Source organism: Rana temporaria, chromosome 9 (assembly GCF_905171775.1).
Source record: "Rana temporaria chromosome 9, aRanTem1.1, whole genome shotgun sequence".
NCBI lineage: Eukaryota > Metazoa > Chordata > Amphibia > Anura > Ranidae > Rana > Rana temporaria.
The window spans coordinates 98,904,887-98,976,975 of NC_053497.1; the positions used below are offsets into that span (position 1 = coordinate 98,904,887).

At 43.2% G+C, this 72,089-nt stretch overlaps 3 protein-coding genes across 4 annotated transcripts; all 3 read left to right on the forward strand.

Moving 5' to 3' along the window:
• Positions 1-13,073: 13,073 nt before the first annotated feature.
• Positions 13,074-23,358, forward strand: LOC120913766 (ankyrin repeat and SOCS box protein 12-like). Of its 2 annotated transcripts, none has more exons than XM_040323959.1 (3): positions 13,074-13,300; positions 20,227-21,056; positions 22,929-23,358. In XM_040323959.1, the coding sequence occupies exons 1-3, from the start codon at positions 13,089-13,091 to the stop codon at positions 23,060-23,062; spliced, it is 1,176 nt and encodes a 391-aa protein (XP_040179893.1). In that variant the 5' UTR covers positions 13,074-13,088; the 3' UTR covers positions 23,063-23,358. The 2 variants fall into 2 exon arrangements, with proteins under 2 accessions (XP_040179893.1, XP_040179894.1); XM_040323960.1 differs by having other exon boundaries at positions 20,257-21,056.
• Positions 23,359-37,261: 13,903 nt separating this feature from the next.
• LOC120913767 (ankyrin repeat and SOCS box protein 12-like) lies at positions 37,262-42,104 on the forward strand. Its single transcript, XM_040323961.1, has 2 exons — positions 37,262-38,393; positions 41,641-42,104. Exons 1-2 carry the CDS (start codon positions 37,637-37,639, stop codon positions 41,775-41,777), a joined length of 894 nt encoding a protein of 297 aa, XP_040179895.1. The 5' UTR covers positions 37,262-37,636; the 3' UTR covers positions 41,778-42,104.
• Positions 42,105-51,137: 9,033 nt separating this feature from the next.
• Positions 51,138-68,141, forward strand: AMER1 (APC membrane recruitment protein 1). Its single transcript, XM_040323962.1, has 3 exons — positions 51,138-51,291; positions 57,122-57,259; positions 63,433-68,141. The coding sequence occupies exon 3, from the start codon at positions 63,531-63,533 to the stop codon at positions 66,756-66,758; it is 3,228 nt and encodes a 1,075-aa protein (XP_040179896.1). The 5' UTR covers positions 51,138-51,291; positions 57,122-57,259; positions 63,433-63,530; the 3' UTR covers positions 66,759-68,141.
• Positions 68,142-72,089: the final 3,948 nt, after the last annotated feature.

The window sequence follows — 72,089 nt, forward strand, 5'->3', positions numbered from 1 at the left end:
GACCCAGGTTCTTAGGAATATGCCAAAACCCAACATGCACCCCTTAATTAACTTCAGACCAGGCTCAAATCAGTTGTACAATTTTTACTGAAAATTCTGAATAACATGTACAACAGGAATAATCATAATTTGTGGCACCAGCTGTTGTGAACTTTAAAAATTAAAGTATTTATACTGCCAGTTCAATAATGTGTATATACTTTAGTCTGCATGATGTGGGTACAGGTTCACTTTAACTTTAGAGGGAAAAAGCAAGTTTTGCATACAAATGGATCTACTGAGCATTTTGACACGTGATTTTAACTGAAGGTAATCTATCATTAGGTACTTTTCACCAGCTTGCATTGCCTTAGTTTTCAATACAGCTATTTAAAAAAATGAATACCATTGGCAGATATATAAGTAAATGTTTCTGTAATTGTAGGAAACTACACTATATGTCACATAAAGACGAGTTTGGGGTGGGGGAACTTGACTGGCCTGACCTCAACACCCAACAGAACACCTTTGGAATGAATTAGGCCCCTTTCAGACGGACGGCAGTTTTGCCGCAATTAAAAGCATGTACATTTTCAGTGAAATTCAAGGCTCTGGGCACTGCGATTAACTGCATTTGTACATTGCGATTATGTCTGGTTAAATGCGGCCGCGTTTAGCTGCGGTAGTCATTTCCATAGCAACCCTTTTTATTTATTTTTTATTATGATGTGCTTCCTGTTCTTTTTTTTTTCTCATGCTGCTATCCGCAGTTGACACAAAAGACTGCGATTACCTGCGGTTAAGTGCATATAGCTTCGCTAAATCGCACCTGGACGCATTCAATTCAATTTTTTCTATTCGCACCAAACCGCATGCAAAGAAATCGCAGCTGAAAGTTGTGTGTGAATGGGGCCATAGGAAAGCATTGTGTGCTTTTAGCTGTGGTAGAAAACTAGAAAATCCGCAGCTAAAAGCACCATTCTATCCATCCGTGTGAAAGGGACCTTAGAGTGAAGACTGCGAGTCAGGCCTTCTTGTCCACATCAGTGCCTGACCTCACAAATGCACTTATGGAAGAATGGTCAAGCATTCCCATATACAAACTCCTAAACCTTGTGAACAGCCTTCCCAGAAGAGTTTAAGCTGTTATAGCTGCAAAGGGTGGGCCAACTCAATTTTAAACCCTACGGACTAAGACTGGGATGCCATTAAAGTTCATGCATGTGTAAAGACAGGTGTCAATACTTTCGGCAAAATAGTGTAGATCATATATAGCTGAATTTGTTTACTGTAAAACTAAAGCATATCTAAGCCCCAAAACAAAAATGTATTATATTTCAGTTTACCAATCTTTAAATTAGGTGGCTACATTAGTTTTCGTTCTCTGACTTTCTTTTTTTTATCTGATGATCCTTAAATTTACTCACTTCCTGCCCATTCATTTCTACACTAATTTATTCATTGTATCTCTCGGGGGGGGGGGGGGGTCCATGGGTGTGGCGCCTGCAAACCGACCTTAAACAGCGGCTGCTGTTTCTCCAGTGTGAAAGCCCAAGGGCTTTCACACTTGAGCGGTGCGCTGGCAGGACGGAAAAATAAGTCCTGCTAGCCGCATCTTTGGAGTGGTGTGTATACTGCTCCTTCACCACTTCTGCCCATTGAAATCAATGAGACACCGCGCCTCTGCAGAGGCGCATTGCGGGCGGTTTTAACCCTTTCTTGGCTGCTAGCGGAGGGTAAAACCCCCCCGCTAGCAGCCGAATAACGACTCAAAATTAGCGGTAAAGCGCCGCTAAAAATTGTGGCGCTTTACCGCCACCGCACCTCCCGCCCCAGTGTGAAAGAGGCCTAATACATTTTTTGTTTTAAGGTTTCAAAATGCTTGAGTGTAATCTGTTTCTTTTATCATCAATCATTTTAGGCTAAAATAGACTTACCAGAGGTCAGGAAAACATCTCGCCCAAGACCACAACCTTCTCTATATGTCTACTCCCCTAAGGGTCTCCTTATCTCTATTATCCGTAGGGTTCTCCTATCTAACTTGAAAAAAAAAAAATTGCTAAAAAATTCTTACGTCCTTTCTCTATTAACTGAAACCTTATTGATTGTTACTGGCAAAAATTCAACTTTTGTAACTATTGTTTGTGAATCAAACACCAAGTTAACGTTTAGTTTTACTTGCACTTAAAATTACATTAATAAAAAATAAAATAAAAACAGTACTTTTTTATTTTCTTAATAAGGTTTACTGTAATTTTTTTTTAGAATACTACTTGAAAAGGATAGTTTCAGAGAAATGGTTTTATTAAATGAAGCACTGTTAATTTTAATGTCAAATTTCGATTTAGTTTTAACCAAGTTTTAGTCGTATTTTAGTCATTTGAATTGTTTTATTTATTTTTTCTCTTATATAAATTTCTTTATTGGTTTTTGCAAAATACATATACCATAACACATACATTTAGACTCTATTTTGAGCTCACGCAGGAGCTTTGACAAATACTTTATTATATCCACATTTACATTACCACAAGAGTCTCATTCTCCCCCCAATCAACTCATAACTTGGTGTAATTTGTATACCCCCTTGCTTTCTTATCTTAAATTGCTTCATGTTTTTGCTCTCTAGACTTCCCACATGTTCACTCCCATCTATCTTCCTTACCTTATTCATATTTCTTTATAGTTAGCCCATAGACTGTTCCGATGCAATTGTAGGATCGGTTATCCAACTAGACCATACTTTCTCATATTTTTTTTGATTTCCTCTGTTACAATATGTATCTTTATTTAAAGGTAAATTACTATTTACTAGATATTTCGAAAAGGCTAGCTACGGTGGAGCCGTTTTTTCCCAGTTTAATATAATTGCCTTTTTCGCGTAGAAAAGTAATAGACTTATTTGTGTTCTCTTTGCCGCGGCAAATCCTAAAAGGCAAATCGCTATGCTCTGTTCTAGAGCGACAGATGTAACTACCACAATCACGTCTATGACTCCTGCCCAGAACATGACGATAGCTGGGCAGGTCCAGAATACATAAATAAAATCTCCTGGAACCTGTCCGCATCTCCAGCAGTTCTGAGAATTTCATGGACTTATTTTATGTAGTCCATATAGTGTATAATAAGCTCTATGTGTTATCTTAAATTGTATACTTTTATCTTGTAAAGAGACCAATGTCTGAAAGGGGAATCTCCATATATCTTCCCAACCTTCTTGTTTTATTTTTAGTTATATTTTAGTTGACTAAAATCTCCAGTACCCACCTGAACTTTATCGGCAAGCTGTATTAGCTGAGAGATGCAGGCTCACTCTGTTTGCCTGGGAATTCTGGAGCAATGCCCTGCAAACCACATAAGAGGAACTTTTCCATCGGGTTCGTGTCTGTCTGGATGGGATGGGTGTCCCCTCCCAGCAAGGTAGCAGTGCTTAGCACTGTGTAAAAAAACAGCCTCGTAAGACCATTCAGTTCTCTGCCCTGTGCACCCCCTCACTTCCATCTACTGTACCATCCCCTCTTGCAGCCAATAAAGTTTTACATTTTATATATATATATATATATATATATATATATATATATATATATATATATTTTTTTTTTTTTAAAGTTGCACTTCTGTTTGTCAAAAAGCAATATTGTTGTTTGTTTATGACACTTTTTATTTATATAGACATTATATATCACAACGGCTAAAGCTCCATTCACACTTGTAGGTCTTCAAATTTGCGCTGACTTTAGAGTGCAACTTTGACCCAACTTTGGATGGTTGCAACATGGATACTAATTTGGCTTTGACCAGTGATAATGGACAACTGTTGCTAAACAAGTTGCCTTGTATAACATTCAGGTACAACTTTCATGCAACTTCTGAGGGTCAACATTGAAGTCTATGGCCCTCAAGATGCATGAAAGTCAGGCCAAAGTAGTGCATGAACTACTTTGAAGTTGCTGCAAATTTAAGTCATGCATATATGAATGATTATCATTTTTAAAACATGGGGAACAACTTGTCATGCGACTTTGATGTCCAAGGTTGCATGAGAAGTTGCACAAGTGTGAGCCTAAGTCTGTGTTTGTAGTGCATGTTCAAACCTCCATACCTTAACCACTTCCCTACCGCCCATAGTCATATGACGTCCACAGATGGGATCCCCCATCCTGGGTGGACGTCATATGACGTCCTGGGCTTTCAGGCCGTCTAGGGGGTGGCCGCGATGTCCAACGGGCACCCGAGATTGCCTGCAATCATGGCAGGACTGCGGATCTGTGTGTGAAAACACACAGATCCACAGTCCTGTCAGGTGAGGAGATCGATGTGTGTGTTCCCAGTACAGAGGAACACACACCGGTCTCCTCCCCTGCCTCCCTGCCCCCTACAGTTAGAATCACACACTAGGAAACATATTAACCCCTTCAGCCCCCGCTAGTGTTAATCCCTTCCATGCCAGTCACATTTATACAGTAATCAGTGCAGTTTTATAGCACTAATCGCTGTATAAATGTGAATGGTCCCAAAAATGTGTCAAAAGTGTTCGATATGTCCGTCGCAATGTCACGGTCACAATAAAAATTGCAGATCGCTGCCATTAATAGTAAAAAAATAAAATAAAAATGCAATAAAACTATCCCCTATTTTGTAGACGCTATAACTTTTGCGCAAACCAATCAATACACGCTTATTGCGATTTTTTTTTACCAAAAATATGTAGAAGAAGACATATCGGCCTAAACTGAGAAGAAAAATCGTTTTTTTATAGATTTGTTGTGGATATTTATTATAGCAAAAAATAAAAACTGAAGAGGTGATCAAATAGCACCAAAAGAAATCTCTATTTGTGGGGAAAAATAGAGCGTCAATTTTGTTTGGGAGCCACGTCGCACGACCGCGCAGTTGTCAGTTAAAGCGACGCAGTGCCGAATTGCAAAAAGTGCTCTGGTAAGGAAGGTAGTAAATTCTTCCGGGGCTAAAGTGGTTAAATAATAACATGTTATTAGATTTTTACTCCAGGAATATATGAGTTTGGAAATTCTAGAAAAAAGCTTAGTAATACATTACAATTTAACCACTTAGCGCCCGCCGCACGACTATTTACGTCCAAAGAATGGCACGTACAGGCAGATGGGCGTATATATACGTCCCTGCCTTCTATCGGGTCGGGGGTCCGATCGGGACCCCCTCCGCTGCGTGCGGCGGGCGGCTTACCTCCGGAAGCGATCCGACTCGAGGGGACGGCTGTTCGTTTCTGTCCGTCCCCTCGTGATGGCTTCCAGCCAATCCTGTGAGCCGTCGCCGTGTCACTTCCTCTGCCTGTAAAATGTAAACATAGGCAGAGGAAGTGATGCAGCTCTCATCTCGGCAGTATTTTCAAACCGCCGAGATGAGAGAAGAGTCGCACCTAACACTACACTGACACCACACACACAGGCACATTTAACCCCTTCCGATCACCCCCCCACCCCCCTGTCACTGAATGCAGTGATCATATATGTACTGATCACTGCATTTAGTGTCAGTGTGACAGTTAGTGTGACAGCCAGTTAGTGTTAGGTCCAGGGTAGCCCCGTACCCCCCCCTAATAAAGTTTTAACCCCTTGATCACCGCCCTAGTTAACCCTTTCACTCCCTATTGCCAGTGTCACTAAGCGATCATTTTTCTGATCGCTGTATTAGTGTCACTGTTGCCGCTAGGAAGCAAATTTTTTTTTTATTGTGATTTTTTTTACTAAAGACATCTGGCTGAATAAATTTTGGCCTAAATGTTTGACTAAAATTTAGTTTATTCAATTTTTCTTATAACAAAAAGTAAAAAATATTGTATTTTTTTCAAAAATGTCGCTCTATTTTTGTTTAAAGGTGCAAAAAATAAAAATTGCAGAGGCAATCAAATACCATCAAAAGAAAGCTCTATTTGTGGGAAGAAAAGGACGCGAATTTTGTTTGGGAGCCACGTCGCACGACCGCGCAATTGTCTGTTAAAGCGACGCAGTGCCGAATTGTAAAAACGCCTCTGGGCATTTAGCAGCATATTGGTCCGGGGCTTAAGTGGTTAATTCGATTTTAGTCAACTAAATTACACTGGAGATTTTAGTTGAATAAATGAAAATTGGAATTGATTTTCGTCACAGTTTTTGTCAATTGACTTAATTCTGATTTTATTTTTGTTTCGTTTTCGACACTGAAAACATGCAGCTGCCGAAAACTATTTTCGTCTACAAAATTAGCACTGGAATGAAGTGAAATTCTTTAATTGCCGTGTTTAAAAAAAGTCAGCAGTTAGCAGCTCTGCTTGTATTTGTTTTAAAACATGAGCTGTTCAGTAAGACAGGGAGAAGTGTCACAATGTGCAGGACAAGCAGAATGAGATAACAGCTGTTTCCCTTTTCAGAGGATCAATTGAAGCTTATATAAAACAGATGTAAAGCCAGAGTGCCATGCCTGACAGGCCAGTACCTAGACAATTCTTATCATCTGCCATGTTTCCAGGGGTGTAATGTTTCTAATGCTGCCATAGATTATTAAATTCTCCATCTTCTGAGGCTATAAAAAGATGCTCTTGTATTCTAATGAAGAAGTGTTTACACTGCACCCAAGGTCATTTAGGTCTCTTGCACATGAACCTAATAATTTACCAATGTTTAGGTCTCATTCACACAGGCGTATTTATGTGTAAACCCATGGGAAGGGCCATCTTTGCCCGCACAGGATGCACAGGTGGTCTCTGCATCTGCCTGCAGCCCGCCTCATTAATATCTATTTGGTTGTAGCAGTTGTATAGACACAGGGCCCAGTGTGGGTGCCGGTGCAGGTGAGCGTCCCCAACCACACTCTGGGGGTTATTTACGAAAAGGGAAATCCACTTTGCACTACAAGTGCACTTGAAATTGAACTGAAAGTACAATTGAAAGTGCAGTCGCCGAAGATCTGAGGGGGGCATGCAGGGAAAATAAAAAACACCAATTTCAGAGGTTCACCTCAGATCTACAGCGACTGCGCTTACAAATGTACTTTGAAGTGCACTTGCAATGCACTTGTAGTGCAAAGTGGCTTTGTCTTTCGTAAATAACCCCCTCTGTCTGCATTTGGCACACAGCTGTCCTATTGAGAACAGCATGTGTGTCCGTACAGTCGCTACACCCTAATAGACATGGATGGGACTGCCTGCACATGGATGCATGGTACACCTGTACTTCCTGTGCGGGGAAAGGCGGTCCTTCTAACAGGTGTACACATAAGTACATGTACACCCATGTGTGAATGAGGCCTTATACACAGGATCTCACTGGCAGAAAGATCCTGAGTAAAACATGCAAGCTATGGGCCGGATTCACAAAGCACTTACGCCGACGTATAACAAGTTACGCCGACGTAAGTGCAAATGTGCGCCGTCGTATCTGTGCGCAAGACCCACAAACAGAGATGCGCCTAAAACCAGGCTACACCCCGCCAACGTATCTTGCTTACGCGGGCGTAGAGTGGGCGCACATTTAGGCTGGGAGCATGATGCTGCTCCCATTGATTAGTCATTCAAACATGCAAATGAGGGAAATACGGCGATTCATGAACCTGCGTGCGCCCGACGCAGGCTACGAGAGGTGCGCGTTGTATGTCCAGCGTAAAGTTAAGCCCCATAAAGGAGGTGTAACCCAGCAGCAGACATGCAAAGGTCTGCACCAGGGAACACAAGCCGGCCAAGCCAAGCCGGCGTATTTTAAGTTGGACGTGTATCTGGCTGGGCGTAGGTTACGTTCATGGCATACGCAGTGATCCAGTGTATTTTAGGCAGTTGTTCCGACGTGGTTGTGAGCATGCGCAGGGGGATGCGTCCACGTCACGATGCATGCGCAGTTCGTTAAACGTACTTGTCTGGCGCTCGGACCATCATTTGCATGGGGTCATGCCTCATTTGCATGGGTTTGCATGGGTCAAGCCCACTTCCACCTACGCCGGCCTGCGCCTTCGAAACCTACGCCACGCCGACGCAGCGTTGGGAGCACTGGCTTCCTGAATTCCATGCTTGCCTCTCTGCGCTGCGTCGGCATGGCGTACTGTGCGCCCAACTCTCTGTTAATCTGGGCCTATGTTCTTACAGACCTGGATTCCTTCCTAAATGTACACAATATAATTGGGTGCTGACATTTATAGGTAAAGTTGATCCAGGTAAAATTTGATTGCCTCTCGGGGGATCAATTTTTTTTTACCCTGCTGTAGCAAATTGGATCATGCTTTGTTGGGGTTTTTCGCCTTCCTCTGGATCAACTGTGGGTATAGAATTGTGTATATGGGATTGTATGATATTGTTTTTATTTATTTTTATGGTTGATCTAGGTGGACTTGTGTCTTTTTTCAACCTAACTATGTATAGACCTGGTGTATTCATACGTAAACGTACAGACATATAAAATTCTTCTTTATCCTTTTCTAGCTGCCAGTGTTTTAATTTACACATAAATACTTGCATACAGTATTCCTTGAAATTTTCCACATTTTGTCATGTTACAACCAAAAACACAAATGTATTTTATTTGGATTCTATGTGATAGACCAACACAAAGTGGTACATAATTGTAAAGCGAAAGGAAACTGATATATGTGTAGCGCCTGGTTACTTAAAAAGTACCGGTGCTAGTTAAATTTAGAGGGGGATCAGAGTGTTAACTAACTCTGATCCAATTATTATGTTCAAAACTGGACTCTGTCTCGGCTTGGCTGTGCTGTGGGCTGTCTATTGTTACTGGGGTGTAGTTCCTACCGCAGGGCGATGGGTGGCAGCAGTGGAGTCGAGGTTTGGGTGCTCTTCCCCAGCAGCCTATCAGGAGGGTTGAGCCTTGCTGTGCATGCTGGGGGAGGGTATTTTGTGGGGCAGACGCCATTGTTCTGGGTTCTTCTTCGGAGTGCGGCACCCACCTTTAGGGTGACTGCGCATCACGGCGCCCCAGTGTAATGGCCTTCCAGGCCGGGGTGCGCGTGCCACGCGGTGTTCCTGGTTCCCGGGACCATGTTGGTCCGGAACATTTGATCTGTGGCCGGGAGCCCAGTAGTCAACTGGGTTCCCAATCCTGAAGATCCCAAGCGAGATAGCTGTTCGGTGGGGAGTCCATCTGAGGAGAGCCAATGAGAGGCTGGCGATCCAATAGGGTCTCGACAAACCACCGGGGATCAAGGTAGCTGGACACTGAGAGTCTGCTCACCTGTCAGTCGGTACCTGGAAACTATCTGAAGGAGTTCCAGATGCAATTCTATCAAGGAGGATCATCTCCGCAATCACAATCACAGAGGGGGCCTGTGGCAGAGGCTTTTCCCTGAGTCCATTTCAGGAGGGTCTGTGGCAGAGACTTTTCCTTCAAGTCCGAGCGATACCCTGGCTGCCAGGTCAGTGAGAGTGGGCCTGTCCAGGTACGCTATACCCACTCTGGCTGGAGTGGCGAAGAATACAAAGTATTGTTGGGAGCAGGACTGTGTCCCTATTGTTGTGCCTGAGTCTGCTACTTCTTCTTCTACTTCACCTCTACTCTTCACCACAAGTTTTGATGTTTTTACCCAACTGGGTAATAAAGAGCACAGAAAAAGACACCTGTCGTGGACATTCCGTTACTGCTATATGCACCATACACCCCTAGGATGGCGGAAGAGCCACGAGGTAACATGCCGCCCAAAACAAACCAGCAGCTCCTTCGGGGGTAGTGCTACATATGGTTTCAAATTCTTTTTACAAATAAATGTCTTAAAAGTGTGGCGTGCATTTGTAGAACCACGTTTTACTGCAATTACAGCTGCAAGTCTTTTTGGGTATATCTCTTCCAGCTTTGCACATCTAGAGAGGGACATTTTTGCCCATTCTTCCTTGCAAAATAGCTCAAGCTCTGTCAAATTGGATAGAGAGTGTCTGTGAACAGCCACTTTCAAGTCTTGCCACAGATTCTCAGTTGGATTTAGGTCTGGACTTTGACTGGGTCATTCTAACACATGAATATGCTTTGCTCTAAACCATTCCATTGTAGCTCTGGTTGTATGTTTAGGGTCATTGTCCTGCAGGAAGGTGAACCTCTGCCCCAGGCTTACGTCTTTTGCAGACTCTAACAGGTTTTCTTCTAAAATGTCGCTGTATTTGGCTCTTTCCAGATTAAATTGCACGCAGGTGGACTCTATTTACTAATTAGGTGACTTCTGGAGGCAATTGGCTCCACTAGATTTTAGTTAGGGTTAACAGAGTAAAGGGGGCTGAATACAAACACACACCACACTTTTTAGATATTTAATTTGTAAAATAAATTTTTGATTACCTCACCCCTTAGTTTATGTCGCCGTGGGAGATGGCAGAGCTGTGACTCGACAGGAGCCAGCGTTGGGTGCATCGTGATTTATGTTAGATCTATACCGGGGGGACACTTTTTTTTTTAATAACATACTTGTCAAAAACTGGCTCCTATCTTTATTTACACTACTACAGTATTTTTTTGTGGGTAAATAACTATATACTCCATACTCATTCACATGGGGGCCAGAATCTGGGGGGCTTCAAGGCTTTTGGGGAAGAGGCCCTTCTACATGGGAACAAGGTGTTTTGGGGGGAGCCCCAAACCACCCCCAACCTCTTAAAGGGCATGTTGCCTGGTATGGTTCAGGAGGGAGGGGACTCACTCATCCCTCCCCTTTCCTGGTCTGCTGGGCTGCATGCTCAAATAAGAGTCTGGTATGGATTTAGGGGGGGGGGGTTTCGCTTAAAACCCATGGTATGGATTGCAGGGGGATCCATACACTCTTTTTTTTCTTAAGTTTTCATTGCTGGCAATTCTTTTGTACTTACTTGCCAGAATAAGGGAGTTTCTGAAGTATAGGCTATTTGTTAAGTACAACTATTTTGTTAACATTCAGCTGTCAGACGCGGCTGGCCTGCTTCTTAACAACCGGCTAGTCACTGGTTGTTAAGGATGTCGGCGGCTGCCAGCTGAGAAAAACTAAATACTGGGAACTGGTGCTTAGCAGTGGTTAGCAGAATTTAAGAGCTTGTAGGAGCTGCCAGCTTATTTTCTGCTGGAAAATCGCTCCAAAAAAATGCAGAGTTTTCTCATTCCTTTCCCTTCCTTCTCATTTGTCTCTCATTTTGGTCTGATCTATATAGTTGTAAAATGCACTTTTTATCTTTCAAAAAGTGTTTCCCAGTGCTAAACCTTTCATCCAATTTCTAAATTGCTGCATTTGTAAATTTCAAAAGCCAATATAAAGGAATAGTAGTGATTAAACAAGGACTTGTGGGTTTAACCAATCACTTTTTTCATAAAATTCTCCTTTAAGGGGCGTGGCAGGGGGTGTGTTCTATGCCTACATACTTTTGCTAATAGGTGTCCCTCGTTCCCATCTCAGAAAGTTGGGAGGTATGCACACTGACTACTCCCCAGAAACATAATTTCCTGCTTGTGTCAATTTTCCCAGAAGTCTGCTTAAGATACAAGTTAGATTTCAGGCATCCCCTGCAACAAAAATAATTTGTTTTGTGAGATAAAAATCATGTCTAAAGAAATGCAGACCCCGCCGCTTTCCTCATTAGAGCTCTGCAGGTGCACAGCTGACTGATAATTATGAAACCACTCCCATTAGACCCACTCGGCACAGAGGAACAAACAGGGATTTCTTCAAAATAACAAAAGGTAGAAATCTGCAACAAAGGTTGTTCTAATCCTTGCAATGTACGTAGATCACACAGTGGGGAATGTTTTTTTCTCAACAAAAGTGAAGTTTCGCTAGTGTGCATGGAGCCTGAAGAGGGTGATGTTTGACTAGTAGATTAAATGGACTTTACTTGAATGAATAACAAAGCCTAACTCCAACATTTTTAAGCAGTTACAGGAACAACTTTTTCTATTCCTTTGGGGATAAAGGTTTTACACAAATGCAAAAAAGATGACCATTGTAAGCATTGCCACTTTTGCCGTACAGCTTGGTCTGTTAAAGAAAATTGAAAAGTAACAGCCTTACTGGCAGGATGAACAGTTAATACAACTATGTTTCAGAGGATTAAGAAATGTTAATGCTACTGACAGACTGCATTATATATGTCGTTTTGTGTTTTTCCCATGGTTGCTCTTTTTCAGAGAGTACTGTTAGCCGGATTCAGGTAGAGCGGCGCATCTTTGTGCCGGCGTAGCGCAGCTTATATGCGCTACGCCGACGTAAAATAGAGAGGCAAGTACAGTATTCACAAAGCACTTGCTCCCTAAGTTACGTCGGCGTAGCGTAAATGGGCCGGCGTAAGCCCGCCTAATTCAAATTATGAAGGTAGTGGGCGTGTTGTATTTAAATGAGCCGTGACCCCATGTAAATGAAGCGCCGAACGAACGGCGCATGCGCGCATGCTCAGAATCACGTAGAATTTACGACGTAAGATACGAGGGCTCAATGGCAACGACGTGAACGTAACCTACGCTCAGCCCCATTCACGTACGACTTACGTAAACGACGTAAAATCTGACGGCTGTTCCATCGTCCATACCTTTTCATTGGCTGCGCCTCCTATTTGGTGGTTTATCTTTACGCCGGACGTACGCCTTACGTAAACGGCGTATACTCATGCGCCGGGCGCAACTAAGTTCGTGAATCGGCGTATCTAGCTCATTTACATATTCGACGCGTAAATCAATGGAAGCTCCCCTAGCGGCCAGCGTAAATATGCACCCAAGATACGACGGCGTAGGAGACTTACGTCGGTCGTATGCTGCCAAAATTCAGGCGTATCTTAGTACTAGAATACGGCGCATATATACGACGGCGCATCCATGGACTTACGCGGCGTATCATTAGATACGCCGGCGTAAGTCTTTCTGAATCCGGCTATATATATCCAGCCGAAAAAAGGGCACATCGGAGGAGGAAAGAGGGAGAGTACACCTAAATCAGGGCTGGCTGGGAGCTATGTATACAATAAATTACAATACAGAATATAATGATTTTGGATTGATCTGTATGTAAATAGCAGTAGCTGGGTTTAGGTAATTACAGCTGTTTAGAACAATGTCACTACACCCTATCATACAATTCAGACTAAAACAGACAAGAGCACCTGCCAGGCACCTCTCTATATTTACCCTTCCAGTGAGGTCAACAGCCCAAGAATGGACATAGCAAGCACGACCTCTCCAGCATTATTTTTAGCAGGAGCTCCGTCCCTTATCCATTTGTTGGAAGAGTTTAATCACACCCAGTTACATTTCCACACTTGTTGGAGTCCTTGTGAATTGGCTGGATACCATTTGTATACAAGGCAAGAATGTAAAGATGGTACATCAGACCTGCACATAAATAAACTTACACAAAGCTTATACAGGTAAGAATAGCCCGGATTTTACTTATCTTTTACTTATTTATTTGTCTGCGGTGGGTAACCATTATTTTAGTTATGTTGTGTTGTTATGTACTATGGATCATTGCACTTTGCTATCTTAGTCTTTAGTAGTAATATTCAAATTTGTACTGAAAATATACTGGCTAATCAAGCCTCATTGCACACCTAATGTTCTGCACTTCGTTCCAAATGTACCTATATTAAAATCTGATAAGCAGAAAATAGTTTTAATGAAAAATAATTGCATCTTCATGTTTCCATATGTTATACAATGAGGGCTGTGAAGGGAGTTTCAAAAGAAACACTTTTCACTGCAACAAATATGGAAAATACCAAATCTTATGGTAGTTAGGAGTTATAATGATGTTATACCTAGCATTATATTAGGAACATATAGCCTGTATGATATGCACGCTTAGAAATAGGTCTTAAAGTGATATATGTAGAACTATAGCTGTGATTTAATAAGCAAGCAACAAGGGGGTCCTATAAGTCTGAGGAACTACAAGTCCCATCATGGCCTGCATTTGGCCAGGATATACTGTGATCTGCAGTGGCTTAAAAAAAATAACAGCTACCCATGCTTGCTGAAAACTTCAAACATACCATAATGATTAAAGTAAAAAGGTTCATAAGTTCTTGCAGTTTGATTTATATTTGGGCTTTACTACATGGGAATTTTTATGCTGCTGTTCACTAATCATGAATTTGTGATAAATAAATTATGAAAAAATGAAAATGAATAAAACTGAAAAATGTTGAGCTGCTACATCTAAATCTATTATTTAGATCATGCCCTGATTGTGCAATGATCTAAACCATGGGTCTTCAAGCTATGGCCCTCCAGTTGTTCAGGAACTACAATTCCCATTATGCCTAGTCAGGTCTGTGAATGTCAGAGTTTTACAATGCCTCATGGGATGTGTAGTTCCGCAACAGCTGGAGGACCGTAGTTTGAGGATCCCTGATCTAAACGGTCCACATTCAATTTCTCTTGCTGCAAAATCTGACTAGTCTTTACATAATATATACAGTAGGGAACTAAAGGTGCCAATAGACATGAGGGTCAGAAGATCTCACCCCAGACAGGCAAATCTATCGAAAGACTAGTTCATGGAAATGCGGCAGTAATCAGCTTGGGAAAATCAATGATGGACCAACTGGGGCAGGGGTAGGCATCCTTGGCCCTCCAGCTGGTTTGAAACTACAAGTCCCATGAGACATTGCAAGACCCTGAAAATTACAGGCATGACTCCTAGAGGCCGAGGCATGATGGGATTTGTAGTTTCACCACAGCTGGAGTGCTGAGGTTTCTTACCCCTGAACTAGGTAGTCATTTCACAGCTCAACCAGTTGTACACATACAGTATTATAAACATTCCAGACAGATTATTTGCCAATTAAAATATGGACTTTTTTAGGATTTACAATGAATAGCAAGTGTCTTCAGGTGCTTAGCACTATGTGTGATCCATATACAATGCCCCCACTCTTGAAACCCAGCACACAATTACAATCAGCTTCTTGGTCTTTTGGATCTGCCTCTGTGCCATCTCACCCCATCCTCATTACTACAGACCCATCAATGTCATGGGTGACTCCAATAGTGAGACCTGTGGGAGGGAGCAACCACCACAAACCTGTTTGATATTTGCACACTGGGTTTCAGGGGGTCATCTTGTTGGAGACAGTGTCCCCTCCTATCTCATGAGCCTCCTGGTTGTCCCACCCATAACAATGACAGGGCAGTCGTAAAGTGGAGGGGATGGGAGTGTACATAGACATGGCCAGAAGACCAAGAAGCTGGTTAGTATGGTGTCAGGGGTGAAGGGTCATGTGACGTCATTAGAACAGAAAGTGAGACTGAATCTGCCCAATGGTGACACAGTAAGCAAGATATATTTGAAAGAGGTTTCCACCCTTTTTTGCTCTTTTATATTTCCCTTTATTTTCTCACCTGACCACACAACAAGAACGGAAATCTTTTTAGCAGGACACAGATAGCATTAAAAACCTGACAGAGGTTCTAACTCTTCCATACTCTATCCAAAACGTGGAGTTCAGTCAGCAGTCATACACAGAAAAGATTGGGGAATCTTAAAGGGGTTGTAAAGGAAAAAATTTTTTTTTCAGAATAAGCATCCTTTACCTGCAGACATTCCTCTTTTCACTTCCTCATTGTTCGTTTTTGCTCAGAAGTTGCTCTATTTCTTCTCTGTTCTGTTCACTTCCTGCTTGTCTGATTTTACTGACCACCGTGACGGGAGGCTTTACTGCGGTGGTCAGTAATGTGCTCGCCCCCTCCTGGGAACTACATCTGTGCGGCAGGATGCTCTCTACATCTTAGAGGCTTCAAGGAGGTGTGAATTACTGGGCGTGCCGCAATTCATACTGGGAAATGTAGTTCTTACATGAACGAGCGCCGCAAACCAGGAAGTGAATGAGAGAACAGAAACTAGAACGCCGGAGGTGATATAGATGAAGGAATTTAATAGGTATTTACTCGTTTTTTAACAGAATCATTACACTATTATGTCTGTCTACCTTGCAGACATTAATTTTAGGCAAACATTTTTTTTCCTTTACAACTCCTTTAACTTACTTGGGCTTGACCTTGGGCAAATCAATCAGCACATTTGGCTATGTATGGGTGATACTGCTGCCGACTTCCCTCAAAATGCTAGTTGCTTGGCTGACTGTAGTCTCAGTACTTTGGACCTGACACAAGCATGCTAGATAGGTCGGAGGAGAGTCATAATTTCTGATCTGCACATCTGTCCCACATAAGCATAAAAGCCAGGAATCTTGAAAATGACAGTTCAGCATGCATTAGTAACAAATACCAGGAATTATATATATTATAATATATTTTATAATGACATGATGATGCAGGGTCCCTAGTGTATTGCATTCTCTGAATTCTCTCGTTGTCATTGTGTCGAGAGTAGTGTCGTTCTCCTCCATATTTTTGGGGAATATCCATTTCTCACAAACTTTTGTCAGGAAGTCCATCTCCTTTAGTAAACAAGAGTGTCCATCCCTGCACTTTGGCGTAGATAGGAACTCCCTACGGTTCCACAATAGTTTTCAAAAATTGATGACAGCAAACTCATGAAACATTTCACCTCTACAATTAAAGAAACTGAAGAAGCCTTTAGACATAGGTGTATCTACTGCATAGAACATAAATACTTCAATTATCTATCCCGACTTGCATCCAGCTTACCCATATAACATTGAGGACCCTTGTTTCCCCTCCACCCTACCGACTATTCCCTCCCTGTCTCTTTTTGTCCTTCCCCCTCTCCTTCAACCACATTTCTCCTTCTACCTGTATCCCTGTTTCCTGTCCTTCCCGTCTTTTTTACTATCTTTTAGCCCCATTCGTAATCCTTGCCTTTCTCCACCTCATTATTTCCTTTACCAAGTTGACACCCCACAGTGCCATGCTCCCTATCCTACAACATAATGTGTGGGAATGCCCCTTTCCACTTGTTTCTTCTTTAACAACAGAAAAACAATGTGTAAATTAATAAAATAAACCCTGATGCAGTCTCAAATAAGACAAATACTATGCTAAACCAGTGTTTCTAAAGCTTGTTTCAGTCAAGGCACCCTTTAAAATTCTCGAGGCACCCCATTCTAATATGTAAAAAACAAAACTAATTGTTTACATTATGCAGTGACATCAGCACATGTAGGACACCCAACATTGGACGCGGTTTATTTTACAAAGCAAATATACCTTTTCACACTGGTACTGACTAGTATTCCAGTGTGTATCGTTTCCCTTAGTTTCTCTCCCTCATTGTGCTAATGTGACCCCAGTGCTGATGGAGAGGGGCAAATAAGGACATCCCCAGGCACTCAATGTGCTCCTTATCAACTTATTTCATCATTGGTTGTTAAAATGCCTGCAGGGTGTCCAAAGTTGTAATGCTTTACATTTAAAACCTGTGGCTTTCACAAAAGATGGGGGAGAATAGGCATGTGCAAAAGGGAAAATGTTGTTTTGTTTCATTTTAATTCGTTATTTAATTAATTTCATTAAGTTAGGTTTGTTACATGTGTTAAATTCGTTTTCGGAATTCGTTCGTTTTCGACCGAATTTTTGAAAAATCCGGTCGAATTCGAAAGTATTTCGACCGGATTCGACAACAAATAGTCTCTTTTCGAATATAATTTCGAAATTCGATCGGAATTCGGAAAAAAAAAAAAAAAAATTGAATTCCAAATCGAGAACCCGCGGACGAAATTCGATCGGAATTAAAAAAAATATATATTTTTTTTTTCTAATTCCAAATCGAAAACCCGCGGACGAAATTCGATCGGAATTCAAAAAAAAAAAAAAAAATTGAATTCCGATCGAATTTCGTCCGCGGGTTTTCGATTCGGAATCGAAAACGTTCGTTCGGATTCGTTAAATTCATTAATATTGCAATTCGGGAATTCGTATGCATTCGAATGTCCGAATAATGAAAAATTTGTCCGATTTTCGATTCGGAATGAAACGAAATGCACATGCCTAGGGGAGAACATTGCGGGATCGTGCCCAAGGAGATTCGGGCCTCAGGTAAGTAAAACGGGAGGCTGGGGAGGCCTGAAACTATCAGATGTTTTTTCACCTTAATGCATAAGATGCATTAAGGTGAAAAAAACTGAAGGTTTACAACCCCTTTAAATACATTAATAAAAGGATATTTCAGTCAAAGCATCCTATATTTCATCTCTGTGCATATTTCTACCCTTATTAATAACAGTCAAAGATGCAGAGTGCTTTGGACAGACAGTTTCTTTGAGGGAGAGAGCAACATGCTCCTTTTAAACCACATACACCCAATCCCTAAGGCTGACCATACCCCGAACAAAATTTGGCTGTATCAGCAGAAACGAGTGGAATTTCGATCAGTGTGTGGTTGTCCCTGCTCAACAGAAGTCGATTGTTTCATTGTCTTCTGTCAAACAGACATGCTGGGTAATTTTTCGGAATCAGTAGCTGCAGTGAATTGTTGGGTCTTGCTGTCAGAGAACATTCTTCTTCCATCTACCTCATTTGTGTGGATTGGAGGAATCTGTTATTAGAAATTGTGTGTGGCCCAGTGTCCCGGCAGCAGGCATCCACCCAGGCTGCCCTCCCTCTCTAGGGCGAATGAAACTGAGTAAAACATATCCAGCTCATCTTACACACATTCTCTGCTTGGGACTTTTCCTGAAATGGTTTTTCTCACATTAGTTTTAAAGGGGGTGTAAAGGTTCATCTTTTATTTTCTAAATAGGTTCCTTTAAGCTTGTGCATTGTTGGTTCACTTACCTTTTCCTTTGAATTTCCCTTCTAAATGTTTTTTTTTCTTTGTTTGAATTTCTCACTTCCTGTTTCTCCTCGGTAAGCTTTCCACATCCGAGCAGGGGAAAGTCATTTAGAACAGCTTACTGAACACCTTACTGAGGAGAAACAGGAAGTGAGAAATTCAGACAAAGAAAAAAAACATACAGGGCCAGATTCTCAGTGGAGATACGACGGCGTATCTCCAGATACGCCGTCGTATCTCTGAGTTGTGCTGTCGTATCTATGCGCCTGATTCATAGAATCAGTTACGCATAGATTTCCCTTAGGTTCGACAGGCGTAAGTCTCTTATGCCGTCGGATCGTAACTGCATATTTACGATGGCCGATGTACGCTGATTTACACGTCGAAATATGTAAATCAGCTAGATACGCAAATTCACAAACGTACGCCTGGCCGACGCAGTGCAGTTAACCCTGCTATATGGTGGCGTAAGTGCGGCGTACCAATGTTAAGTATGGCCGTCGTTCCCGCGTCGAAATTTGAAAAACTTACGTCGTTTGCGTAAGTGGTCCGTGAATGGGGCTGGACGTCATTTACGTTCACGTCGAAACCAATGACGTCCTTGCGGCGTATTAGGAGCAATGCACACTGGGAAATTCCATGGACGGTGCATGCGCCGTTCGGGAAAAATGTCAATCACGTCGGGTCACAGAACATTAACATAAAACACGCCCCCCTGTCCCACATTTAAATTAGGCGGGCTTACGCCGGCCGATTTACGCTACGCCGCCGCAACTTACAGAGCAAGTGCTTTGAGAATACAGCACTTGCCTGTCTAAGTTGCGGAGGCGTAACGTAAATCGGATACGTTACGCCGCCGCAAAGATACGCGGATCTACGTGAATCTACCCCTTAGAAGGGAAATCGAAGGAAAAGGTAAGTGAACCAACAATGCACTAGCTTAAAGCAACATATTTAGAAAATAAAAAACAAACCTTTACAACCCCTTTAAAGCGGGGGTTCACCCTATTAATAAAAAAAAAAAAAAAAAAAATTCTTCTAGCATAACATGAGGCATAGTAGCGCGAGCTACAGTATGCCTGTCTTTATTTTTTTAGTCCGGTACTCACTGTGTAATCGTAGAGACAAGATTCCGACCCCCCTCGGGGAATGGGCGTTCCTATGGAGAGGCAGCATGATTGACGGCCGGCTCTGGCACGTCACGCTTCTCCGGAAATACCCGAAATAGGACTTGGCGCTTCACGGCGCCTGCGCATAGTCTGTGCGCAGGCGCCGTATAGCGCCGTGAAGAGCCGAGACCTGTTCCGGCTGTCTTCGGGGAGCGTGACGTGCCAGAGCCGGCCGTCAATCACCTTCCCTCTCCATAGGAACGCCCATTCCCCGCGGGGAGTCGAAATCTTGTGTCTACGATTACACTGTGAGTACGGGGATAAAAAAATAAAGACAGGCATACTGTAGCTCGCGCTACTATGCCAAATTTTATGCTAAAAACATGTTAATAAGGGTGAACCACCGCTTCAAGCAAAGCTACCGTTTTCCCTTGTGTGCAAGGCCACAAAAACAATGTGTGTAATATTCTTTTTGTGTTTTATCTCGTAGCTTATTCATTCTGACAATGGTTTTCTGCAGATGTCTAAAAATGAGTGTCATGGATATCACAAAGATTTTTGCCATGTTAAAACCTAAAGAAGATGAGGAGGCATTAGAAGAAAGTCGCGAGCTTCATTTGGCAGTGGCTATGGATAATTCGCAATATTTAGTTTTTCTTCTCTCTGATGAGAAGTATAAGAAATATCTGAACAGTCGTAGTGGATGGGGCGTTCCAGTAACACCCCTTCGCCTTGCTGCCTCCAAAGGTTCCTTGGATTGTCTAAAGATTCTCTTGGCCAATGGAGCAGAAGTGGACATACTGGATGTGAAGGCTCAAACTCCTCTCTTTGCTGCCGTCAGTGCTGGACATTTTGACTGTGTCAGAGAATTACTTAAAGCTGGGGCTTGCCCTTCTGGAAGTATCTACAATAATGGCTCTCCTGTTCTGACAGCTTCCAGGGAAGGCAACGCCAGCATTTTAAGGGAACTCCTGAAATATGGTGCAGATCCTAATGTCAAGTGCAAATTACCTGACTGGGCGGCAAGCAACACCATTTCCACAGGACCACTATACCTCTCAGCTGTGTATGGCCACTTGGAGTGCTTTAGAACTATGCTTTTCTATGGTGCGGACCCCAACTACAACTGTACTGATGAGAATATACTACAAAGGATAAAGCAACCTAAAACTGTACTGGATATATGCCTGAAACATGGGTGCAGGACATCATTTATAAAGTTACTTATTGATTATGGAGCAAATGTATACTTGCCTGACCTCAACATTGCTAAGTCATTCCCTAATCCTGAGGCAATGGAGCTTTTAGCTAGAGAAAGAGGTAATTGCTGACATTTAAGTACTTACACAACATTGTTTCCTAGAGGGGTGACACCATCCCGTTTTTTTTTTAGCTGACATGCCCAGCCTGCCCTGTGCAATCCCAGCCTGCCCTGTACCACACCAGCCTGCTCTGTGCCACCCCAGCCTGCTCTGTGCCACCCCAGCCTGCCCTGTACCACCCCAGCCTGCCCTGTACCACCACAAACAGCCCTATACCACCCCAGCCTGCCCTGTACCCCCCCCCAAACAGCCCTGTACCCCCCCAAACAGCCCTGTACCACCCCAGCCTGCCCTGTACCACCCCAGCCTGCCCTGTACCACCCCAAACAGCCCTATACCACCCAGCCTGCCCTGTACCCCCCAAACAGCCCTGTACCACCCCAGCCTGCCCTGTACCACCCCAGCCTGCCCTGTACCACCCAGCCTGCCCTGTGCCACCACAGCCTGCCCTGTACCACCCCAGCCTGCCCTGTACCACCCCAGCCTGCCCTGTACCACCCCAATCTGTCCTATTCCACCATAACTTGCCCTATACCACCCCAACCTGCCCGATGCCACCCTAACTTGCCCTGTACCACCCCAACCTTTCCCATGCCATCCCAACTTGCCCTATGCCACCCTAACTTGCACTATACCACCCCAACCTGCCCTGTACCACCCAGCCTGCCCTGTGCCACCACAGCCTGCCCTGTACCACCCCAGCCTGCCCTGTACCACCCCAGCCTGCCCTGTACCACCCCAGCCTGCCCTGTACCACCCCAGCCTGCCCTGTACCACCCCAACCTGCCCTGTACCACCCCAAACAGCCCTATACCACCCCAGCCTGCCCTGTACCCCCCCCCCAACAGCCCTGTACCACCCTAACTTGCCCTATACCACCCCAACCTGCCCTATGCAACCCTAACTTGCCCTATACCACCCCAAACTACCCTATATCACCCCAACATGCCCTATACCACCTTAACCTGTCCTATACCACCCCACTACACCAACCTGCCACTATACCACTCTATACTACCCTAACCTGCCACAATACTGCCCTATATTATCATTTACAGGGGCTGGTTTGGGGTACGCCCCGTGCCTGTGCGCTGCCTGCTTGGTGCTGGGCAGCCTAGACAGAGGGGGGGTGACACCATGTTTTACCGCACCGGGTGACACCAACCCTAGTGACGCCACTGTCCTATGTATCAAAAAGTAAAGTCTTATAGCCAAAATTTAACTTTTTAGTTTTGGATTAAAGTGGATGTCACAATGTAGAGAATACGATTTCCTATCATCTGTGCCCAGTCTTGCCACACAGAGTTAATCCAGCTCTGAGCAATCCTCTTTTATTGTTCAGTGAAAATTAACAGACTTCCAGATAAAACCCTGTCTAAATTAAAAGTCCGAAAGCCTCTCTCCTTGCTTTGAGTGACAGGTTATTTACATATCTAGCTTGGACATGTTTATCATAATATAAGGTGATCCAGAGGTCATTGTATATTACCAGGATGTGTTATGTGGGGGAGGGGTGGATTTCTCACTTTTTATACTGTGGATCACCTCATATTATGATAAACATAACATAAGATATGATAAACATGTCCAAGCTAGATATGTAAATAACCTGTCACTCAAAGGAAGGAGAGAGGCTTTCGGACTTTTAATTTAGACAGGGTTTTATCTGGAAGCCTGTTAATTTTCACTGAACAATAAAAGAGGATTGCTCAGACTGGCGACAACAAAGCCACTTTTAACAGTCAATTCTATTTTACCTTCATGCATTTTAGGGACATTATTTCTTCCAAATTGTACCTTTAAAAGTAAAACGAATGCTAATGATTTAAAGAAAATGTCACACCTTTGCCTGTTTGCAATCTCTTTACAGTGCACCCAAAGTCTATGATGTCACAGTGTCGCCTGACCATCCTGAAGTTGCTGAGACAAGCAGGAAAAACACATCTTATTGACCAACTGGGGATTCCTCAAACTATGATCAGATATCTCATGCACCAGACATGATGGAATCCCGTAATGGCGCAAACACCAAGGAAAATTAGACTTGAAGCGTTAGCACGTTATAATTTGGCACTAAGCAGAGGATTTAAACATGGAACGGCATAATTAGCATTCTAAACTGTGTGGTTTTGTCCATACAAAAGGTGGATGTAATAAGAGAACTACTTTACAATACATTAATATCTACCATCTCCTAAGGAGTAAAGCTGTCCATTGCCTTAAACAGCATCAATCTGTGAAATTGTGTTTTACAAATTCTAAAAGGTGTGCAATAAAATACTCCTTTATTGATCAAAAAAGAACAGCTTTAGGATCTTTGAGGAGTAAAGAATTGGGGTGAGGAGGTGTGAAATCGATTCTGCACTCCAGATTGGCATCACCCTGGTGTTCATTGAATAATCCTAGAGCAGTGGTTCTCAACCTGGGGGTCGGGACCCCCATGGGGGTCAAATGATGATTTGCCAGGGGTCACCAAATCCTGGGCTGTTCCTGAAACCCGCACCGCTCTCCCAACTTTTTCGTGGCTGCCCATCAGGGCTGTCCCTGGAGCCTGCAGCCACCCACTTCACAGCATGGGTGGGGGGGCACAGACTAGAGGTCAGCTGACTGGTGAGGACTGTGAAGTGGGAGGGGCTGGAGGAGACCCCATATCCTGATTTTGGCATAGGTGTCATTTCTGCGAGACACCACAGAGCTGGAGACACAGTGAGTAACAGCACTGCCACTCATCCCATTCCCCCCCCCAACCAAGGATTAAGAAAAGGAATAAAAATAGAAAATACACAGAAGGGAGATGAAAAGAGGGGGAGGAACAAAGAAAAAAGGGAGAGAAAGAATAAGAGAAAGAGCTAGAAAGATGGCTGGAGAGAGGGATGGGGAAAAAAGAAAAACTTAGAAAGAAATTAGGATAGAGAGATAAAAGAGAAAGAAAGCAGAAGAAAGAGAAAGAGTGGTACATCCTAAAATGTACTATAAGGGTTTTTAATACTGTACAAGAGGAAAGGACTAAATATCCGTGGGTTAGGGGCGCAAATTACTCATCTTGCCTTGGGTACTGACAACCCATGATAGGAAAATAATTTTACTGTTAGGGGGTCCCCACAACCTGGGAAATTTTATTAAGGGGTCCCGACCCTAGAAAGGTTGCGAACCACTGCCCTAGAGTGTGTTTAGCATTGAAACTTGGGTGTTTACACAAAGGCTAAATGTTTATTACAAAAATCTACTAGAGCAGTGGTTCTCAACCTGGGGGTCGGGACACCCTTGGGGGTCGAATGACAATTTGCCAGGGGTCCCCAAATCCTGGGCTGTTCCTGAATCCCGCATCACTCCCCCAGCTTTTTCGTGGTCACCCAGCAGGGCTGTCCCTGGAGCCTGTGGCTGCACAGCTGGGCTGTTTCTAAAGCCCCTGGCCGCCCACTCAGCCGCTTCACAGCCGACCATTCAGTTCACAGCCTAGGTGGGGGGGGGGGGGCAGAGACTAGAGGTCAGCTGACTGGTGAGGAATGTGAAGTGGGAGGGTTTGGAGGAGACCCTATCTCCTGATTTCGGCATAGGTGTCACTGCTACGAGACACCACAATGTCAGAGACACAGTGAGTAACACTACCTGTGATTAGAGTTGCCATTAAAAGTCCCCACTACAGTTCTCAGATGGGCAGCTGACCTTGATCAAGAGCACCTAAATTGACTGATCAGAACTCCCCCAGCACTGCCACTGATCCCAACTCCCCCAACAAAGATGAGGAATTAATATAGAGAATACATGGAAGGGAGAGGAAAAGAGGGGGATGAACAAAGAAAAAGGGAGAGAAAGAACAAGAAAGATGGCTAGAGAGATGGATGGGGAAAACAACTCGGATAGAGAGAGATAAAATAGAAAGAATGAAGAACAAAGAGAAAGCGTGGTACATCCTAAAATGTACCATAAGGGGTTTTAATATTGTACGAGTGGAAGGGACCCGGGGAGCGCTAAATATTCAGGGGTTAGGGGTGCAAATTACTTGTCTTTCCTTAGGTGCTGACAACCCCCGCTACAATTTTTTTTTTTTTTTACTGTTAGGGGTCCCCACAACTTGGGAAATTTTATCAAGGGGTCACTGCATTAGAAAGGTTGAGAACCACTGGCCTAGAGTCTGGCCAGATTTAGGCTCAGGCAGGGATGGACTGGCCATTGGGACTACAGGGAGTTTCCCGGTGGGCCGATGGCTCAGTGGGCCGGCTTCAGTGACAGCAGACCGCCGCCCCCCTCCTCCTCTCTCTCCCCACAGCGCTCACCTGGGGAGAACAGAGAAGCAAGGGGGACGACAGAGGAGCATGGGGGAGGGGACAAACAGCTGACTCAACAGCTATGGCCTGGGAGTTTCTCACTTCTGCCTAATCTTGTCCCATAAGGGGGAGCACCAAACTGATTATTTTCCCCGGGTGAAATAATGTCTAGCTTCCCCACTGGCTATAAAAGTACCAGTACCAGCCGTTCTTCTCTAATAAAGTAGAACGGCTAGTGGCTAGTGAAGGGGGAGAGGGGACTTGGGTGGCCGCGGGGGGGGGGGGGTGGGAGTTGTCCAGCCGTCATGGGAGAGACCTGTCAAAGTAGGCCTGTCTGGATGAAGTCCAGGGCCAGATTTTTGTCCCAGTCCAGCCCTGGGCTCAGGCTGTACGTGGTGCTTGACTGTTCCAGTTGAGATTAAGCCCATTCTGTTCATGGAGATAAGTCCACACTCTGTGATTCAACTGTTATACACCCAAAAAGTATGGCCACTCTGACACTCCATGTGAGTGTTGGGTGTCAGAGTGGCCAACCATCAAGCACATGTGCTGCTACTTGGTATGAAACCAAGTGAGCCTTATGCATCCTGGAAAATCCAGGTATCGCTGAAAATGAATGGAGCAGCGAGGGAGTAAAGGATAAGTACAGAATGTGAGGCTTTTTAAGGTAGCAAATAAACGTACTGCTTTTCCCTGCATTGGCAACGTACTTAAAGGGGTTGTAAAGGTACACGTTTTCTAACCTTAATGCATTAAGATCAAAAAACATCCGAGGATTAGCGCCCCCCCCCCCCTGTTTACTTACCTGACCACTCAAAACTCCTGTGCCGTGAACTGGCTGGCTTCTTGGTTGGTGTTCTTGGCTCATTCATTGGTTGATTGAAAGCAGCGCAGCCATTGGCTTGCGCTGCTGTCAATCACATCCAATGACGCGGCGCGCCATGGGGCGGGGCCAAGTGATACAGTGCAGCCGGCTGTATCATGGGAGCATGCCTGCAATAACTAACCACCATGCGAGAGAGCTTGCATTAAGGTGGATAGTTCTTGCGGGGAGGAGACAAGACAAAGGTACATTTATTAAAACAAAGTTACTGAATCGTGGCAAGCTGTCATCCAATTACCCTTGTAGTGCGGCTCTGATGGAAGGAAGAACCCCCACATACGACGATGGATTGAGTTCCAGTGAAAAGTCCCTGGGCTGGGATCGATCAGGCCAGTATGGCTCACAGGAAGTGATGTCACAGGAATGTCCCATCTCAGCACTTTCATAAATATAAACATTTATATGAAATACATACATAATTACAGTGTGCTGTGAAAAAGTATTTGCCCTCTTCCTGATTTATTTTGCATATTTGTCACACTTAAAGCAGACCTTCAGACTTTTTTTCATCTATTAAATCTTTTGCCCTTGTTGTTTTAACTTTGGATAGTAAAAAAATGTTTTTTCTGCCAGTAAATACCTTATACAGCCCACTTCCTGTTTCTTGTCTGCTAAAAAGCCTAGGCTTATAAAATCATGCACAGTTCTCTCTCACTCTTGTGAGAGTTTGCCGGAAAGGGAGGTGGGATGAGTCATAAGAGGTCCAATGAGAGCTGCAGAGCTGGAGGTGTGTCTGTCTAAATCCAGGAAATGAACAGGCAGCAGCTTCAGCTGCCCACAGTTTCAATGCAGCATATTTGGCAAGTACAGAATCACAGTATATATAAAATAATATGCAAAGTGGTTGGAGGGAAGCTTCAGAATAGCAAAGATGTTTTTATTACAAATTATGTGAGCAGATTGCAGTTCCTCTTTAACCACTTGCCTGCCAGGCACTTACACCCCCTTCCTGCCCAAGCCACTTTTCAGCTTTCAGCGCTGTCGCACTTTGAATGACAATTACGCGGTCATGTAATACTGTACCCAAACAATTTTTTTATAATTTTCTTCACACAAATAGAGCTTTCTTTTGGTGGTATTTAATCACTGCTGGGTTTTTTATTTTTTTCCAACAAAAAAATACCAAAAATGTTGAAAAAAATGTTTTTTACTTAGTTTCTGTCAGTAAATGTTGTAACCAAGTAATTTTTCACCTTTACTGATGTGCGCTGATGAGGCGGCACTGATAGGCTGAGCTGGTGGGCATTGATGAGGTGGCGCTTATGGGCACTGATGAGGCGGCACATATGGACACTGATTAGGAGGCACTAATATGCCGCAATTATGGGCACTGATAGGTGGCATTGATGAGCTCTGATAGGCGGCACTGGTGGGCATTGTTAGGCGGCACTGGTGGGCACTAATAGGCACTTATAGGCGGCATGGATAGGAGGTACTGATGGGCATTGATGGATGGCACTCATGGGCGACACTGATGGGCATTGATTGAAAGCAGTGCTGAGCATTGAGGGGCAGCACTGATAGGCATCACTAATAGCCAGCACTGACTGGCATTGCTAATGGACACTGATTGGTGGTACTTGTGGGCAGTGGTGGGCACTGATTGGTGACACTTAATTTTTATACTGTAATCAGGGCACTGATGATCAGGGCCCTGATTACATTCCTACATGTCCCCCTGTGAGGAGATGCCACTGATCAGGGAGAGGAGAGCCAATTACCGGCATCTCCGTGTTTACATGTGACCAGCTGTGATTGGACACAGCCGATCACATGGTAAAAGAGCCGCGTACGTGGCTCTTTACAGAGATTGGGGTTGCGCCGTGTCCTAGCAACACGGAGTGGCCACGATCGCCGCAGACCCATGATCGGCGACACTGCTGGCCACCACGGGTGCGCAAGAGCGGCCATCCTGGAACGCTGTCATATGAAGTTGTCCCAGAATGAGAGCCGCACCCCTCCCCGCCGTCATTTGACGGTGGGTGAGCGGCAAGAAGTTGAAGTGGTTTTAAAGGCAGAAGGTTTTTTATGGGGCTGCTTTTATCATATGTGATGGAGAACTTGTCAGAAGTTATCAGGCTGATAACAGAAGAAGGAGCAGGAGACAGCTACATGATACAGTGCTTTGAAGAGAGATGATAAAATACTGCAGATATATGGGCCCAGCTCAAATTTCATGAATTAATTTTACATCTACTTTAACCACTTCAGCTCTGGAAGGATTTACCCCCTTAATAACCAGGCCATTTTTAGTTATATGGCACTGTGTCGCTTTAACTGACGTGTGACGCTGTACCCAAACAAAATTGATGTTCTTTTTTTTCCCACAAATAGAGCTTTCTTTTGGTGGTATTTGATTACGTCATTTTTTGCACCATAAACAAATTTCAATTTTGAAAAAAATTTTTTTTTTTTTTACTTTTTGGTATAATAAATATATATAAAAAAAAATTATTCATCAGTTTAGGCCAGTATGTATTCTTCTACATATTTTTGGTAAAAAAAAATCACAATAAGCCTAAAGTTAGACCCCATTCACACCTTCGCGTTTTGTCGCATGTAGCGCGACGCGAACAAACGCCAGAGGGACGAAAAGCAATGAAAGTCAATGGGGATGGTTCACATCTGCACGCTGATGCGCCTGACGCGCATCGCCTGTAGTCAAAAGAAGTTCCGGACCCTTTTTTGTCGCGCAATACGCGCGATATGCGCGTATTTGAGCGTTTTTGGTTTTCCATTGAAATCAATGTAAAACGCCAGATACGCGCGTATTGCGCGACAACAAGCGTTTGCTACAGGCGTTTCGTCAATAGAACTTGTCGCCCATGCAGAAGATTAAAAAAATCTACCAACATAGCAACAAGTGATGAAAAGATGATAGTTTTTCCTATTGGCTAAAAAAAAAACGTCTAAGTACAAAAACGTCGGACAACGCTGTATGCAAACGCGCATATTAGCATGAATACGCGCGAAAAAAACGCCTAAAAAAAACGCCGGAAAACGACGCTATTGCCTACGCCTAGGTGTGAATGCAGCCTTATAGCGTCGGCAAAATACAGGATGTATTTATGCCATTTTTTAAAAAATATTTATTTTTTACTAGTAGTGTCGGCGATCTGCGATTTTTTGCGGGATTGCGGCAGATCAGACACTTTTGACACACTTTTGGGACCACTGACATTTATACAGCCATCAGTGCTATAAAAATGCCCTGATTACTGTGTAAATGTCAGGGAGTTAAATGTGTTTCCTGGGAGGTGTTTCTAACTGTAGGGGGATGGGACTGACTGGAGGAGGAGAGAGATCACTGTTCCTAATCACTAGGAACAGCCGATCTGTCTTTACTTCCCTGTCAGAATGGGGATCTGTCTGTTTAAATTGATAGATCCCCATTCTGGCTCTCTGTGGAGCAATCGCGGGTGTACAGCAACGAATCAGCAGCCCTCGGCACAAACAATTGGCACCCGGGAACGCTATGTCCCTGTAGAGATGTAAAGCTGTGACTCCGGGACCCAGTAATAGGCGCCTTAGTGTGCTGCATGGCTCTCTACCACTGTGTGCGGGCAAACTGCTGTAAAAATATAGGATATTGCTAGCCAGTATACAAATACTATTCTGAGTTATAGAGCATGAAAAAAAAAAAGTAATAAACATTTTTAGTTCTAAAGAAACATATCTTTACCCCCTAGAAAGCTTGAAATAAATAGGTAAAATCTTCTTTTTACTGCCATGGCGCAACAATTATTATCAATCAGGATTTACATAGCGCCAACCGTTTGGCAAAGCTTTACAACCTAAAGGGAGACAGTACCGTTACACTACAATAAAGTACAAGAAGTTTAAGAGGGCCCTGCTCATAAGAGCTTACAATCTAATAGGGTTATTGTCATCATATTTTATCACATTCCCTTTATTTATTGCAGACAATATTTACTGCATTTCCTCATATTCTGTCAAATAATATACAATCATTTTTTGATAGAAGTCTATAAATCTCAAACCCAAAGCATATCCCAGTCATTACAGTGCTTTGAAAAAGTATTCACACCCCTTGATATTTTCCACATTTGGTCATGTTACAGCCAAAAGCATCAATGTATTTTTTGGGGATTTTGTGTGATTGACCAACACAAAGTGGCACATAATTGTGAAGTGGAAATAGTTTTCATTTTTTTTTTACAAATAGATATGTTAAAAGTGTGGCGTGCATTTGTATTCAGCCCTCTTTACTCTGATACTCCTAACGAAAATCTAGTGGAACCAAATTGTCTTCAAAAGTCACCTAATTAGTAAATAGAGTCCACCTGTGTGTAATTGAATGTCAGTATAAATACAGCTGTTCTGTGAAAGCCTTAGAGATCCTTAGTGAACAAACAGCATCATGAAGGCCAAGGAACACACCAGACAGGTCAGGGATAAAGTTACGAAGAAGTTTAATGCAGGGTTAGGTTATAAAAAAAATCATCTGGAAATGGAAAGAGTATGGCACAATGGCAAACCTACCAAGACATGGCCGTCCACCTAAACTGACAGACCAGGTAAGGAGAACATTAATCAGAGAAGCAGCCAAGAGGCCCATAGTAACTCTGGAGGAACTGCAGAGATCCACAGCTCAGGTGGGAGAATCTGTCCACAGAAAAACTATTAGTCGTGCACTCCACAAATCTGGACCTTGTGGAACAGTGGCGAGAAAAAAGCCATTTTTGAAAGAAAGCCATAAGAAGTCCCATTTGCAGTTCACGAGGAGCCATGTGGGGGACACAGCAAACGTGGAAGAAGGTGCTGTGGTCAGATGAGACCAAAATGTAACTTTTTTGGCCTAAAAAGCAAAACGCTATGTGTGGTGGAAAACTAACACTGCATATCACCCTGAACACACCATCCCCACCGTGATACATGGTGGTCGCAGCATCATGTTGTGGGGATGGTTTTCTTCAGCAGGGACAGGGAAGCTGGTCAGAGTTGCTGTTAGAGTCTGCAAAAGACTTGAGACTGGGGAAGGACAATGACCCTAAAAACATACAGCCAGAGCTACAATGGAATGGTTTCAATCAGAATGGCCTAGTCAAAGTCCAGACCTAAATCCAATTGAGAATCTGTGGCAAGACTTGAAAATTGCTGTTCACAGACACTCTCCATCCACTCTGACAGAGCTTGAGATATTTTGCAAAGAAGAATGGGCAAACATGTCACTCTCTAGATGTGCAAAGCTGGTAGAGACATCCCCAAAAAGACTTGCAGCTGTAATTGCAGGGAGAGGTGGTTCTACAAATTAGGGGGGCTGAATACAAATACACTCCACACTTTTCAGATATTTATTTGTAAAAAAAAATTGAAAACCATTTATTATTTTTCTTCCACTCCACAATTATGTGCCACTTATCTATCACATAAAATCACAATCAAATACATTTATGTTTTTGTTTGTAACTTCAAAGGGTATAAATACTTTTTCAAGGCACTGTATATAACTTATGAAAACAGAAAACTAATTATAAAATGGTCACAAGATGGCGATGTACTGCCCTCATTCTTACAAGAATTTCCCTAAGCAAATCCATATCTGGTATTGGTGTCTATTAATAAAAGATTTCTAAGAACAGAAACACAAAAAGAATAAATTACTCACACTTCTCCTACATTCCACCCATCACTTTATCTATTACATCATAATTCACCTTTCGTAAAGAAATATATGGAAAAAATTAACTATTTATTTGGCTGTCTTTAATTCCTCTTCAATGGACTCCACTAAAGTAAAATTGTTGTTAATTGGCTGTGCTAATTATGTCTTTAAAATTGAAATCATGCTGTCCCTGGAACCACTTTTGGCAGGAATCAGACAAAACCCAGATATCGGGGGGATTACAAAAAGGGGATGAAGAGCATAAACTAGTGGCTTATGCCAATGATATTATCGGCATAAGCCGCTAGTTTATGCTCTATGTTACCAAGCCTAGGGTAACTGCACTGTATTACGTTATCAAGCCTAGGGTAACTGCGCTGTATTACGTTACCAAGCCTAGGGTAACTGCGCTGTATTACGTTACCAAGCCTAGGGTAACTGCACTGTATTACGTTATCAAGCCTAGGGTAACTGCGCTGTATTACGTTACCAAGCCTAGGGTAACTGCACTGTATTACGTTACCAAGCCTAGGGTAACTGCACTGTATTACGTTACCAAGCCTAGGGTAACTGCACTGTATTACGTTACCAAGCCTAGGGTAACTGCACTGTATTACGTTACCAAGCCTAGGGTAACTGCGCTGTATTACGTTACCAAGACTAGGGTAACTGCGCTGTATTACGTTACCAAGCCTAGGGTAACTGCACTGTATTACGTTACCAAGCCTAGGGTAACTGCACTGTATTACGTTACCAAGCCTAGGGTAACTGCGCTGTATTACGTTACCAAGCCTAGGGTAACTGCACTGTATTACGTTATCAAGTCTAGGGTAACTGCGCTGTATTACGTTATCAAGCCTAGGGTAACTGCACTGTATTACTGTACGTTATCAAGCCTAGGGTAACTGCGCTGTATTACGTTACCAAGCCTAGGGTAACTGCGCTGTATTACGTTACCAAGCCTAGGGTAACTGCACTGTATTACGTTACCAAGCCTAGGGTAACTGCCCTGTATTACGTTACCAAGCCTAGGGTAACTGCACTGTATTACGTTACCAAGCCTAGGGTAACTGCACTGTATTACGTTATCAAGCCTAGGGTAACTGCACTGTATTACGTTACCAAGCCTAGGGTAGCTCTGTCCAATCTAATGAAATTATTAAAATCCTATGGAGAACTATCAAATTTTAAGATGAACCCCTCTAAATCAGAGATTCTAAATATCAATGTGAGGAAACAGGACGTGCAGATATTGCAACAAGAGTTCCCCTTTATTTGGAGAGAAAAGGAACTGAAATATCTAGGAGCAAAGATAACACCATCCTGAGGAGACAATATATAAAACAAACAACATAAAAACGTAAATCAATAAAACTGAGATACCTGAGATAACTCTCCTGGTCAGGTAGAATAAACATCTTTAAAATAGTAATCTTGACAAAAATCATCTATAAAATGCAAATGCTGCTGATTCCCCTCCCGTAAGTATATCTTAAAACCTTAAAATCACTTTTATTAAGGTTTATATTATAAAGAAAAGGAATTTGCTCTAACCCAGAAAATACAATAGAGAATTAATTCCAGAAGGCAGCAATCACGTGACCTAACACAAGCAAATATAAAAAGAAAAAACTGCGCCAACATAAATAAGACACAATCAAGTCTTTGTAAGTGAAAATTAATAATGTCCAATAACTGTAATGATTAGAGAACAGACAGCACCCTGGTGCACTTGCAGACTTTGAACCACCACCACATGGACTGGGGCTTACCAGAAGGTAGCTAATTATCAGCATTCAACGAGATCCACAGCAGGATAACACAGGAGTGAGTATCACAGCACAAGATAAATCTCAGGTCCCGGGCAGGCTAGCAGCCGAATATGGTGTCCACAGCAGGATATATCAGAGTACAGCATGAAAGTACTTCTCAGTGACCGTAGCTTGCAGCCCCTCGGTATACCATGTATGAAAAAGTAGACCGCAACATAGTGCATTAACGTATACAAAACAATTTATTAAAAAGATAAAACCTACTTACACAAGAACGTGTAAAACAAGCGTTTTTTTTAAAACAGATGCCGGCCGGCATAAACAGGAGCCCTTCCTCCTTGTACAAACGTGGTGACGTCACTGCACGCCGTCGTCCCAGACACGTTTCGTCATACATTGACGTTCTCAATGTACCCCTTGAAATTTTCCACATTTTGCCATGTTACAACCAAAAATGTACATGTATTTTATTGGGATTTTATGTGACAGACCAACACAAAGTGGCACATAATTGTGAAGTGGAAGGAACATTTTAAATGTTTTTCAACATTTTTTACAAATAAATCTCTGAAAAGTGTGGTGTGCTTTTGTATTCAGCCCCCCTGAGTCAATATTTTGTAGAACCGCCTATCCCTGCAAGTCTTTTTGGGGATGTCTCTACCAGCTTTGCACATCTAGAGAGTGACATTTTTGACGATTCTTCTTTGCAAAATAGCTAAAGCTCTGTCAGATTGGATGGAGAGCGTCCATGATCAGCAATTTTCAAGTCTTGCCACAGATTCTCAATTGGATTTAGGTCTGAACTTTGACTGGGCCATTCTAACACATGAAAATGCTTTGATCCAAAACATTCCATTGTAGCTCTGGCTGTATGGTTATGGTCGTTGTCCTGCTGGAAGGTGAACCTCCGCCCCAGTCTCAGGTCTTTTACAGACTCTAACATGTTTTCTTTCAAGATTGCCCCGTATTTGGCTCCATCCGTCTTTCCCATCAACTCTGACTGGCTTCCCTGTCTTTGCTTAAGAAAATATTCCCCACAACATGCTGCCACCACCATGTTTCATGGTGGCAATGGTGTGCAGTGTTAGTTTTCCGCCACACATAGCGTTTTGCTTTTTAGGCCAGAAAGTTACATTTTGGTCTCATCTGACCAGATCACCTTCTTCCACAAGTTTGCCGTGTCCTCCACATGGCTTCTCGCAAACTGCAAATGGGACTTCTTTTGGCTTTCTTTCAACAACGGCTTTTTTCTTGCCACTCTTCCATAAAGGAAAGATTTGTGGAATGCACAACTAATAGTTGTCCTGTGGACAGATTCTTCCACCTGAGTTACCATGGGCCACCTCTCTGATTAATGCACTCCTTGCCCGGCCTGTCACGCCGGGCAAGGAGATGGACAGCCCTCCCACACACTCAACCCTCCACAACCTTTTCTCCTGGCCAACCCAATCTGCCTCCTGTTCCGATTGGCAAAGAGGAGAAGCCGGCAGACAATAGCAAATATTGATTCGCTAGTGTTGCAAGTGGGTGGGTTCAGGGCGCCCCGAGCCCAACCTTTTTCAAGCCAATTAGAGCCTTCAGCTCTAATCATGTGGCTTAAAAAAACAAAACTATGAGTCTGGCAACCCGCATGCATCCCCGCATCTAAACTAGGGAGGCGGCGCCCCTGATGGACCGGCCGCTCCTGATGCATTGGACAGATTCAGCTATAATTAACACAACAGGGTTTATTTACTAAAGGTAAATCCACTTTGACTATAAGTGCACTGCAAGTGCACTTTGAAGGGCTGTCGCTGTAGATCTGGGGGGGACATGCAAGGAAAATAAAAAACAGCATCTTTGTTGTATCATTTCAGATCTTCCCCTCAGATCTAAAGCGACTGCACTTCTAAGTGCACTTGTAGTGCAAAGTGGATTTTCCTTTAGTAAATCAACCCCAATGTGTAGATATAGCTATACACAGAACACTATATAGACACTGCTATAAATAGAACACTATATAGACACTTCTATAAATAGAACACTGGGGAGATGCAGCTATAAATAGTACACTGGGGAGATGCAGCTATAAATAGAACACTGGGGAGATGCAGCTATAAATAGAACACTGGGGAGATGCAGCTATAAACAGTACACTGGGGAGATGCAGCTATAAATAGTACACTGGGGAGATGCAACTATAAATAGAACACTGGGGAGATGCAGCTATAAATACAACATTGGGGAGATGCAGCTATAAATAGAACACTGGGGAGATGCAGCTATAAATACAACACTGGGGAGATGCAGCTATAAATAGAACACTGGGGAGATGCAGCTATAAATAGTACACTGGGGAGATGCAGCTATAAATAGAACACTGGGGAGATGCAGCTATAAATAGAACACTGGGGAGATGCAGCTATAAATAGAACACTGGGGAGATGCAGCTATAAATAGAACACTGGGGAGATGCAGCTATAAATAGAACACTGGGGAGATGCAGCTATAAATAGAACACTGGGGAGATGCAGCTATAAATAGTACACTGGGGAGATGCAGCTATAAATAGAACACTGGGGAGATGCAGCTATAAATGGAACACTGGGGAGATGCAGCTATAAATAGAACACTGGGGAGATGCAGCTATAAATGGAACACTGGGGAGATGCAGCTATAAATGGAACACTGGGGAGATGCAGCTATAAATAGAACACTGGGGAGATGCAGCTATAAATACAACACTGGGGAGATGCAGCTATAAATACAACATTGGGGAGATGCAGCTATAAATAGAACACTGGGGAGATGCAGCTATAAATAGTACACTGGGGAGATGCAGCTATAAATAGAACACTGGGGAGATGCAGCTATAAATAGAAACACTGGGGAGATGCAGCTATAAATAGAACACTGGGGAGATGCAGCTATAAATAGAACACTGGGGAGATGCAGCTATAAATAGAACACTGGGGAGATGCAGCTATAAATAGAACACTGGGGAGATGCAGCTATAAATAGTACACTGGGGAGATGCAGCTATAAATAGAACACTGGGGAGATGCAGCTATAAATAGAACACTGGGGAGATGCAGCTATAAATAGTACACTGTATAGACACAGTTATACTGTAAATAGTACAGTGTATAGACACAGAATTAACTCACATACTGTATAGATATAAATAGCCCGTTGTATAGATAGATAGATATATATTATAGATGTAGATACAGATATAAATGTCAGACTGTATACAGATATAAATGGCAGACTGTATACAGATATAGATATAAATGGCAGACAGTATACAGGTATAGTTAGATATACATGTCAGGCTGTATACAGGTATAGATATAAATGGCAGACTGTATACAGATATAGATACAGTAAATGTCAGACTGTATACAGGTATAGTTAGATATAAATGGCAGACAGACTGTATATATACAGTAAATGGCACACAGGACACGGTGTATGGAGAAGTCTTTTCAAAGAGGACATGAGATTGTAACGCTCTGCCATCTAGCGGCGAATTGAGGGAACTTGAAGAATGATGTAGGAAGTGGTGATCGATGTAATGAACTATCCTCTCTCTCTGTAGATAGTACAATATAATATACATGCAGCAATCGTGTAGAAGACGTATTAGAGAATGAATGCAGCCCGGCGATCTGACTCTCTCCCCCGTGCTGTGTGACATCCTGTACAGTAGCAGTACATCGGCTGGCTTCCAATGCTTGTCTTTGCACCGCCCTATGTGAGCTGTGATTGGTTCAGCCCCTTGTCAATCATAAGGCAGGAGCAGGAAGTGTTGAGTCCCTGGTGATCCTCCTTTCTGGGTGTCATTACACTGATGGGTGCAGCTTGGATAAAAGCTGAGGTTATATGAAGGTTTTAGCAGGAAGTCCCAGCTATTTGGAGAAGGACATGTCTGCTGTGCTGTAGAGGATTGTCTCCTTAGGATTACACTCCTCCTGGTTATATGTCAGACAACTGATCCTTGAAGTGAGTTGGAAGTTGAAGTGTTCCTGTGTTTGGACTATTTCCTCCATGATGCTAAGATACAGAGGACTTGAGGATGATCATATGGAAAGTCAGGAGCTCCATCTTGCTGTGTCTATGGACAACCCAGAACTCCTATCCAAGTTGTTATGTAAGGAGAGATATAAGAAGTATCTAGACAGCAGGAGTGGTTGGGGGGTTCCCATGACCCCCCTACGTTTGGCCGCTTCTAATGGCTCTGTGGAATGCCTGAACATCCTTCTGGCCAATGGCTCTGAGGTGGACTGCTTGGATGTGAAAGCCCAGACTCCCCTCTTTGCTGCTGTCAGCGCTGGTCATTATGAGTGTGTTAGAGCATTGCTAAAGGCCGGCGCCAATCCCCGGGGAAGCATCCATAATAACGCCACCCCTCTACTTACAGCAGCTAGAGACGGCAATGCCAACATTCTCAAGGAACTTCTTGATTATGGCGCTGAAGCGAATGTCAGAGCAAACCTGGCAAACAGAGCTACGCCCAACCCAAGCCGCACTGGACCGTTATACCTCGCGGCAGTGTACGGCCACTTGGAGTGTTTCACAAGTCTTCTTCTTCATGGTGCTGACCCAAATTACAATTGTCCAGAACTCCAACTTACCCAAAACATCAAGCGTCCACAGTCTGTGCTGGAGATATGTTTGAAGCACCGATGTGAGCGGCAATTTGTGAAACTACTTATTGATTTTGGTGCCGACTTGTATTTACCCAATGTGCATGCCATGTCATTGGCGGACAGTCCGTCATTAAAACTTATCGAGAGGGAAAAAGGTAAAGGCCGTTTTTATCCAGAGTAATGATGGAAATTCATTGACATTTTGCAGTGTAGTAATTTGGTCGGTCAGCATTCAGATTATATTAACCAGTTAAGAGGATTAAAGAGGATTTTTAATTGGATACTTTTTACTCAATCTATATCCCATATTTTGCATCAATTTCTGTTTTTTTTAGGGTCCTTTCTAGAGGTCGACCGATATTGTTTTTTCTCTGGCCGATGCCGATATTTAGAAATTGCGGCGGCCGATGGCCGATATATGATGCCGATTTTTTTTTTTGGGCCGATATGTAAAAAAAAATTCCTCTTCATCTCATAAAATCTAACAGCGGGGTGTTTTTCAGGCGCTTTTGAGGTTAAAAATGGCGCCTGCAGAATGGCTTCCCTGTAGTCTCAGTGTGAACGTCCGAGTGCTTTCACACTGAGGCGGTGAGCTGGCAGGATGTTAAAAAAAAGTCCTGCAAACGGCATATTTTGAGCGGTGTATACCACTCCTGCCCATTGAAATGAATGGGCACTGCTGCCGAAGCGCCTGCAAAGCGCTTCTAGATTCACACTAAACTGACCCTTTAAACTCACTATAGCACTCTAAGGCCCCGTACAGACGACCGAACATGTCCGGTCGTGTGTAGGCCCGAGCGTGCAGGATTCCAGCAAACATTTGCCCGCCGGGCCTTTTCCCAGCGGGCAAATATTTCTGGACTTGTTTTAAAACAGCCCGCTGGAATCCTGCCCGCTCGGACATGTTCGGTCGTCTGTACAGACCTACCGTACATGTCCGAGCGCCCGCCATCCCTCGCATGCGTCGAATGACTTTGACGCATGCGTGGAAGCATTTAACTGGCAGGGCCGCCCACGTCGCCGCGTCATCGTCACGGCGACGGCGCGGACACGCCCCGCGTATTGTTTACGTGCGGATTTCTGTACGATGGTTAGTACAGCCATCGTACAGAAATCCCCGGGCAGACATGTACGGTGAAAACGGTCCAGCGGACCGGTTTCATCGTACATGTTTGCCCGTGTGTACGCGGCATAAGACCCTGTACACACGAGCGGATATCCGATGAAAACGTTACGCCGGACCGTTTCCATCGGACATTTCTGCTCCGGATTTTGATCTGATGGCTGTACACACCATCAGATCAAAATCCCCGCGGAAACCATACACGGCCACGTGGCCGCGCCGCGACGATGACGCGGCGACGTGTGCAACCCTGAAAGGTAAATACTTCCACGCATGCGTCGAATCACTTCGACGCATGCAAGGGATGGGGATCGGTCAGACTTATCCGGTGAGTCTGTACAGACGACCGGATAAGTCCGACGGACAGGTTTCCAGCGGATAGATTTCTTAGCATGCTAAGAAATTTGTATCCACTGGAAAACAGTCGGCTGGACAAATGTCTGCCGAAAAATGTCCGCTAGGCCGTACACACGACCGGATTTGTCTGCTGGAACTGATCCACGGATAAATCCCAGCGGACAGATCCGGTCGTGTGTACGGGGCCTTAACTCGCTAGTAGCACTGAACAGAGCCCTGTTCTATCTCTCTCCACGCCAATATCACACTGCAAATGGCCCTAACGGGAATAATATTTTTATAGTGTGGGTTGGGGCTAAGAGCAATGAGCCATGATCGGATAAAGTCATCATCACAGTGTCCAATCATGGCTCTGGCTGTGCCCTAATTGGGTAAAGCTTTCATTGCTTCAGCCAATCAGGACTTCCAATACACTATGCAACGGCACTGTGCATTGTGGTCGTTCGGCAGGCCGAACAAACGGTCAAACGCCCCGATAGAACTTTTAGCCAAGCATCCATTAGGAGGAAAAGGGAGGAATATACTCCACAATCGGAATGCCACCGTAAAGCTTCTGACATTCTGGAGTGAGGTGAGAGTTCTGTGAGCACAATGGTGTTTTGGTGGAAGCACATAGCTATTAGTCTCACATCGAATAGGAGCGAATCACAGAAGTGGATTACATGTTTTATTACACTTGGACATTCAATTTTACTATTATTAAGGTACTTATATAGCGCTGTCAATTTACGCAGCTCTTTACATATACATTGTACATTCACATCTGTCCCTACCCTCAAGGAGCTTACAATCTAAGGTTCCGAACGCACATTCATATATTAGTGCCAAGTTAGACAGAAGCCAATAACCTACCAGCATGTCTTTGAAGTGTGGGAGGAAGCCAGAGTACCCGGGGGGAACTCACGCAGGCACAGGGAGAACATGCAAACTCCAGGCAGGTAGTGCCATGGTATTCAAACCAGCTGCCCTTTTTACTGCTAGGCGAGAGTGCTACCCAGTACACCACTGTGCCGCCCCGAATTTAGTTAAAGGGGAGGTTCACCCTATAAAAAATTTCTAACACTACATCCAGCCCAGTTCTGCAAATAAAATTACACTGACTTTTTTTTTTTTTGCCGTAGATAGCGTTTAGCCTTAGAATTCACCGCGGCTTCCGGGTAGGGAATCCCACGGGAGTAGGCGTTCCTATTGACATCCCAAAAAAATGCCGAATAGAGCCGAGCCGACCCGAGCTTCCTTCGGGAAGTCGTGACGCGCTGTGTGCGCTGTCGTTTAGCATGTCAATCAATTGGCATTTCAATAGGAACGCCCACTCCCGCAGGATTCCCTACCCGGAAGCCGCGTGAATTCTAAGGCTAAACGCTATCTACGGCAAAAAAAAAAAAAAGGGTCAGTGTAATTTTATATGCAGAACTGGGCTGGATGTAGTGTTAGAATTTTTTTATAGGGTGAACCTCCCCTTTAAGTTTACTCTGACGGACCTGTGTTCATGGGATGTTGATTTAATTTGTGTTTAATTAGGGTATTTACAGTATTATGTTGGTCTTTGTAGCACAAACTGCACATTAGTTATTTACATACAGATTTCACAACATCATGTAGATTTGATTTAAATAAAACACAACACAATAAAATTACCAATAACAGCAATTAGTACCAAATAATGCTAAATTAAAACTATAACCAAATAAATGTTCATACTATTAAAATACAACATAGAATAAATAAAACTGAATAATAACAGAAAACCAAACTACCAAAATGCAAATAGTACACCACTTTCTATAGAATTACCCAAAATCATAATTACCGAATATCAACATATACAAAAGCTACATAAAAATCTATATTAATGTTTTTGTCAAAAAATTTTAAGACTATGTTAAATAAAATTACTTTTTTTTTTCCCCTTTCTTTTTTAGGCCACCCAAGGTCCCTTATGTCCCAATGTCGTGTGACAATACGGAGACTGCTTAAGCAAATGGGAAAACTACATCTTATTGATCAGCTGGAGATTCCTAATAGCATAGTGGGCTACTTACAGCACCACAACAGTTAATGTTAAAGACAAGACCTAGACAATACTGTATGGGAGGCAAAGGCTGTAAGGCAAGTGAATTAAGTGAGCATTCTGCTACTGATCTAATGCAGCTCAGTCTCCATTAACCAGAGGCAGCAAGGCGTGAACTAAGAGCGTATGGCTTGTAACTGATGCGATGGCTATTAGAAGGGTTGCCTTCTTCCTCCCGAGTGGATAAAAATGTTATGGCAATGTTTACTCTCTCTGTGAATTCTCCTATGAGTTGGGTATTCATTTTATTCTCCTTCATTTTTATGGGAACATTTTAGAATTCCAATAAATTGGCAACGCTAATCTGAACCACAATGTACGTACAATGTCATTTACAAATCATGTAATGAGATCCATGTATTCTGGTACACGTTTTGAGAAAAAAACTCTAATTTACCTGGTTTTCTCTGACCTACAACATGCCTATTTATGTACTTCTTAATAATTCCTTTCAAAGGGTTATGCCCTGTACACATGATCGGTCAATCCGATGAGAACGGTCTGATGGATTTTTCCATCAGTTAACCGATGAAGCTGACTGATGGTCAGTCGTGCCTACACACCATCAGTTAAAAAAAACGATCGTGTTATAACGCGGTCACGTAAACCACGTACGACGGCACTATAAAGGGGAAGTTCAAATCCAATGGCGCCACCCTTGGGGCTGCTTTAGCTGATTTTGTGTTAGTAAAAGACGATTCGCGCTTTTCTGTCTGTTACAGCGTGATGAATGTGCCATCTCCATAACAAACACTAGTTTTACCAGAACGAGCGCTCCCGTCCCCTAATTTAGTCTGAGCATGTGTGGATTTTTAACCGATGGACGTGCCTACAAACGATCATTTTTTTTCTATCTGTTAGGTATCCATCGGTTAAATTTAAAACAATAGAAGAAGGAAAATCACCGCTCAAGGTGGGTCTTCTATAGGGTCATACACAGGTGTAGGATTCCAAGGGTGCTGGCAGTGCACTAGGCAAGCATTGGCGTAAAATAAAGGATGGATGGCCGCACTCCAAACCAAACAGGTTGTCTTTATTTAAACGAACAGCAAAAACATACCAGATCACAGCAACAGAAACAGGAGGATAACCGACGTTTCGCACTGACTTAAAACAAGATTGAATTTTTTTATGGGGCCCACACACGATCGGTTTGGTCTGATGAAAACGGTCCATCAGACCGTTCTCATCGGTTTGACCGATCGTGTGTACGCGGCATTAGAATTACAGAACTAGGACTGACCTGGAGTTTCATATTAAATGAGGAAATTAGAGTGGAAAAACTTTTGTGAAATGTTTTAATAATGACAACAGGTATTACAAACAGAAAGATCAGCATAACTTGGTGTGCGTATGTAATTACTTATTACAGGTATCTATATAGTACCGACAATTTACACAGCGCTTTACATGTACAGTGGAACCTTGGATTACAAGCATAATCCGTTCCAGGAGAATGCTTGTAATCCAAAGCACTCGCATATCAAAGCCAGTTGCCCCAAAGAAGTCAATGGAAACGAAGATAATAACAAAGTCAATGGAAACGAAGATAATAACGAAGTCAATGGAAACAGAGTGTTCCCGAGTATTTCCAAGCCGCTCCGAGTGTCAACACCGCCCCCGCACCTCTGCACACCGCAGAGGCTTGATTCCTGCTCGTTTTGAGAGACAACTTTTGATAACCAAGTCAGGATTAAAAAAAAATATTGCTTGTATTGCGAAACGCTCATTAACCGTGTTACTCGCAATCTGAGTTTCCACTGTATATTGCACATTCACATCAGTCCCTGCCCTCAAGGAGCTTAAAGAGAAGGTTCCCATCAGGTGTTGGGTGCTGCCACCGCTATTGCGGGTAAGGGAACCCGGCAGTGTAGCATTACGGCATCACGCTGGGGCCCTAGTGCGCATGCACGAGGCACCGCTGCGCTCTCCTACTGGCCCGTTGGTGGAGGAGGGATCCAAGCTGCAGACGTAATTTCCCGCGGCCCGAACTCCCGGAAGTTGGGACAGGTATCCGCTCCCCCCGGAAAGGTGCCAAATGTGGCACCGGAGGCAGGGGAGGAGACAAATGAGCCGAAGTTCCACTTTTGGGTGGAACTCCACTTTAACATGAAAATTACACCCAAACCTCTTAAAATGACCTTTGACTGAAAAAAGTTATAATTCCTTTTTTTTATCGCAAGTTACTCATTTAAAGCAGTAGACCGAATAGCCTTGTAAAGTTAACCCTCAGGTGTGTGCTTAAATGTTCCTTTTAGAGCAGGGTCATGGAGAAGGGGTTACCACTGGTCCTCCTGTAAGGGGCCCGGGTCAGCAGGGAGGCCCAGGCTCTCCCTGCAGCAACTAAAAGCTGGATTCCTCTCCTCTTGCTCCCATTGACTTTCAGCTGCTCCAGAGAGAGCCATTGGTTCCAGTAATTGACCCCCCCCCCACTACACTGATCACCCTCCCTGTGCTCCATAAGTTTCCACCTTGCTGCCCAGGCCCCCCTGTATGCCCCCACCCCCGCAGTGCTTCCGGCTTCAATCCTCTCCTTCCCACCGGAAGCAGCAAGCACACATGAGGATCCTTCAAGAAGAAGAGTGGGGGAAGGGTCCGGTAAATATGTCATATTTACCAACACCTTGATCTTCTGAATGAAGACATTGAGTAATGGGTAATGGTTCATTCACAACTCAAGCATTGGCAGTAGGGGGCCACATGGTTTCTGGCAGCAGTCCTGTTTCAAAGTACTTAACTCCTCACTTAACATTATCAAGTGGTATGATCTTTTACTCTACAAATCCCATTCACATTCCTAGTAAGGAATCAAAGTATCAGTGATATATAATCTTATTCCATATACCAACACCTACTCCTAGCTACCGATCAGTGTGGGAGACATCCCTAGTATAGTTATGCTTATATTATGTATTCAAATATCCTATATACACCGGTGAAACATTGAGATCAAGGGCACCCCATCCCGATTGAAAAGACATCATTGGAAAAGATACCTTGGGATTTTTAAGGTGCCACCAATAAAGCAAACTTAATAAAAAAAAAGTTTTTTTACTTCTAAAAGGCATTATGAAAGCATAAAAAAATTATATAATTTGTGTTTAAATCAACCATCAAGAATATGTATTCATGTAGTCTATTCATGTAATTACTTCATCTCAACATGTTTCGTCAATCACTAGCTTCTTCAAGAAATGTACCACATACTAAACAACTGAAATTAAAAAATAAAGAAAATCACCAAAAAGTATCAATATATGTAGAACATTTGTGTTAACACACATTTCTAGAGAATGTTATTCTTTTTAAAAACAAAGAGGTGCAATCAGCGCAAAAAAAGTGACTAAACCCCCCGTATGCAGGCTGAACACTAAAGGATTTACACTAAATTCAAATGGCAAAAGATAAAACAGAAAAAGTGCAGCGCAATAATAAGAACCAAGATAATAATAGAAAAACATATATATTATATACAAATAAATGTCCAAAGGTGATAGAGTAAAATAACAGTCCAAGGAAAAAACGATGAATCAAAGAAATCCACAAAATCTTCCACCAGTGCTGAAGAATTCACAAATTGTGACAATCCCTCCACCTTTGGTCTATCTAGGTACTCTCACCTTCCAGCATGGACCCCAGAACTAACCGGAAGTCATGCAAGCAGAATAGACAGGGTTAACATAGATCAGATGCCTCTACCACGTCTCCTAAATTACTGCTTAGACTCCAGGTAATAAACGGTCTGCCTTCACTCATCAGACAACGCCAGGTCATATAATAGAAAAGAGGATCTAAGTGCTGACTGTTTAACTTTAAAAAGCATTTATGTGTGCACAGGGTACTCATATTAAAGCCAAATAAATACAGCGTGTATAGGTAACAGATTCGTGGATAGCAGTGGGTGACGTCATACGTAGCTACCTCCCCCGTACGCGTTACGTTCCTAACAGAACTTCCTCAGTGGGTCGCCCCGCTGAGGAAGTTCTGTTACGAATGCGGCTCCTGCATTTGTTGAAATCCTTCTCCTCCAAGCTCCCCCTACCCCACTGCAGTAATTGTCTAATGCAGTGAGGGTTAATAGAGTTCAGGGACCTGTCATAAGTACTCATCAAGAGTACCAACAAAACCCACCCTTTCTGCCCACCTCCGCCGTTCATAGAAGCTGCAAACTGTACTATAAACATTCTGGTATCTTTATTTCAACGTTGCAACTTTTTGGGGGAATGAGTAGGGGTACAACATATTCATTTACTTGGGGGGGGGGGGCGGTATCTGATGCCCCCCTCATTATTAAAGGGGGCTTACTGATTCCAATAAGCTCCCCTGCCTGCAGATTCCCACTACAACCTGGCAAGGGTTGTGGGGAAAAAGCCACTGTCCTCATCAACATGAGGATGAGGTATCCCCCTTCCCTATGTGGCCTGGTATGGTTCAGGCATAGGGAACTGCATACTCATCTCCCCCCTCCTTTCCTACCCATACTGGTTATATGCTCAGATTACTGGTCTTATATGGGTCTCCTGAAGGGCCTAGCACAGAGACCGAGCTGCCTCAGACAGCTCCAGGGCTTGTACTAATAATCAGCTATCACAGTGATTAGTAATTGTGCAGCCGGCCCGTGTTGTTTTCTCCTTTTGAATGGAGAAAAAGATACATTATATGTTTTCTCCTCGCTAGAGGAGAAAATTGTAAACACAAAAAAGTGTGCAAAAAGAACTGAAAAATCTACATCAATGTCATGGTTAGGGTCAAAGGTCAGGGTCAGTGTATTTTAGGTAGATTTAAACAACAAAGCATTTTTTAACCTCTTCCTGCCCACAGTATAGCCAAAAGACAGCTGCAGCATGAGCCTAAATTGCTGGGAGGGCGTCTATTTATGTCCTCCCATGCATGTGCTGCCTGCGCTCCCCCCTGAGGGGCATGGGTGGCACGCTTTGTGATCAGCAAGTCCATGAGACTCGGCTGATCACAGATCTGAGTAAGGGGCCGATCCCAGCTCTTTACCACGTGATCAGCTGTCAGCCAATGAATACTGATCACGTGATGTAAACATAAGTCGGTAATCGGCTTTTTTTTTCTCACGCTTGCAGCGTGGGGGAAAAAAAATGATTATCAGCTTGCATAAACGAGACATCGTTCCTGCACACGGACACCCACTGCTACTAAGCAGTGCCCACCAGTGCCACCTACAAGTGCATATCAGTACTGCTAAGCAGTGTCCACCAGTGCCACCTAGCAATGACCACCAGTGCCACCTATCAGTGCTGCCAATCAGTTCATATCAGTACTGCTAAGCAGTGCCACCCGTGCCACATATCATGCCCACCAGTGCCACCTATCAGTGCCAATCAGTGCTGCCAATCAGTTAATATCAGTACTGCTAAGCAGTGCCCACCAGTGCCACCTATCAGTGCTGCCAATCAGTGCCTCATCATCAGTGCTGCCTATCAGTGTCACCTACCAGTGCCACCTATCATTGCCCATCGGTGAAGGAACAAAACTATCTGTTTGCAAAATTTTATAACAAACTTTATTTTTTTTTCAAAATTTTCTTTTTTTTTGTTTGTTTAGCAAAAAAATAAAAACCCCAGTGGTGATTAAATACCACCAAAAGAAAGCTCTATTTGTGTGGAGTAAAGAAATGATAAAAATACCGCGCAATTGTTATTCAAAGAGTGACAGCGCTGAAAGCTGAAAATTGCCCTGGATAGGAAGGGGGTTTAAGTGCCCAGTAAGCAAGTAGTTAATGTAAGGGGGGGAGGGAGTGTCTGCTCTGATGTCCGGCTCCAGTTAAAATATTTTATTTTATTTTGGTGAGAGTGGTAGACATGTGCACAGCAAAAATTTTCGTTTATTTCTGTTTCGTTTCTGTTCGTTTATCGTGATTCGTAACGAGTCGTAATTTCGTAAGACGTTAGTTATCGTATTCGTACTCTTTAGTATTTTCGTAACACTCTTTTTTCCGTTTCCGTTTTTTTCTGTTAGTTTATTTTTCGTTGAATTGAGATTCGTATTTTCGTTATATTTTGTATTCTGCCGCGTTCGGATTTTTAAAATGATTTTATTCGTTCCTTCGTTTTTACGTTAGTTTAATTTTCGTTGTTTTGTTATTCGTATTTACATTATATTTTCCATCATGCCGCATTCGTATTTTCGTAAAGAAATATATTTTCGTTGCTTTATGATCATTCGTATTTTCATGTCTAATTTCCTTTGATTGTAAAAACGTACTTTTGTAGATTTTATTGCATTCGTAATTCTGTTAGAATACATTTTACGTTTATTCGACACACTACTCGTCGAAATTTTGTAATTCGTACTTTACTGTGATTGACTTGACTGTCTTAGTTAGCACACACACCCTGTCTAGAATGAAGTCTGACGTAGAAGAAAACTAAAATATGTCAGATATTACAAATACAAATCTAGAAATTAGATGCACTGCAGTCTAACACAGAAAAAGACACAATGAGCCAATAGGTAATGAGAAAGAAGCTCATTGGGGGAAGGAACAAACCTCTTCAGAGGAAAGGGACAGCGCTCAGTGGCTATTGGTCAATGTCCAGAAATATTTCAGTACTAACGAAAGCTAATTTACATTATTTTGTATTTTCGTTGTTTTCATTTCCGTTTTCCGAAGATCCGTAATTTATTTTTCGTTAGTTTTGATTTTCGTTTTTTAGTCTTTGTTCGGCATTTCGTTTTCTTTTCGGTCTTCGAATATTAGTAAGTTTGCATTTTCGTTCATTTTGTTTTTCGTAATTATTTTTTTTTTTTGGGTTCGGTATTTTCGTTGTTTCTATGTTTTCGTTTCTTTCTTCTTTCGTATCTTCGTTGTTTTTCATATTCGTTATTTTGAAAATATTGTTATTCGTTATCAATTGCGCTAAACCATTCGTTCATTCGTATGTTAACGAATCAACTAAAATAACGAAAATTGACGGAAAACGTATTCGTAACTTAAAAAATTGCACATGCCTAGAGAGTGGGGATGAGCTTACCTCCCAACTGTCCCTGATTGGGAGCAATGTCCCTCTGTCCCTCTTTCCTTCTCATTTGTCCCTCATGTTGGTCTGATCTATATAGTTTATATAAAATGCACTTTTTATCTATCAAAAAGTGTTTCCCAGTGCTAAACCTGATTTCTAAATTGCTGCATTTGTAAATTCCAAAAGCCAATATAAAGGAATAGTAGTGGTAAAAACAGCACTTGTGGGTTTAAAGGAGTTCTCTGACCTAAAACTTTTAACCCCCGCTGTGCCCGGGCTGTAAAAATATACAAAATAAACTATCACTTACCTGCCTACGATCCCCCGTTGTTCCGATATCGCCGTCCCGTTCTCCGGTCCCGGTCTCTTCCGCTTCCTGTGTGTCGGTGACTCATAGTGCGCTTAGCCTATCAGCGGCCGCGACGGGACATTGCTGCGGCCGCTGATAGGCTGAGCGCACTATGAGTCACCGACACACAGGAAGCGGAAGGGGCCCGGGACCGGAGAACGGGACGGCGATATCGGAACAACGGGGGATCGTAGGCAGGTAAGTGAAAGTTTATTTTGTATATTTTTACATCCCGGGCACAGCGGGGGTTAAAAGTTTTAGGTCAGAGAACTCCTTTAACCAATCCTATTTTTTTGTACAATTCTCCTTTAAGGGGGCGTGGCAAGGGGCGTGTCCTAGACCTGCATACTTTTGGTGATAGGTGTCCCTCATTCCCATCTCAGAATGTTGGAAGAGTTATCAATGCTCTCAGGTTTATATCAGCATCTGTGTATTTCCCCTCATTTCCTCCTAGGATGGGAAGTGATGGGCAGTCAGGACGCAGACATTTCTAGTAAAGGGAGGAAGGATCAGAACTTCTTACAGTGTAGTTATTGCTGTCTATTACTTCCTGTCCCAGGGATGACAGCCTTCCTATTTGTTGTTAGCACAGGAAGTGAAGGAAAATCTCCCCAGTGGGGTCACAGACAGAACACAAAACCTAGAATAGATTTTATACAGGACTCAGATGTCAATATTTATATTATACAGGATTTCTATGTCTCCAACCCTTGTGCAGCACTTCACAAACATAGCAATGACAGTATGGAACAAAAGGCAATTGTTTGTTTTGTTTTAGATTGGAGGGATCAGAACACCTGTCAGGTTCTTATTGCTGTCAGTGGGGTAGATTCAGGTAGGGAAGCGCACTGCTACGGCGGCGCAGCGTACCGTTTTTACGCTGCGCCTCCGTAAATTACTGGAGCTACGCTTCATTCACGAAGCATTTGCTCCGTAATTTGCGGTGGCGTTTCGTAAAAGGGGCCGGCGTAAGCGCGCGTAATTTAAATGATCCCGTAGGGGGCGTGGATCATTTAAATTAGGCGCGTTCCCGCGCCGAACGTACTGCGCATGCTCCGTCGGGAAAATTTCCCGACGTGCATTGCGGTAAATGACGTCGCAAGGACGTCATTTGCTTCGACGTGAAGCACCAGCGCCATTCACGATTCACTTACGCAAACGATGTAAATTTCGAAAATCGCGACGCGGGAATGACGTGTATACTTACCATTGGCTGCACCTCCTAATAGCAGGAGCAGCCTTACGCCGAAAGCGGCGAACGCAAACGACGTAAAACACGACCGCCGGGCGCGCGTACGTTTGTGAATCAGCGTGAGTATGTAATTTGCATAATCTACGCTGACAACTACGGGAACGCCACCTAGCGGCCAGCGGCAGAATGCAGCCTAAGATACGACGGCATAAGAGCCTTATGCCAGTCGTATCTTAGGCTACAGTCGGCGTATCGAGCTTTCTAAATACAGAAAGTCGATACACCGGCGCAACTTAGCAATTACGCTGCGTATATATGGATACGCAGGCGTAATTGCTACCTGAATCTATTGTCTAATGTTGTTATTGTGTGTTAGATAGGTGGGAAGTCAGGAGTGTATTGAGAAAAGAGGCGACTGACAAACATTTAACTTGTCTCTTTACCCAAAAACTACCAATCTTCCTGGAGACATGCTTTATAAAAGCCCAGTGCTTCCTCAGTACTGACCTCTACACACAGAAATAAGTGTCCCTCGGTACAACGCATTGCCCAGTCTATAAATCGGGACATTTGGCACACTTATTATAGGAGTGTAACTGCCTTAGTAGTAAACTGTGTCACAGCTCAACACAAAGCCCAGAGGTGACAATGTAGTAGGCGGAGAGTCTCTTTGTATATCCACAGTCTGATTGGCTGCCTCTGCAGTCAATCTGACAACGCGCCAATGAGCGGACTGTTTGCTATTCTCTGATTTGTTAGTGTTTGGCTTATCCGCAGAGAGTAAGCGAATGTCGGTGAGCGCGCTGATTGGTCGGTGGGGCTGCCAGTCACTGGATTCCTGGGGGGGAGGTGGTCAGGTAGAGGCCGCGCTGGTACAGGAGCATCAGTTTGCTGAGAAGAGAAGCCGGAGTCCAGGGCGGCCAGCAGAATAGGAGACGGCGGAGGCTCGGGGCCTGGTGCGGAGTGCTGCAGGTTAGATATGTATGATCTATGCAGGTGATACCTGAGCCGGGGGAGGGGAGAGATACACACTTAGCGGGGTTATTGTGCTTCGGATTACAACATGGCCCTATGTAAAGACAGGGACCTGTAGGAGGGGAGGAGTGTGTCTGATCCCATTGCCTGCCTGTGCTCCTCTACAGGCTACAGTCAGTGCTCTATGTGCCTTATATCCTTCCGGGTGGGGTATAGGACCCCCGTCTGTCTGTGTGGGGAGATTTCCTTCCACTTCCGGTCCTGGACACTCAACAGGAAGTCAGGGAATCTCTTCCCACTCTGAGCTGACCATACACCATACAGTCTGTCCATCTGCTATGCTGTGCCAGGACCTGACAGCTGGCATAGTCTAATGCCACTGTTTGCTGAGCCCCCCCAAACCATCAGCCGCCACTGCAATGTACGTGCTAAGAGCTGCGTACATTGACGGTGCTATAGAAGTACCTGTAATACACATGCAGGGATTGTTTAGGTTTTTCTTTCTAAATATAACACGTGATAGAAGAGGGCTTGGCATGCTTTAGAAGCACCTTAACCACTTAAGACCCGGACCAATATGCAGGTTAAGGACCTTTCCCCTTTTTGCGATTCGGCACTGCGTCGCTTTAACTGACAATTGCGCGGTCGTGCGACGTGGCTCCCAAACAAAATTGGCGTCCTTTTTTCCCCACAACTAGAGCTTTCTTTTGATGGTATTTGATCACCTCTGCGGTTTTTATTTTTTTGCGCTATAAACAAAAATAGAGCGACAATTTGAAAAAAAAAAATGCAATATTTTTTACTTTTTGCTATAATAAATATCCCCCAAAAAAGATATAAAAAAACATTTATTTTTCTTCAGTTTAGGCCGATACGTATTCTTCTTCCTATTTTTGGTAAAAAAATCGCAATAAGCGTTTAACGAATGGTTTGTGCAAAATTTATAGCGTTTACAAAATAGGGGATAGTTTTATGATGGCGATCAGCGTTTTTTTTTTTTTTCCTGACTGCGACATTATGGCGGACACATCGGACACTTTTGACACATTTTTAGGACCATTGTCATTTTCACAGAAAAAAGTGCTATAAAAAAGCACTGATTGCTGTGAAAATGACAAATGCAGTTTAGGAGTTAACCACTAGGGGGCGCTGTAGGGGTTAAGTGTGACCTCATGTGTTTCTAACTGTAGGGGGGCGGGGCTGGACGTGTGATGTCATTGATTGCCTTTCCCTATATCGGGGAACAGATGATCAATGACGGCGCCACTGTGAAGAACGGGGAAGGTTACACGCAGCTCTCCCCATTCTTCAGCTCCGGGGACCGATCACGGGAAACCGGCGGCGATTGGGTGCCGCGGTCACGGAGCTTCGGGACCGAGTCGCGTGCGCCCGACCCACGGCTGGGCTCTTAAAGGCGACATACACGTGCCTGTGCCCAGCCGTGCCATTCTGCCGACGTATATCGGCGTTAAAGCAGTAATAAACAAAGGCAAGCCTTTATTATAATGCAGCTTACCCATTCTTAGATATGATGTCTGCATTGGTTTTCTTTTGTAAGCTTTCTTCTCTTTTTTCATCTGGTGATCTGGCCAGTAAGTCTGGTGTGTGTGTGTGTGTGTGTGTGTTGTTTTTTTTTTTTTTTTTAAATATACAATCTTTTTAGCAGACTGTATCAGTTACAGGGGCAAGACAAACCATTTGGCACTGACAGGGGTGCTTATAATAATCGGCTTTTATTTATGTAAAACCTTTATCCCAAAAAGGGAGAAAAACAACTAACTTATTATAAAGTGTGAGCTGAAGTTTGGCTTCCCTTTGTTAGTGTATCTAAATCTGCTAGTGCTCCTAACACCCCAGACTGACAATGCTGGTGTATGCTGTGCCTCCTGTTCTTATTCATCCAGCGAGGTGTCTCACTATTACAGGAGGTGTGTTACTGGCAAGATCACCAGGGGAAACCCCCCAAAAAATGAATCCAGCCACCTCATCTGATTGGTAAGCTGCAATATATTCCATTTTGGGTTTAATGGCACTTTAAGCCTCGCGCCACACTCGTAGTGACACCGCATTCCTGTTAATTTCACTAGCAATTCAGTGCTGTTTGGGTGCAAATGGCATCGCAGCAAAGTGTACCAACTTTGGCACTGTACCCGGGTCGCATGCTTCTTTTATACCATGCAGTCTGATACGGGCAAACGCCCTGCATTAGGTAAGTGTGTGTGTTATAGGTTGTTCCTATCCACAAACGCGTGAGACATCTGACTTCACACAAAACTGGAATATGTTGATTGTGTAGAAATGGTGCCTTCTGCATGCCATGGTGCCCCTCCAGTCCCATTGAGGTGACACTTGTACATTGTATTGCTGGGATGGAGTGAGCAGTTCTATGGATCCTAAGTAATCAATGTGAGAGCTTCCCTTCTGCATGCCATGGTGCCCCTCCAGTCCCATTGAGGTGACACTTGTACATTGTATTGCTGGGATGGAGTGAGCATAATATCCTAAGTAATCAATGTGAGAGCTCCCTTCTGCATGAGAGAATCACGGCTTCATCTGCAGCGTATTGTGTAAGTGGCTCTGCATGCAGCTTCCCTGAGCCCAGCAAACACACAGAGGGGCACAAACGCCACGTGCATTACCAGAGACAAATGGATACTCACAAGCTGATTAAAAACTGCAATAAAGTAACTGGTAGAGTTCGGCTGAATGCGGGAAATCCCGTCCTGGGGCCAAGTGATTGGAAGGCCGACACGTTTCAGGGGACAAGCCCCCTCCTGAACGATGCTTCTGCTGTGATTAATCTGTGGGTGCCGGGCACTGGATGTCCTCTGGCATCCACGATGGGCACTAAAATACACAGAGTCAGATCTCTGTTCTGATGGGGGGCAGAAGGGATGGATTTTGCGTTCCTGCAGAAACAACTCTTAAAGCTAAGAGGTTCAGACACTTGTTTTGGATATGTGGATAAAACATTCTGAAGTCAGACACAGCCAGGCATTCAGCATTTTTAGCCATAAGCCTACAATGGCAGCCCTCCATTCTACAATGTGATAACCTGGCTCCTGATCATTACATCTTTGCTTTTTTTTTTTTTTATCGCTCAGCTGCTGGGATGAAGGAAAATGCAGAGCACTTCCAGCCATGTTTTTCCCCTTGTGATTGTGACAAGATTGGTGCTTGATGATTGGCCCAGCATTGTCATATTAGAGCAGGAGGATGGTCGATTGTGTGTAAGCTCTGATTGTAACGTGACTAGAGCCGTCTTTCCTCGCTCTCTGGGAAGGTGAAATCTAAGTGATCCTTATGGCCCATATATACACGATCCGAATATCGTATGAAAACTGTCGTCCGAGGAAGAATCGTACCATTTTCGGATCGTGTGTGTATACTACTTTTGAGAACCGATCACGATATTATTCGATCGGACAAGCATGAAAATTTTACTTGTACGATACCAGATATTTTTGCTTAGTCAGTATAGTTGTCCTCCGAAAATATAATACAACACATGACATCACTTCCGATTTTTTTTTTCTATGTTGTGCGTGAATTTTCGTGACTTTAGTAACCTATTCAATTTCTACTTGCGACTATTACCGTATTTATCGGGGTATTGCGCGCTCCGGCGTATAGCGCGCACCCCTAATGTGGACCCGCAATTCCTGTAAAAAAACATTTTAGTACATACAGTTTTGGTGTCTTGCGCGGCGTCCATCAGGGGCCTCGTCGGGTCCGTCTGCGGCTTCAGTGGTGTTCTCCCGCGCTGTCTCCCCGTGGAATCGCTGCTTCCCGCACTCGGTTTGAACGCCTCTGCCGACGTATACCGAGTGCGGTACACTCAGCTACATTCGGCCAGGCTCGGCTTCGCTCGTGCTGACGCTCTGTGACGTTTATGCGTGAGCACGAGCGAAGCCGAGCCTGGCCGAATGTAGCCGAGTGTACCGCACTCGGTATACGTCGGCGGAGGCATTCAAACACAGCGCGTATATCGTGCACCCACGATTTTCCCCTTATTTTAAGGGGAAAAAAGTGCGCCGGTATACGCCGATAAATACGGTTAGTGAAAAAAGTCCTACGATCTGTCGTACAATATTTGGATCGTGCGTACGGGCCATTAGGCATAACCTATTAAAGGGGGGAAAAAAAATTCTTGCTCCATTACTCGCCTCCGTCAAGGATGTGTACCCTGACAACTCCAGATACCCAGTGTCACTGACCGAAGGCCAATGTCATTAAGCACCTGCCTGTCATTGATGCAGCCCCTGGGGGAGCGTCAACATGTTGGCTTGGGTTCGTAACATCTGTGCCGCTCTCTGCATTATGGAAGACCTTCTTTTACAGTAGAATTTTAGAAGGGGTATTAGAAATAAAATAAAGGGGGGGCGGACTTAACTCTCATATTTTTTTTTTCTTAGGCCCCTTTCACACTGCCGCAACTTGAAAGTCGCACGATTTTGCAGCAAACATTCTGACACAATTTTGGGGAATGCCTGTGTAAACTTGTTCTATGGACCTCAACTCGCATCAAAGTCGCACAGATATGAATGGTTATCATTGGGTAAGACTTATCATGCGACTCTGATGTCCAAAGTTGCAGGAAAAGTGTGTAAGTTGCCATAAGCGGTGATATTTTTAAGCAATGTTTTGATTACATAGCAGTATACTACATTTCCAGATCCTCTTCAGACAGACACATGGGTGTTGGTACATAATGCTTACATGTCTGCATCTTCTGACATTCTCTGATGAGTTTTTGTCTTGACACGTCCCATCAACAGAATAACTTTGTTATGGCTGCAGAAGTTCTTGGGTCTCGCTACAGCTGCTGCCTTTGTTTCTTGCTGTTGTCTGCTTTCATAGAAAGTATTCGGGACGTAAGCGCCTTTAATTTCCCACACTGTTTCCTAATACCGTTTTAAAAAAGTCTTCTGCTTCACTTTGCTGCCTTATTTTCATCTGAATAAGCCTTCCTAAGGTAATTTGGGTCACCTTCTAACACTGTGCTACCACGGGGACATGGTTAAAAAAAGCATTCTTTTACACTTTTTTCCTTCTCTCCGTAATTACTGATCCTGGCAGTTCTGTCTGAATATGAGTCGGCGACCCAGAACAATGGGCATAATTCTCAATTGTCCTGACAACTGATATATGCGCACTTTTGTTGTGGGTCAATGACTGAGCATGTACCTCCAAAATCAAGTCGCTAATAACCAATCGTATATATTTATCCTGACCGCTTCCTTTTAGGTGACCCGAAAGTTGGCATAAGCCATGATTGAAAGCTAAGTGAGGGAGATGAGTTCTTATTATATTCCCCAGTATTTGCACTCGGCATGTTTCCACATTGTGCCATGTTTGTGATTTCACCTTCATGATTTATTTTTTTTGTCATTTCCATAAAAAGAAAAGAAAAAAAAATCCTGGTATTTGTCTTGCATGGGGCACATTGTTACTTCACAGTAAATAAAAAAAGGAGATCTCTGGTATTTCTGTATGTTAAGTATGAGTTTGCGCTTACATTAGTGAATTGTTGCTTCAGTAGAGTGCTTGGATGGAGAGCGTGTAGATACTGGAAATGTTTTCTAGAGACGAATGCCTTGTACACACGATCAGAATTTCCGATTAAAAAAAGTCAGACGGAATTTTTTTATCGGATATTCCGACTGTGTGTGGGCCCCATCGGACTTAAAATAGAACATAGGATTTTTATTTTTATTTTCCCATCGGAAGTTCCGATTGTCCGTCTGTACTGTATGTGTTTTTGAGAGCTTTCTGTAGCATCATTTGTATTTATTAATGTCTTTTTTTTTTTTTTTTTCACTCATAGGTCGGATACATGTCCAGAGCAAATGGCAATCTTGTGACTTTTCTTTTGGTTACAATGTGTGTGCAGTCTTTCAATAAAAGTGAGGATTATGTCTCCCATTTTCACATTGTGCCCTTCAGTTAGCTTCTTTCAGACATGGTAAGTAACACCAAGTAAACTAAGAAGTTTTCTTACCTGCTCTGTGCAATGGTATTACACAGAGCTGCCCCTTACCTCCTCTTCTGGGGTCCCTCACCAATGCTATCGTCTCCTCCTCTCCTTTGTGTGCCCCCATAGCAAGCCGCTTGCTAGAGGTGCACGCGTGTGGGCAAGCCCCCAAGCCGGGCTGTGTGTGTACATTGACACAGCGTGGCTCGGCCACTGCACTGCATTGGGTGGAATTGACTACATTCTAAAATATGCGTACAGGTGCATCTCACAAAATTATATTATCATGAAAGTATATTCATTTCAGTAGTTCAAATCAAAAAGTGAAACTCCTATATTTTATATAGATGAGTTACACATTTTGATGATTATGGCTTACAGCTAGTGAAAGCCCAAAATTCTGTATCTTATAAAATGATATTACTTAAGGCAAAAAAATTTTTTTTTCTTAATACATAAATGTTGTCTTACTAAAAGTATTTCCATGTATAGCAGGGAATATGCAATTAGCGGACCTCCAGCTGTTGCAAAACTACAAGTCCCGTCATGCTTGTGGCTGTCAGTCTTGCTATGCCTCATAAGAATTGTAGTTCTGCAACAGCTGGCGGTCTGCTAATTGCACATCCCTGATGTATAGTATACACTTAATACTTGGTCGGGGCTCCTTTTGCAGGAATTGCTGCATTAATGCAGTGTAGCATGGGTCAATAAGTCTGTGCCACTGATAAGGTGTTATTTAATAGCTGCCTTCATCTCGTCTGTGTTGTTGGGTCATTGATTTAATTTTCCAGCATGACTTGGCACCTGCCCACACTGCCAAAAGTACCAAGACCTGGTTTAATTATCATGGTATCGCTGTGCTTGATTGGCCAGCAAACTTGCCTGACCTAAACTCCATAGAGAATCTGTGGGGTATTGTCAAGAGGAAGATGGGACACCAGACCCAACAATTCAGACGGCCACTATCAAAGCAACCTGGGTTTCCATAACACCTCAGCAGTGCCACAGGCTGATCACCTCCATGCCACGCCACATCGATGCAGTAATTCATGCAAAAGGAGCCCCGACCAAGTACTGAGTGCATACTATACTGTACTGGGACATACTTTTCAGGTTTTTTTTTTGTTTTTGTTTTTTTTAATTGGTGTTTATGTAATCCTATTTTATTCTATTTTTTTTTGAGATACTGAAAACCCAAAATTCAGTAGCTGTAAGCCATAGCCATCAAAATTTAAAAAGGAAAAATTCTTAAAAATATATCACTCTGTGTAACGCATCTATATACAATGAGTTTCACTTTTTGATAATGTTTTGATTATATTCTTTTTATGAGATGCAGCAGTACAGGCAAAGACAAGATCAATATGCAAGTTGCCTGAGCTATTGTCTATAAATGAATGAAATGATAGAGCTTTGTGTATTCCCCTTTAGAAAGCAATGGGAATAAACATTATCAGTGTTGTGGTTAACACTATGTAATGCTATTGGGAAACGGAGGTGTGTGTGTGTGTGTGTGTGTGTGTGTTTGTTTGTTTTCCTCTGGTGGTTGAATGCAATTTTATTTAAAGTGGTTGTAAACCCTCTCTGACATGTTTTACCTACAGGTAAGCCTAGATTAAGGCTCACCTGCAGGTGTTTGCAATATCTCCTAAACCTACATGGAGATATTTGTCACAAAAAAATGCACCAGAGAATGCTGGTTTTCTGAATGGATAATGCCGGCCTTGACGGCTCCCGCGCGGAGTGACGTCATCGCCGCTCTGGCCAATCAGAGCGCCGATACCTGGAAGTAACCTCAGGGAGAGATGTCTGCGGCCGGAGGGGGAGACGAGGACGGCTTCGGGGGCTCCGATCTAAGGTAAGTAATGCATAATGAGCTAGTATGGTAGTAATACTAGCTCATTATACCTTTGTCTTGCAGGTGTTTACAACCACTTTTAATATTATAAAGCTCAAAGATCATCTTGTCAATGCTTTTCCAATCAGCTGGCTAGAGGAGAGTGGGTTAAAATGGCAGTAGAGTTTCAGCCACCATATTTTCCATATAGTCTCCAATAAGATGATTAACTGCCATTACCATAATATTAAATGGTAAGGGGTTGTCGAATTGTGCATATGGAGAAGGTTTGCACCCAAAAGATATCAGCTAATGTCACACTTGCGACCGTTTAGCATTCCTGTCACTGGCGGAATCACTTTGGAGGGTACACAAGGGTAGTGATACACCTGCCTGCATATATAGCTCTGTTGCTGGTGACTTAAAGGGGTTGTAAAGGTTAAAATATCATTTAAAAAAAAAAATGTCATACTTGCCTCCGCTGTGCAGTTAGTTTTGCACAGAGTGGCCCCGATCGTCCTCTTCTGGGGTCCCATGGCAGCTCTCGCGGCTCCTCCCCACAAGAGATAACCCCGTCTGGGTAGCTCTCTCCAGAGGGGATTAGCTTGCTGGCACGCTCCCATGCCATGCAATCGCCGTCCATAGCCGCCAATTGTATGACTTGGCCTCGCCCCCCGGCGGTCGCGTCATTGAATTTGATTGACAGCAGCAGGAGCCAATGGGCTGCTATCAATCTAGCCAATGAAGAGCTGACGAGCTGGGGCTCAGGTAAGTAAAACAGGGGCTGGGGGGGGGGGTGACTGCAAGGTGTTTTTCAACTTAATGCACAGGATGCATTGAGGTGAAAAAAAACTCAAAGCTTTACAACCACCAACTGTTTGTTAGCCAAAAACAGACGCCTCTTTAATTAGGCAAATTAGGCGGTCGCTTAAGGCCTCACACTCACAGGGGCCTCGCGGCCGCCTAACTTGCCCGATGCATTACCCTAGTTTTGAGGAACCTTAAGGCAGCGTTAAGAGCCCTGACTCAGGAACGGGGCCTCCAGCATCCCTAACAACCAGTGAATATCGGTGACACCACCCCTTGTGATGTCAATGACCCAGCATGCCCTCAGTCAATAAAATCACAAGGGGGCGGGTTCACCAGGTGACATAACCACGTGGCCCCGCCCATTAGTTATTAAAGAACAGGATCTCGGGGCCGCCTTGTTGAAGGGGGCTTCCAGATTCCGATAAGCCACCTTGTCCTGAAGCTCTTGTTCTCTAATTATTTTTCCCATCATGTGCGTGAGTGGGGCCCCATGTCAAGTTTTGCCCAAGGCCTCACAAAGCCTAGAGCCGCCTCTGGCCAAAAATTGTGTGCCGTTTGTATGCAAGACAAGTTCCTGGCCAACGCCCTTCGGACAAAAGTCCGAAGCTTTGTCTGCGGAAAATCTGATCGTGTAGGAGGCATTACACTTTTAAAGTGTTGCGTTTTCTAGCAATTGTTTAGCTCGCAAATTTTCCCCAAATGATCGCAACTGGGACATAAGCCTAATAATACATTTTCCCCACTATGATCCCCTGCAGATTTTGTGAGTTTGCTCACTTACAAAGAAATGAAGGGTCCAATATACGTGTATTTTAAATAATAGACTATCAACCAAAAATCCAGAAAAAAAACAATATACAAATGTTTTATATATTGAGTGTCAGTTCAGTGAGTAAAATAAGTATTTGATTCCCCAAGCAAAACTTCGTACTTGGTGGAGAAACCCTTGTTTGCAAACACAGGTAAAATGTTTCTTGTAGTTGGTTACCAGGTTTGCATACATCTCGGGATAGATTTTTTGGTCCACTTTTCTTTACAGACCTTCTCTAAAGCCTGAGCTCGTTCGGCTGGGATTTTTCTATGGGTCACAGGAGTGCAATTTGTTTTCAGCAGAGAGCAGTCTGAAGTCCATTCTGCTGACGTCACCAAGATCAGTCCAGGCACCGTGTCATCCTGACTCTGGAAGTTTGGATCCGCCAGGTGCCTGGACTGACGCGCATTTCAGCCTCTCGGCGAGCCACTGAGACGGCCAGTCCCCACCCCTCCACAGCTCAGCGCTCCCAATGAGCGTGGTTAAACTGAGTAGGAGAGCTGCTGATTGACAGGCAACAGCTCTCCGCTCAGGGAGGTGAGAGAACTGAGCCATCCCTGGTGGTTGGTGGCTCGGCTCTTGGTGAAGAGGTGCTGGGACACCTAGGTAAGTTTGATTATGGGATGAGAAAAAATCCCACACTACTCTTTTAAAATTATAAGCAAAACTTTTTTGGGATAGCGAAAGGGGTGGTTATATAATAACCTGTCAGTGGTGTGTTTTTTTTTTTTTTACCTTCTATGGCCCAGATTCTCAAAGGGCTTACGATGGCGCAACGCAATGTGCGCCGCCGTAAGTCCTAATCTGGACCGTCGTATCTATGCGACTGATTCTTGGAATCAGTTACGCATAGATTACCATTAGATCCGACAGGCGTAAGGCTCTTACGCTGTCGGATCTTAAATGCAATTTTTTTTTTCCGCCGCTAGGTGTCGCCTCCGTCGTTTTCCCCGTCGGGTATGCAAAATACGCGAATTCCCAAACGTACGCGCGGTCGACGCAGTGAAGTTACGACGTTTACGTTAGATTTGCGACACGTAAAGTTGCCCCTGCTATATGAGGGGCAACCAATGTTGAGTATGGTCGTCGTTCCCGCGTCGAAATTTAAAAACTTACGTCGTTTGCGTAAGTCGTCCGTGAATAGGGCTGGACTCTCCACTCTATCCAACACTAAAACAGTTTTGCCTTTTGGTTACATTTTAAGGTTTCTTGGCTGTTGCTTGGCAACTCGAAGCTTTAGCTCCCTCCATACATTTTCTATAGGGTTAAAGTCTGGAGACTGGCTAGGCCACTCCGTGACCTTAATGTGCTTCTTCTTGAGCCACTCTATTGTTGATTGATGGGTATTTTGTATTTCTTACATTTGTGAATAATTGCTCCAACAGTTGTCTCCTTCTTGCCAAGGTTCTTACTGATGATCTTGTAGCCCATTCCAGCCTTGTGCAGGTCTACAACCTTGTCCCAGACGTCCTTTGACAGCTCTTTGGTCTTGTCCAGGATGTTGGGTTTGAATGGAAGAAAGAGATTCTGTTAACGGGTGTCTTTTATACACAGTTGTCACTCGGTGCACCTTCTTAAATTGACAGGTCTAATCTGTGTACCACAAACTGTAGCCAGTCTGTGAGCCGGAATTATTATTGGTTGGTAGGGGATCAAATACCTTTTTTACTCGCTGAACTGTGTAACGGAACGTCCCACACTCCGCTTGAGTGCTTCCGTCATATACCGCTTCCTATCAGTCTGGATATAGATATCAGATATTCCAGCTGCCCTCAACATACAACGAGACAAGACTTGTTTGTGTGCTAAACATGGAGTGTTTAATAGAACCAAGAATGCAACCTTATATACAGTTTAAAGAGGAGGTAACCAGAACATAAATTAACATGAGCTAAATAACTAATCATTTACCCAGACTAGGCGACTCATAGATATGACCTTTCAGAGTAGACGTCCCGTCTCCACTCACCTGCTATACAATACACATTATCATAAGTGTAAACGCAGGACATCTTCACACAATAGCAGGGTCAATTAGCACAGAGAACAGACAGATGGCTGGAGGTGACGGCATTAGCATCTAACAGTATGAATGAGTCACTCCTACAATTAACCCGTTGAGTTCAGAATCAACAAACAGTAAATAGTTCTTTACAGATATCCTGGAATATGTTGTGGATAATAATTGCATAATAATCCCATCTTGGGTAGTCCAAGATATCATTCCTCAGTCATCCTATGCCCCTAGTGGATATAGGATGATTTTATACATAGGATGGTTCAGGGATGTCCCGGGTGAGTCTGTCACAAACAAAATCTCAATTTATAACCTGTGTGTGTGTGGTGGGTTTGTTTTTTTGAGGCGGGATATTCTGTCTCCATCATTTAAAATACACCCATGATAAAAATTATAGACCCTTCTTCTCTTTGAAAGTGGGCAAACTTACAAAATCTGCAGGGGATCAAGTGTGTGTGTGTGTGTGTGTGTGTGTGTGTGTGTGTTATAGATAGATCTCTCTATCTGAAATTATGGTTGGCGCCTAAAGTATGCCATTAAGTCAGGAAAATGATGGGCTATAAAAAAAAATAAGTCTATGAACTGCAACATTAATTTCCTATTATTCTGACTGGTATGGATTATGTTATCGTGTTTGTGAACTGGTTTCTGTGCAAGTGCCTGAGTTTTTTTTTGTTTTGTTTTTTCAGGTCTGCAAAGAATGTTTTTTTTATGTTGACCAGATTCCAGTGCCTCTACAATCCTACTTTTTAAACCCAGCACTCCTTTTTGATGTGTAACCGTTGTCATGGAAACTGGCAACAGTTGCCAAGAAGAAAACACTATAAAATCCACTTCCATACAAGATGATAGCCACAATGCAAGAGAGTGCTCCAGAGTGGATGTGCACTCTACACCGTCTTGTACGGACCAACCAATTCAAGGGAAACAGAAAAAAACTCCTTTCAAATTCTTTGGAGGAAGAAAAAGCATTGTTACTTTACCCAGCTTCTTTGGAGGAAAGCACAAGGGATTGGGAAAAGGAAATGCTAGAAAGTCAATGAGCAAAAGCAAGACCCATGATGGCATCAGTGATGTACCTGGGGAAGATGGAAAGAAGGGCTGTTCTGATAATTCTATTAACAAGCATCATGGGCATGACCTGTGTAAGACGGGGACTATTCTTCCCAGCTCTCTTAGTGCAGATTCTGGCATTACATCTCCGGTTAAGCTTGATTTCAGTTTCCATGATGTATCTCCTATGGGCAGCACAGAGTGCTTTGAGAAAAAGATGAATGGAGATAAATCTTTTTCCTTCCCGAGGCCAAAGAAAGGGTTGAGGGGTTTATTTAGCAGCATCCGTAGACACAAGAAAAACAAAACTCCTGACCCTGACAAATGTGAGCGTTACGATCCTATTACGGAGACTGTTATTTTAGAACAATTAAATAAGTATCCATCAGAGGATGCGGAACTGCAGTGTAGCAGTGAGCAACCAAAGATGAAGATCCAGGAATCGGGAGTCTCTTCAGAGGGTTTACCGAATCTGACAAGTGTGTGTGAAAATGAGGAGACTCCGCAGGATTCGGTGAGCACACCCAATTTAACACCACAGAAAACGAAAGAATTTGTTGTGGAAACCAATGAGGGACTTTCTAATGACCAAAATCCTGTCACCGATTCCAAACCTGACTGCCCTGCTGATGGTTTAGTCTCTGAAGTGTGTGCTGATAATGCAAATGCTGAATTAGACAGAGAGGTATCTTCTAACTCTGCTGCTGACCATCTCAGTCTTATGTTTGAGGATGTCTCTTCTCTTAAGAGTTTTGACTCACTTACAGGATGTGGCGATATTATTGCTGAACAGGACATTGACAATATTAGCGATGCTTCCCTTTCCTTAGAAAGGAGCAGGGAGACAACCAAGAGAAGTTCATGTCTTGTTACTTATCAAGGAGGTGGAGAGGAGATGGCAACATCAGATGACATGGAGGAAGAGTACCTTCAGAGACTTTTGGAAGATGGCAATGAAGCTGATGGGAGCTATGAACTGGAAGAAGAAAAGGTACATGAAGAGATGTCCAAGGACTTTACTGAACTGCAGCCACATGCTTATTCAATGGGTGCAGAAGATGCCTTTGTTGACAGAACTGTCCTAGGCAGCGCAGAGTTGCTTACTCCCCAAAGTGACCAGCAGGAATCTGCACCAAATAGTGATGAGGGTTACTATGATTCTACCACACCTGGTCCAGATGATGATGGTGGAGAAGGCTTCTCCCATAAAGAACGTCTTCCAAGAGACAGCTACAGTGGGGATGCACTTTATGAGTTTTATGAGCCTGATGACAGTCTTATGAGTCCTGCACCAGGTGGAGAGTCCTTGTATGAGAGTAAAACACTATGCTCTGAAATATTTGATCACTTTTTTGACTTCAGTCTTCCCATAAACGGTGGGCTAAGTCAGAATGTAGAACGCAAAAAGGGTGCAACTGAAACAGAAGAGGAGCGGTTGGCAGTAATTCAAAAACAGCTGCTGTTCTGGGAAATGCAAAGAGAAGCTGCACTTAAAGGATTAGGACATGTACACAAAGATACTTTTTCCAAAGAAAAACAAATTGAATGTGAAATCAGGAATGTCAACTTAATGGGCAGGGGCAAGGACTGCCCTACAAGAGAACACATTTTGATACAAAATGTTGGCAAAGATGTTGACAAAGGAATACAGCACACAGAAGCTTGGAAAGACTATCAGGAAACCCCTACAACAGACACTGATTACCACAGAAGTTACTTGCATCATATAGATGGAAATGGCCTTGTGGAGAATTCTGGTTTTGAGTTGAATGTTAGTAGCCTTGAAGCTCAGAACCAGAGTGACACTACATTGGCAAATCTTGCCAAACGTTCCAATTCTAGTATTACACCTATGCATCATGCCCAGAATGTATTTGGTGCTGAATTTTCCGGCCTATCCAACTACAGTGCAGAAAATGAATGTGAGCAAGCTATAGACTTTGCTGATAATGGTATGTTGTTTTCAAGTATTTCTGAAAGACTTGGCAGTGCTGTTTCTAATTCATCATTTCATCACAACTTAAATGCTCTTCCCACTATGGTCACTTTTGATGTAGTTGATGTTGAAAATGAAGGTGAATGTGAGCAGCAAGTTGACCTAAGTCCAGATGAAGAGGTTGGATCATCTTTTGAGACTTTTGACCATAGATATGCACAGGAGTCTTTGGCTGAATGTGATGAACACTTATTGCAGATGGACTCTCATCAGTCTTTCCAAAACTATAACTGGGGGGTGGCCAGCCTTCCACGTCATCTTGAGCAATATAAGCTAAGTCCTTTTAGGCCAGTTCCACTTTCTGTTAACAGAAGAAGCAAATCACTAGACACAGAAACCTTGGAGACTGAGCTTGGTGGGATACATATGTCTAAAAGTGGCTTAAAATCCTATGATTTGGTCACCCCTTGGGAGGATAAAAATAATTCTTGGCAGGGTGAAGATCGTTGCGCACGTGCAGACGAAGCAAGGTTTAACAGCTTGGGCCAAATTGTTCTTACAAATGAAGAGTTTGAAACCTGTACACCCGTTATGTCTCCAAAGCGGAGCTATAGCAGAGAACTGTTGGGTTCCAACTCTGGTAGCCAGCTACCACTAGATAGCAGGGAATTGGCAAATGTCACTACAGAGACTGTGCAGTTTAACACTAGGCCGTTTCAAGAGGACTCCAAATCCTGCAGATACTCCAGAGAAAACACTACAAAAAAGCTTGCTCGTGTGCTTCCATTGGAGGAACAGAGATGTGTAGATACACAGTACAGTTGTGATTATGATGCCCCTCATAAGCAAATTAAGACCAAACCTATTGGTGTTACACAAGCGATGCCCCAGCAACCTAAAAAAGACTATGAACTACAGTCGGACTTTGTGGAAAGGTCTGGACCTTCCAAGAAAGGCATTTTGGCGCACAGGGATATATCGCCTGTTGACTGGAGTAATCATTACAGTGAATGTTCAAATGGCTAATTATTACCCACTGCCAACAAGATATTTAATATATAGATTAAAGATTCTCCATTAGTGAAATGAGAATATGAAAACGATCCAAAATGGCTTGTAGCCTAGCCAATCTGCAACTGAATGAAGGACTGTTGTACAAATGTTTTGCAAATGTCAGTACTGGTAAAATCACTGTTGGAAGTCTGTCACTTGTTTAGTTGCTTCTAAATTTGCAATGCAATGGAAAAAACACCATAGTGCTTTACACTTAGAATGTCCTTTTTTAAAGAATGATGCAAGTTATGTGTACCCTGGTATTGCCATGTCACACATCACTTGGGGCCGACACATCCAACAGCCTAAAAGGTAAATAAAAAATGCAAAACGCTGCCCTCTCAAACGGAATTCTGTTACTCCTTTTCCTATGCAGTGCTACACAATTATATTGTGAAAGTTTACTTCACAGACTTGGCATAAGCCCTTGTATACTTCATGCTGACACTAAGTGAAATAGAAAATACATGGCAACCTGTAAAGACACACTGTGATGCATCTGTTCTTTGTGAGCACACAAGGCCACTGTGCATTGGCATTCCTGTAGGCCCATCTTTTTTTTGCACTCATGCTTGATTTGAGTTCAGGTTGCGTGCATGCTTCAACTAATAAGATATTTCCTTTTTAAAGCACTACATTATTTTTTTTTAATTGTTGGAATGTTTGGAAAACTTAGGCACATGTGTCTGAAAGTTTTCAGGGGAAAAAAATGTATTGCTTTTTCTGACATAACTGTTTTGGAATTAGGCTGCCCTATTACTATTATACAAAGCTACATTCATAGAGTTCACTTCACTCTTTTGGTGTCTGAAATATCAAAGGAGGTGGTCGCCATATTTAATTGATCTTAAAACTTCCCAACTAATGTTACAGCATCAATTTATTTCACTCTGCAGAAAATATGTGTTCAGGAAGCTAGGACTGCTAATAGTAATAATAAAAAAAAAAAGTGGGGGGGTTGGGTTGAGAGAAGTGGTGAGGGGAGGAGCAAATTGTCAACATAATCCGCGCATTGTCGGTTATTTTAGATAGTCTCACTATTCCCATGCTTTTTTCGCTATATTTTTTACACAACTACATGTCTTTTTTGACACTATTTCAAAGATGCCCCCAACACACATACACTTGAGTTTAAATCATCTGTATGCAACATATTAAACTGAATGGCGTTATAAGGTGCACGCCATTAACTTTTTGCCATATGCTCAATAGTTCTAATGGTGTTCACCTTGTGCTGCTGGCTTTCTTGCTTATTTAAGTTTATTGGGTTGCTTCTATTCGTTGAATAGCCCCGGATGTGAGACAATACAGCATAGTACAGTAAAACCCTTGGTTTGAGAGTGTTTTGCAAGACAAATTTTTTTTTAAATTTTGACTTGCTATACAAGCAATGTCTTGATATACAAGTAGCGTCATGTCACACCTGAGGGCGTATTGCAAGCGCTATAGTGTTAAAAATGACGCCTGCAATCCACCCTAAAAGTGCTGCTCCATTGTATGGATCATTGCGCTAGCAGGACGGTAAAAAAAAGTCCTGCCAGCCACATCTTTGGAGCGGTGTGTATACCGTTCCTCCACTGCTGCTGCTCATTGAAATCAATGAGACAGCGCGGCTATACCACTTCAGCAGCGCATTGCGGGCGTTTTTAACTTTTTCTCGGCTGCTAGCGGGGGTTAAATGCGGCCGAAATGCGCCGCAATACCGCCCATAGCATTGGCAGTAAAAATGGCGGCATTTTACCACCGATGCTATGAGCAGTTCAGTGTGAAAGAGCTCCTAATTGTAGCAATATGGTTACATTTAATGAAGGTACAACATTCAGAAACATATTGCTACACTTAGAGGTACCTCTCTTCTCTTCTCTTTTATACTCTGTAGCTCTTGCTGGATTTTGCTTCTAATCCCCTTGTGGAGGCTTCTATTTGTGGATGGACATTTTATGGTTGCACAACCGCATTGCTATATTCTTTTTAAATTGGACTATAAAGTGAAGGACTTATGAATAAATGGTTGCGGAACAAATCATTTTGAGTTTCTATTTCTTATGGGGAAATTCGCTTTGATATACAATTTGCTTTGGATTACAAGCATGCTTCTGGAACAAATTATGCTCACAATCCAAGGTTTTACTGTATCGAAATCTGAAAGCTTTATTTGTGGGAAAAAAAGGATGCCAATTTTGTTCGGGAGCCATGTCGCACGACCGCGCAATTGTCAGTTAAAGCGACGCAGTGCCGAATCGCAAAAACTGGCTAGGTCCTTTTAGCTGCCTAAAGGTCCGGGTCTTAAGTGGTCAATGCCCATTTTTTTTTTTTGCATAATGTGAAAGATGATGCTACGCAGAGTAAAAAGACCAACATGTCGCGCTTTGAAATTGCGCACACTTGCAGAAAGGCGGCAAATTTCAGTACTTAAAAATACCCATAGGTGATGCTTTAACCACCGGGCCTATTTTGGCACTTCTCTCCTTCATGTAAAAATCATGATTTTTTTTTTTTGCTAGAAAATTAATCAGAACCCCCAAACATTATATTTTTTTTAGCAGACATCCTAGGAAATAAAAAAACGGCGTTCATTGCAACTTTTTTTCTCACACTGTATTTGCGCAATAATTTTTCAAACGCCTTTTTTTGGGAAAAAAAAACGGTTTCACGAGTTAAAAAAATAACAAAACAGTAAAGTTAGCCCAATTTTTTTGTATAAATGTGAAAGAGATGATTTATGCCGAGTAAATAGATACCCAACATGTCACGCTTTAAAATTGCGCACACTCATGGAATGGTGCCAAAAATCTCTATAGGCGACGCTTTAATTTTTTTTTACAGGTTACTATTTTCGAGTTAGAGGTCTAGTGCTAAAATTGTTGCACACGCTCTAACGCACGCGACAATACCTCACATGTGGGGTTTGAACAACGTTTACTAGGGTTGTCCCGATGCCACTTTTTTAGGACTGAGTACAAGTACCGATACTTTTTTTTTTATGTACTCGCCGATACCGAATACCGATACTTTTTTTTTTTTTTTGAATGTGTCCCCAAATGCAGCCATGTCCCCCCCACATATGCAGCCATGTCCAGCCATGTCCCCCGTATGTCCAGCCATGTCCCCCGTATGTCCAGCCATGTCCCCCGTATGTCCAGCCATGTCCCCCGTACCTACTGTTAATCACCGCAGCGCGGGGAACATTACAGTCAGCGTTCGTTTGTCCAGCATAGACACTCCCCCTTGCTCGCGATTGGACAGATCCGTCCAAGGGGGAGTGTCTATGCGCGGCGGGGAAAACAGCTATTCAAACGAAAGCTGTCTGTAATGTTCCCCGCGCCGCGGTGATTAACGTGGTAGCGGCGGCATTGGTGGAGGGGGGGGAAGTATTCTATTTTAGTATTAGCGGGAGTACGAGTACTCCCGCTAATACTCGGTATCGGTCCCGATACTGGTATCGGTATCGGGACAACCCTAGCGTTTACATATGTGGGCGGTACTTGCATGCGTGTTCGCTTCTAAGCGCGAGCTACAGGGGAGTTTAAAAAAATATATATATAAAAACATGCTCTGCCCACTACAAATAAATGTAATGTTGCTGTGGATGAGAGATGGGTGTGACAGTGGCTGCACTGTTTTAGCTCTCGGGGCCTCTGCACACAGCGGTCGCAGACCTGTTCCTGCTACTCGGCATAGGCTGTCAAGGGAATCCTCATGTTGTTTAAAATACATTGCTAAGAAATTTGCAAAAAATCCATTTCACAACATAATTGGGGTATCCAAAAATAAAATTTATAAATATTTCAGTAGCTACAGAATACTCTAATCAAGCTTAGAGCAAATCTCTGTAATAACATTATTCATGTGTCTTTCTTCCTGTCCTAGAGACAACTGCTCCTCTTTTCTTTTTTTTTTCTTCTGTTTTTACAGTGACAGTTGTTTGGAATGGAATCTCCCCAAAGGGGTTACAGACAGTAGAAACTGTACAGAAGTTATTACTCTTTCCAAATCTGTCTGGAGTTTGGGTTACATTCAGCATTCAATAATTTTTCGAGAGATTATTTGTGAACACTAGTAAGCAAAGTTGAACAGCTGGCTAGCACTAAATGTTTACCATTAGTCAGGATAACGGAGTAATACTGATGCACATACACTGGCCATCATTGAATTTACTTTTAAATGCTGTCCGTCTCAAATAGCTCATAAGGTACCTTTTTAACATTTTAACCACTTTAAGATGTCGTGCGACACTATACCCAAACAAAATTTGATGTCCTTTTTTTTTTCCCACAAACAGTGCTTTCTTTTGGTAGTATTTGATCACCTCTGCGATATTTATTTTTTGCGCTATGAATAAAAGAGCGACAATTTTGAACAAAAAAAAATTATTTTTGCTATAATAAATATCCCCAAAATGTTGTTTTTTAAAAAAACAAACTTCTTCCTCCTCCCTTTTTTTTTTTTTTTTTTTTTTTTTTTTTAACAGAAGAACTTTCTAAGTTTAGGTCAATATATATTCTTTTACGTATTTTTGGTAAAAATCGCAATAAGTGTATATTGATTGGTTTGCGCTAAAGTTATAGGGCCAGATTCACAGTGAAGATACGACGGCGTATCTGCTGATACGCCGTCGTATCTCTGTTTCTATCAATGCAACTGATTCATAGAATCAGTTACGCATAGATAGCCAGAAGATCCGACAGGTGTAATTGTTTTACACTGTCGGATCTTAGGATGCAATACCGCGGCCGCTGCTGGGGGGAGTTTGCGTCGTAAACCAGCGTCGGGTATGCAAATTAGGAGTTACGGCAATTCACGACGGATTTTCGCGTTTGCTACGTCGCCGCTAGTCTAGTTTCCCGTCGCAAAGTTAGTCGTCGTTTTAGCTGCCCTAACTTTAGTCAGCAAGTGTATTGCTGTCTAAAGTATGGCCGTCGTTCCAGCGTCGAAATTTAAAAATCAACGTCGTTTGCGTAAGCCGTCCGGGAATACGGAATTACGCTACGCGCGTCGCCGTTCGAAAAAATGACGTCACGGCGCGCAATGCACGACGGGAGTTTGGAAACGGAGCATGCGCGGTAGGTCCGGCGCGGGAGCGCGCCTAATTTAAATGGCACACGCCCATTTAAATTGGCCCACCTTGCGCCGGAGGCCGCCGGCGTAGGTTTTCATCGCAAGTGCTTGGTGAATCAGGCACTTGCGATGAAAAATTGCGGCGGTGTAACGTATCTATGATGCGTTGCGCCGCCGCTCTCCTATGTGAATCTGGCCCATACAACATGGGAGAAAGATGTATGGCATTTTCATAATTTTTTTTTT

What these genes read in the sequence shown, in the direction of transcription:
- LOC120913767 (XM_040323961.1), top strand. Translation starts at nt 37,637, where the DNA reads ATGATGCTAAGATACAGAGGACTTGAGGATGATCATATGGAAAGTCAG. An exon ending in ACTTATCGAGAGGGAAAAAG is followed by an intron (nt 38,394 to 41,640) that starts GTAAAGGCCGTT and finishes TTTCTTTTTTAG; the next exon opens with GCCACCCAAGGTCCCTTATG.
- AMER1 (XM_040323962.1), top strand. Translation starts at nt 63,531, where the DNA reads ATGGAAACTGGCAACAGTTGCCAAGAAGAAAACACTATAAAATCCACT.
- LOC120913766 (XM_040323959.1), top strand. Translation starts at nt 13,089, where the DNA reads ATGGACATAGCAAGCACGACCTCTCCAGCATTATTTTTAGCAGGAGCT. An exon ending in CTTACACAAAGCTTATACAG is followed by an intron (nt 13,301 to 20,226) that starts GTAAGAATAGCC and finishes TTTATCTCGTAG; the next exon opens with CTTATTCATTCTGACAATGG. An exon ending in GCTTTTAGCTAGAGAAAGAG is followed by an intron (nt 21,057 to 22,928) that starts GTAATTGCTGAC and finishes ATCTCTTTACAG; the next exon opens with TGCACCCAAAGTCTATGATG.